Source organism: Humulus lupulus, chromosome 7 (assembly GCF_963169125.1).
Source record: "Humulus lupulus chromosome 7, drHumLupu1.1, whole genome shotgun sequence".
Lineage (NCBI taxonomy): Eukaryota > Viridiplantae > Streptophyta > Magnoliopsida > Rosales > Cannabaceae > Humulus > Humulus lupulus.
This window is the reverse complement of record NC_084799.1, coordinates 140628001-140700089: the sequence shown is the minus strand read 5'-3', so window position 1 is coordinate 140700089 and position 72089 is coordinate 140628001. Positions and strand designations below refer to the sequence as shown.

Below are 72089 nucleotides of genomic sequence, written 5' to 3'. Positions count from 1 at the left end.
TTATGAAAATTATATAAGCCTTCTTTATTATTAGAGTGGGTTTCTATACTTAGAAAAATAAGCCATCTTTATTTTCTAAGTCTGTTTCTAATTATCCTATATGACTTAATTCTCAGGCTCAAAATTCGTCTTTGTTCTAAAGTTAACCATATTGAGGGAGGGCTGGGATCAGTAAAATCGTTCCCACTAATATGGCCCCCTAACTCTCAATATAGAAACTCGGTTCATTGATTTGTATCCACCCTCACCAAACTTAGTCATTATTTATTTTATAATTTATTATGGTTGCAAAAGAAAAAAAAATCAAACTCATACATGATAACAAAATAACCATGATATTAATTTGGAAAAGAAAGTTTTCACTATTTACAATCATAAAAGAAAACAAATAATAAATTAAAATAAACAATGAAACTAGTATATTCTAAAAATAGGGATCTTCTACATCCGATTCTTCATCTAGCATATCGTCTATAATCTCTTCATAGTCATCATGGTCTTGTGCCTCAAAATGCCCTCGAGGAAGATCCGTAAAAATTCTATGTTTTTGTTCATTTGTAAACTGAAATTCCATTTTTGAAGTAAACCTAAGTATGAGAAAATAATATCTCATAGCTACCGGCAATCCATCTTCGTCATCTATCATCTCCCAAATATCTTCTAAGGCTGCAATCACGGCAGGATAATCTCTAAAGAGTCTAATTACAAAAACGTATTGCTCTGTTGATCTCATCATGATCTACTTAGATTCTTGAAGGTGGCCTATCTCCTTGTGGAACAAAAGTAGCCTCCGAGTGATTCTTTCTAGCACTCCTACGGTGTTTCGTGGTAATCTAATTCTTTTTAAAGCCTTAATGGCTCGAATATCCTCATAAGTTAATGCTCCGTTCATTCTTAACTGAAAACATAAAGACTAAAATTGTTAGCTATACTTATAAATATAATAACTATAACTTAAACACTTACTTGGCGGGCAGATTCGGAACTTTGAGTGTGTGTATCGAGTAGAACTTCATGCGAATGAACCGTTGCTCTGATACCAACTGTAATGACCCAACTTATTCTAGACTTTGTACCATTAAAACTACTTATACATAGACACTATTCTTAAGAAAACTTACATACGAAATAGTCATAACTTTATTAAAAATTGTAAAGAAAAAGTTAAATACATAAAAATTTGGTTAGGATATGGGATCCCATTGTTTTGAAAATAAATCATAACATAACTTAAATCTGAAATAAATTTGGTTACAAAATTAAGTGAGGAAATACATAGAAATCATAATTAAAAGACTTAAACAACTTCATCCTCGAATCGTTCACGCAGTCCACTGATTCCATTCTCCCTCAATACACAATCCCAAGCCACCAAAATCTTCCCGCCGCCATAGCTATTTTCTTGCACATATAAAACATAAAGGAATGAGCCTAATGCCCAGCAAGGAAAATCTACTACAAGCATGAAACATAATCATACACATAAACTATGAACATATATCATATACTATAACACATATATCATAATTCCAACCCATGTACATGGTGACTATTGGGGTTTGCTAACTAAGCAACTATAAGCCTCAAACTACAATGAGGTTTGCTATTGTTATACCCAAAAATTGGAGATCAATGATGTGGCAATAAATGTGACAAATGGCAGTACATGGTCCATAAAAGACACATTAAATAGTCAATAAATACATTGACTCCTCAGAGTTGTGATAAAGTGACCCGGTAGACTGACGAAGAATTTGGACTGCTTGAAAGATGTCATAACCAAGCCAAGTGCACCTTGGTCCGAGGAAAGCTAAGGAAAGTGCATCCTAGGAGGCTAAGGAGAATGCATCCTAGGAGAGCTAAGGAGAGTGCATCCTAGGAGGCTAAGGAGAATGCATCCTAGGAGGCTAAGGAGAATGCATCCTAGGAGAGCTAAGGAGAGTGCATCCTAGGAGGCTAAGGAGAATGCATCCTAGGAGGCTAAGGAGATTGCATCCTAGGAGAGCTAAGGAGAGTGCATCCGAGGAGAAATCAAGAGAGTGGTCCTAGGAGACCCCAAGAGGGTGGTCCTAGGAGACCCCAAGGATTTGGTCCGAGGAGAAACATGGCATGCTAGAGGAGAGTGCCATGTTAGAGGAGAGAAGTGCATGTCCTACCACCATGCGTGTCCTACCACCATGCACGTCCGACCAACAAATGTTTGTCCTACCACCATGCACATGTTCGACCAGCACTTGCATGGGTGGTCAGTAGGAGGTGGATCAACTAGCTAGAGGAGACTAAGTCAAGATTCCTAGAAACAACTTCAACAAGATATGCGGGAATCTCTCATTCTTCCCACAAATAGGGGGTTTTGTTACATTTTGAATTTTGAATGTTTCTTTGTAATTTAAATGTAATAAATATAATAAAATATCCCGGTTCTAGGGGATACCGTATGTATGACCCTAAGCCTATAAATAGAGGGCTTATGGGATGAGAGAGGGGCTTCTTCTTCTTCTTCTTTCTAGAGAGAGAAAATTTGGGTCTGAGTATTCTAGAGAGAGAAATTTGGGTCTGAGTATTCTAGAGAGAGAAAGTGCTGATATTTGAAAGAACTCTTGTATTTTTGCATTTTGTACTGAAGAAACTCAGTTGGCTCAGTCCATCTGATCTTGAGTACAGATCTATAAATCACAACTCTAAGTGGAGTAGGCTATTACCGACAATCGGGGCTGAACCACTATAAAAATCTTGTGTGTTCTTTATTTTCTTTATTAAAATTGTCTGTTGTCGTTTACATTCTCTTGAAGGCTTGTCGTTATTGACGTTCTCACGTCATTGGCTAAAAACACAGTCAACAGCTATATTTCGGATTTTTTTATTTTTGGATAGTTTTTTATTAATGAATATGTAATTGTTTTAGATTTAAACTTTACATTTTAATATTTTATTTTTTTGGAATTTTTTATTATAATTTCTTTATTTTTTGTTAACTTTTTCAAAAAAATTTAAATTTAATTTAATTTCAAATTTAATTATGTAAATGAGTATATATATTAATGTATATATTTAGTATAAGTTCCACTTTATTAATTATTTAGTTTGAATATTTTGAGTAAATTTTTCTTTATATTTTGTTAACTTTTTAAATTTTGGGTTTAATTGTTTAAATATGTATATATTAAATTGTTTGCTTTCTTTAAGTTATATTTTGTTATTGATTTAGTTAGGATATTTATAGTAGATTTTTCTTCATGCTTTGTTAACTTTTTCAAAATATATATATTTACTTTTGGGTTTAAGTATTTAAATTGGTATATATAATAAATTATTTGTTTTATTTAAGCACTTTATTGTTTATTTAGTTAGAATATAGCTTTAATATATTTTTCTTTATATTTTGTCAACTATTTTATTATTATTTTTGTTTATTGTTATATTTGAATAGGTATTTTGTTGACAACTTTGTTGGTGAGATCAAGTTTTATAGGAATTTATATTAGAGGTAATATTTTAAACCTTAGTGTATAATTAAGATATTGAACTTAGTAGAATGTAGGAATTATAAAATAGTGGAGATTGGTTCTAGGACTGTGTGCTGCAGTGATATAAGGCTGTAAGTATGCATGTTTGATTGATTAATTGGTTTATTGTGTTTATGTGATAAATATAGTTTCATTTAAATTTTGGGAAATGTGATAGAAATAGGAGAAATGTTGCCCAATTTTTTTAGATTTAGTAATATGAGAATTATGCATGTTTGATTGATTTGTTGAATACTTTTGTGTATATATATCATGTGTTGTCTACATGCATGTTTCAAATTTGGAAAATGTGATAGAAGTAGGGGAAATGCTGCCGAGATTTTTTTGGACATATTGTTTCCTTTATTTATGTAATGACCAAACTTATTCTAGACTTTGAACCATTAAAACTACTTATACATAAACACTATTCTTAAGAAAACTTACATACGAAATAGTCATAACTTTATTAAAAATTGTGAAGCAAAAGTTAAATTACTAAAAATTTGGTTAGGATATGGGATCCCATTGTTTTGAAAATAAATCATAACATAACTTAAATCTGAAATAAATTTGGTTACAAAATTAAGTGAGGAAATACATAGAAATCATAATTAACAGACTTAAACAACTTCATCCTCGAATCGTTCACGCAGTCCACCGATTCCATTCTCCCTTAATACACAATCCAAAGCCACCAAAATCTTCACACCGCCATAGCTATTTTCCTGCAAATATAAAACATAAAGGAATGAGCCTAATTCCTAGCAAGGAAAATCTACTACAAGCATGAAACATAATTATACACATAAACTATGAACATATATCATATACTATAACACATATATCATAATTCTAACCCATGTACATGGTGACTATTGGGGTTTGCTAACTAAGCAACTATAAGCCTCAAACTACAATGAGGTTTGCTAGTTAAGCAACTATAAGCCCCAAAAACATAAAAGTGTTGGGGTTTGCTATATAGCAACTATAAGCCCCAAAGCATACATATATCATAACACATAAAATCATACCATAGCATAATCATAACATATTATATAACATAGCACATATCACATAGGAACTATCCTATTTTCCTTACCAATTACCGGGATGTGAGAACAAGGACGGGATTTTGGAACACTCCTAAAAACCATTAATGAGAAAGGTGAGTATTCTAAAAGAATGAGATGAAAAGGAATGAACTAAACCACCGAGAAGGTACTTACCGACAAGAAACCTCAAGTTCAAAGAACTTAGATGCCTAACCACGAATGAAAACAGCGAGTTAGGAATTGAGTAGAGAAAAACTATAAAAACTAATGAAATAATATAGAAAGGAACTAGAATTAGGAATACCTTGAATGCCCTATAACTGAACTATACCTCGAAATCGAAATACACACTATGAACCTTACTTCCCAAGTGTTTAATAAGCTTAAGAATGATAAAGCTTATAACCCCAACCCATTTGTTTAACACTCTAAAGTAAACCTAGCAGCTTGAAGGCTCTGAACTCAGCTTGATGAATGAAGAAATGGTTGGGTACTAGGTCCTATTTATAGAGTTCAAGAATGAAAAGATCTTATTTTTGCTTGAATAAAAATAATGACTTTTAATTGAAAAACATTTGAATATTCGTTCAGCAGAGGCTTAAGACTCAGTCAAAAAGATTCTGGACTTATCAAGAGGTTATGGACTAAAATGAGCTCAGTTTCAAAATTATTCAAAATTCATGCCCTAGAGCCGATATCTCTCCCATGCTAGGCGATATATCGCCTGGGCTGATATTCCCGAGGCTTGTCGAAGTGGTTGTGCGAAGTTATGTATTTTTCGTATCCTTGTGTGGCGATATATCGCCCCCTAGAGCTGCGATATATCGGCATATGTTGAAATATTATACACGTAATTACACTTTTTCAGCCTAATTTGAATTGAGTAAACAACTTTTACTGAGTCCTATAACGATTTCAAAGCTGCTGGCAGACTCTGGGATTTTCAAATATTACTCTTAATAAACTATTCCTCAAAAATACTTAATTTCTCATTAAACATGCGCATGACAAATGTCACTATCTTATTGGGTCTATCTAATCCTTATAGTATAATAAATATCATCTTCATAATCAGTCATATTAATCAAACCTTAGGTTATAATTAATATTCTTAAACTATAGGTTAAACTTATAAAATCTACAAGGGTTGCTACGAATGTCCAACTAAGTCTCGGCTTGAACCAAAGCCCACAGTAATAAACATACTATAACTACTACTATCTAACTAGCTAAGTAAAGTTCTTGGACTCTATAATTTACTTGTCAATTAGGTAATCCATGAACCTAATTGTTAATGTTTGTTGCTTTGTTTTTTTTTTTTTTGTGTGTGAAGTTTGACAATGGATAGAGATTGGATATCAGCAGATAGGTTATCCGTGAAATATAGGAATGGAGTTGAGTTTTTCTTGCAATTTTGTGCAAGAAATACTCAATCTCCTAATAATATTCCTTGTCCTTGTGTTAAGTGTGGTAACGTTGTTAGGATGAAATTTTTTAAAATAAAAGATCACTTATTTAGGAATGGAAAAGACAAAATTTATAGAGTATGATTTTTGTACGGAGAAAGAATGAAAGTCACTGATGAGGGACCATTTAAGAATAATAAGTATTTTGATGTGGATTATGAAGTTGATGATATTGCAGAAATTATTGATGATGTACAATATGAATCACATGTGGATCAAATTAAATTTCAGTCAATCTTAGAAGATGCTGAGAAACTCATTTTCCTTAATTGTACATGGTTCACTAAATTATCAGCACTGCTTAGGTTGTATAACTTAAAAGGCAAACATGGGTAGAGTGATAAGGGAATGACAGAGTTGTTAGCATTTTTAGGAGAATTATTACCATAAGGTAATGAAATGCCGTCTTCATTTTATGAAGCAAAGAAGACATTGTGTTCGTTAGGCGTGCAATATGAAAAAAATACATGCTTGTCCTAACGATTGTGTAACAACCCAAATTTACTAATAAGGCTTAAGGGCCTTGATTAGTGTGCCGGGAGGGCATAATTGGAATATATGTGATTTAATGATTTAAAGCATGTTATATGACTATTTGAATATTTGAGACGCATGACTATGTGTATTAGTATGCATGTAGGCCCTAATTAAGTTAGAAGGGGATAATCGTAATTTTGGCCCGTTGTGGGCATAACTGTATATATATATGTGATAATTTTTGAGACCACATTATTATGTGGATATATCTGTGATCTGTGACTCGAGATGATCCTAGTGAGCAGATTAGCGAAAAAGTCACGGCGGGGATTTATACCCGGCTCGGGGCGAGTCTGGGGGTATAAATGAGAATTTAGAGAATATATTGAGGTTAATTTTGATAATGAGGAATATAGTTGGTGATTAATTAGGTATCGGGTAGTAAGCGGAAAATGTTAGAGACACTCGAGGAATTAGCGGGAATTGGGTAAAATGACTAAAATGCCCCTAAGTGGATTAAAGGATTTAGAATTAAAGGGGATGGCATTATGGTCATTTGGCTTTTTAGAGATAGTTATTATTGAGGCTTTATGCTCAGTGGAGTTTGTAGAATACTATAGAAGTCTGAGGAAAGAAAGAAAAGAAGGAAAAGAAAGAAGAGAGAAAGGGAGGAAAACATAGCTGTTTTTCTAAGGGTCAGTTGGTGATCTCCTTCACCATTTCTTTGTGTTTTCTTGGAGAAAAACTCAGAGGGGAGCTATTTTAGGCTGAGCAACAAGGATTCTAAGCTAAGCTTGAAGATTTGGCAAGGGTTTAGCAAGGATAGGCCATTTGCTTGAGGTAAGATCTTGAAGTTTCTTCAGTTCTGGTATTGATTTTTAACTAAGGTATCTAAGCTGAATTGATGGGGAATTCTAGGGAAGTTGGAGCCAAGGATTGGGGAAGAGCAAGCTAAGGAGGTCAAGAAGTTAACTTGAAATCGAATTTCTGTCAAAGGTATAAAATTTTAAGCTTTAAACTTTGAAGTTCTGACTGTTTTGCTAAGTTTCTGAAGTTTAGGAGCAACTATGGTGAATTTTGAGATTAGGGCTGCATGTGATTGGGTTTTGAGTATTTGGGATGCTTGGGAAGAGTAGATTGTGTTAATAAGCTTGTTTTTGAGTTTGGTCAAGGTTTGGAGAAGTTTTGGTTAAGTTTGGCTCGGGGAAATTGCAGGAAGGGAAAATGTGATGTTGGTTGTCTGTGACTAGCGCTACAGCACTAGCCTTTGGGTGTTGTAGCACTAGGCCATGCTTTCTGGGGGATTTTGTTTCTGTTTGTAGCGCTGTAGCGCCCTCCAATGAGCGTTGTAGCACTACTCTATCTTCAAAAAGGGATTTTTAGGGTTTTTTACCAAGGGTTCGGGGTTCGATTCCCCCACCCTATTTGGTGGAATTAGGACTTCCCGGGGGCTCGGGATTGGTCCCGAGGCTAGGTTTTGGACTTGAGGTTTGGTGATGACTTTGATCTATGGTTGTGATTAGGTGAGCGCTAGGGCTCGAGAGGGATCGTGCTCAAGGAGTCAAGTGAACAAAGCTAGTGAATCTAAGGTAAGAAAACTGCACCCGGTTATATGTTTGTGATGGGACTAAGTGCTCCCGATATCTGTATAATGTCAATGATGGTATTATGCCATGGGACATGTGATAAACGGCCTAAGGGCACCGTACACAATATTTGCGCACAGGGCGCGGCTTGGCCACTGGTAGCCGAGGACAGCTTAATATTCACTGAGCTAGGTTTAAGTGGGTCGGAGTCAGTGGGATAACAGAGGGTGCGGCCTGAGGGCGCTAACCCTAGTTATCATTTGTGATTTGGTGTATGTTATGAGTTGATATGTTTAGTATGCTGAACACTTGATTATTCTAAATGTTTATGTGGTTGGGAATATGATATGCAATATGAGATATTGGATTGTCTGTTGATTGTTTATGCTCTGTTATTGTGTTTTCTTGCTGGGCCTTTGCTCACGGGTGCTACGTGGTGCAGGTAAAGGCAAAGGCAAGTTAGACCAACCCTGAGATGGAGAGCTATGGGGCTGAATGTACATAACCAGCTGTTCGGTCGCCTTGGCCGAGGAGTGGATCGGAACAAGGATCGCTGAACTGTCTATTTTTCCTTAGTATGGCTAATGTTGTATTTAGATCGTAAATCTTTTGTAAATGGTTTTAATTCTGTTGTTTTTGGGAACCTGTGTAAACAGGAAACTATATTTAAAGGAAATGCAACTTTTAAGACCAAACTCTTTTAACCCTAGTTCCATTATAGTTTCAATAACACGTTTTTAATTAAATGACTTGATTAGCAAGTCTGGCACTTTTATAAACACACAGTGTAACGGTCCTGGCTTTCCAGGGCATTACAGATTGCATCCTATATCAAAATAGATTTGTTGATGCAATTACATGTCCGACATGTGGCAAGTCTAGATGGCAAAAAAAAAATATTCAGTTGTAGTTAGAAAAGTTGTCCCTGCAAAGGTTTTATGGTATCTACCACCGATACCTCATTTGGTTTGGTTGTACCGAAATGATGATCATGCTAAAAATTTAATTTGGCATGCCAAAGATGGTAAGCTGAGACATCCAATTGACTCGCCAGCTTGGAAAACAGTAGATGTCAAATGGCCTGAATTTGGCAATGAACCAAGGAATACTCGTTTGGGTCTTTCTGCTGACGAAATTAATCCACACACTTCCCTTAGTAGTAAATATAGTTGTTGGCCTGTAATGCTAGTAATCTATACTCTACCGCCATGGTTGTGTGTGAAGAGAAAGTTTACCATGTTGACCTTGTTGATATCTGGTCCTAAACGACCTAGAAATGATATTGATGTATACCTAGCTCCTTTAATTGATGATTTGAGCAAATTGTGGTATGAGAGGGTTAATGCTTACGATGCTTATAGGAAAGAAAATTTTAATCTTAAAGCAGCTTTGTTGTGGACCATTAATGATTTTCCAGCCTTAGGTAGTCTTTTTGGATTTAATGTGAAAGGGTACAAGGTATGTCCCATTTGTGAAGAAGGGACTCATTCTAAATATTTAAAACATTCTAGAAAGATTTGTTATATGGGACACCGAAATTTTTTATCCGAAGAACATAAATTTCGAAGTTGGACAGATGCCTTCAATGGTAAACCTGAATTTGGAATGGCTCCTCGACCTTTACTTGGAGGACAATTGTTAACAAACTTGAACAAAGTCCAATGGAAGTTTGGTAAGCCTAGAAATTATACAAATAGGAGAAAAAATGTTAGTCATGAAAAAACAAAGAAGGTTGTAAATCTATTTTTTGAGCTTGACTACTGGGAGCATTTGGTTTTGCAGCATAACTTGGATGTGATGCACATTGAGAAAAACGTGTCAGATAGCTTAATTAGTACATTTTTTAATATTCCTGGTCAGAGTAAGGATGGAATTAAAGGTCGGTTGGATTTAAAAGTATGGGTATACGCAGTAAGATACAACCAGAGGTTGGTGAGAGACGAACCTATTTACCACCTGCATGTTATACCCTGTCTAAAGAAGAAAAACAAATTGTATGTCATTCTTTGTCGAATGTGAAAGTACTGGAAGGTTATTCTTCAAATATTTCTTCTTTGGTAGATATGAAAATTTTGAATTTAGTTGGAATGAAGTCTCATGACCATCATACACTACTTGAAGATCTTCTACCGGTAGCCATTCGTTCTGTGTTACCCAAAAAAGTTTGATATACAATTACCAAACTATGCATCTTCTTAAAATCTATTTGTTGTAAAGTGGTAGATGTATCAAAGTTGGACAATCTTCAAAAAAAATTCGTGATAACTATGTGTGAGTTGGAGAAGTATTTTCCACCTTCATTTTTTGACATAATGGTTCATTTAATAGTTCATTTGGTGAGAGAGGTAAAATTGTGTGGACCAGTATTTCCCACCTTTATTTTTTGTAAGCGTTTCGAACGCCTTAGCATTTTTCCTTGCTGGAAGTGATGATAGAACGTTGGCTTGATACTTGTTCTTCCCACAGAATGAGCCAAATAACAAACGTCTTACACCTTCTAGACAAACCTGACAGACACCAGAGAACATATCTACCTCATGAATGAATGCCAAGCTCCCTTCAAGAGACCCCCACTGATGATAAAATATTTATCCAAAATGGACCCTAGTAAATATTGTCAATACCACAAGGATATTGGCCATACCACAGCATAGTGTACCCATTTGAAGGTAAAAATTGAGGAGCTCATATGCAGGGGACACCTGGGCAGATGTGTCAGAAGGGAAAATAAAAAATTGGAGGACGGGCCAGCGTCACCTCGAGCGGAACTCATCAACGATATAAGGATGGAAAACTCAAAGCTTGCTACGAAAACTGCGTTGATAGAACTTAGGAAAAACTTAAGAAAGAAAGATGTAGAACAGCAATGGAGGAAAATCTCATATATTATCTGTATACAATGAATTTTCCAACCCCTTGGTTTGAGGGCTCGAAGCCAATTTATAGATGGGCTCTAATGGCCTCTGATACAAGGTGGTCCCAAGGGACAATATCATAAGTTGGTACCTTGTCAGAGTAGTTGTGCATTGTGTAGTGGAGCAGAGGGTCATGGTGTCAGTTGTTGGTACATGGTTAGAGATAGAAAGATCATGCTAACACTCCGCGTACGAATTCGTACCACCATTACTTGTTGGATTTTGATGTTGAAATCACGCCTCTACCCCCCCCCCCCCCCCAGGGTCGTACACCTCTTACTTGTTCATGTGCCTAATGGTCCTTCTCACATTTCTAAAATATACCTTGGCTCATGGATTTCTAATATTTTGCTAAGTGTGGGACATCCTTTCTAATTCTCCTTGTATAGTTGGAAGGCCTGACATGGATAGTATATGAGAGGCAATGAAGCCTTCACTAAGCGAGGCTCTCCTCAGTGCCCCGACACCAGGGCCACAAGGCCCTCGTCCGGTATTGTGCATAGGCGAGGTAGCTGCGTCTGGAGCAACACGAAGAGGAGTTGGGACTCCACGTGGTGTCTGGGGGTGTGCGAGCCTTCTCGGAAGTCTTCACTAAACAAGCCTTCAACATAGTGCCTGGCCTCGCTATGCAAGGCATTCCTTCGCCATGCGAGGCTCTTCGTATGTTGCGACACCAAGGAACACAGGCCTTCGCATGACCTTCCGCATGGGCGTACCGTCCTTGACACACAACCTCGTGCATGGGCGGCGTAGCTGCGCAAGGCACTTGGACTCTGCAAGATGCTACGTGAGACACATGGTTGGCATGCAGCATGTTGGGCCTTGCTAAGCGAGGCCCTCAGACTCTACAAGGCACTATGCGAGGCCCTCTACGTATGCGAGGCCCTCTTCTCGGGTGCCTTGCTTCTTTAACATTTTTTCCATATTCACAACTTATATAAAGGAGAGCCATAGGGAGGTGAGGTGGCAACTTAGAATCATTTATATATGATTTATCTATTTTCTCATAATTTGCGATATTTTTAGTGAACAAAAGAATTATTGACAACTTAAAAAATCCCTATAGTCCCACATGGTTTACAAACCATTGTGATATTATACTTTTATGCTATATATAAAGTATCATTCATTCATCTATATCTACTTATATAAATGAGAGTTATAGGGAGGTGAGATGGCTTCCTAGAATCATTTGTAGATGATTTATCTATTTTCTCATAATTTGTGATTTTTATTATTTAACAAAGGAATTATTAACATGAGATTTATAGGAAGGTGAGGTGGCTTCCTAGAATAATTTATATGATTGATCTATTTTGTCATAATTTGTGATCTTTTTTATTTAACAAAAGAATTATAAACAATTTAAAATAATTCTTGTAGTCCCACATGATTTACAAATCATTAAAATGTTATACTTTTAAGCTATATATTATTATATTATTTTATAATATAATGTAATATTATATTATATTATAATATAATGTTTTAGATTAAATAAATGTGACAAAGAGTGTCACATATTGTAACATATGATAGAGAGTTACAATATTTAGATATATGAGATTGTGTTACAAACTTGTAACTTCCAAATATTACCCTTTATTGTGTAAATTTGGTGTTACACAATATTGAGATGAATTTCATAAAGCCATATGTGAAATGGCTGTTAGAGATATGATTTTAACCCCAATAATGTTTTTTAGGGGTTACAAAATCATTTGGGAGGGTTTGGAACCGTTTGGAAAAACAGCACATTTTCAAGTGCTAAAATTGGTCAGTGGCTGTGGCCACAGAATGTTGGTGGCCGCAACCTGTGGGACAGGGAACAGTGGCCGTGACCACTGATGTCCCTAGCCGCGGCCACACGTGTAAATCTGACCAATTTTTCAGTTTTTCAATCTTTGTTGAACGGCTCAAAAAACCCAAATAACTCCCCAATCTCATTTTTAATTTCATATTAATACAATTAAACATTGGTAATATCCATGGGGGTTGGTGGAATTTGAAATTCAAAGGGTGTCTCTAAACTCTATAAATAGGAGCCTATAGCTCGCTTGAAAGACACAACATTTCTATCCATTAGAGCACTTGGCTAGAAACACCTTGAGGCTTGATAATTCCAGAAAGCATTTCCTTTAATCTGAGAGAGATCCCTTAGTGCTTGAGTTAGGGGGAAATAAGCTTTTGGACAAAGGTTTTAAACCTTGTTCAAGTTGGTGATCCCCAACCCTCTTCACTTAGGTTGTGTAAGTGAGAGTTTACTTGTGTTTCTGTTCTTGCATTTTATTCTATTGCTTTTCTTCTTATTCTCTTATTCTATTTACTTGTAACTTTTGTTTAGAGTTGTAATCTTCTCTTTTTTTTCAAACACCTTTACTTTACTTGTAATCTTTTGCTTAGAGTTGTATTTTTCACTATTCTATTCTTCTTCTCTTCTTCTTCTTCTTTTTGTTTATTTGTACTTTCAGTTATAGAGTTGTAACCTTATTTAATCAATCTATATTTATTTGTAATATTTTTCCTAGAGTTGTAATATTCTTACCTATTTCCATTGAGGCAATACATATTTACCTAACATTCAAAAGCTTATCCCTTTGTTTGTTTCAATGGAAGGTGAGACCATCAAGATAATGAATCAAGACCTAGTGAGGTTGGATAGGTTTGATGGGTCCAATTTCACTAGGTGGCAAGACAAGGTGAGATTCCTTTTGACCACTCTCAAAATTGCCTACATTCTAGAATTCACTCTAGAACCTCTCCCAACGCCATCCGACAAGGACACTCCCGAGGAGGTGGAGAAAAGAAGGAAGAGGGAGGAGGACAATCTCATATCCTTAAAGCCCTCTACACCGAGACCAAATCGGCCAAGGAGATAGGGGATGCACTTGAGACAAAGTTCAAGGCGGAAGAGGAAAGTACCAAAAAGATTTTGATATCTCAATACTTTGATTTCAAATTTTTTGGTGATAAACCTATTCTTCCTCAAATTCATGAATTGTAAATAATTGTTAACAAATTGAAAGTGTTAAAGATCGAGCTTCCCAAGGCCTTTCAAGTTGGTGTTATAGTGGCTAAATTACCACCAACTTGGAAGAGCTATAGGAAAAGAATCCCTCATAAAAATGAGGATTATTCTTTGGAGGAAATCCAAAAACATATTCGAATCGAGGAGGAATCAATATGTAGAGATAAACTTGTGGAGGGGTCTAATGGAGAGACTTCCAAAGCAAATGCGATGTCACAACCAAAACATCCCAAAAACAAAGGGAAAAAGGGTAACGAGAAACCTTTGGGTCCAAAAACAAACCCAAACAAGTTTAAGGGCGAGAAAGGTCCTTGCTTTGTGTGTGGGAAAAAGGGTCACTATGCTAGAGAGTGTAGGCATAGAAAAGACCAACAAGGACCTAAGGTGAATGCAACTCAAGAGGAAAACATAGTTGCTACCCTTAGTGAGGTGTATGCGGTCCAAGGCAAGGTGAAAGGGTGGTGGTATGATACATGTGCCACCGTCCATGTCACCTATGACAAATCATTGTTCAAGACCTTTGAAGAGTCAAAGGGCAACCATGAGATTCAAATGCGCAATGAGGGAAAATCCAAGGTACTTGGCAAAGGTACCATTGAAGTCTTTTTCACCTCTGGCAAGAAAGTTACATTAGTGAATGTGCATTATGTTCCCGAAATGGGTAGAAACTTGGTAAGTGGTGATTTTCTTGGCAAGCCCGGTATTAAAGATAAACTTATACTTACCAAATCAAATGTATTTTTGGGAAAGGGGTACTCTTGCAAGGGTATGGTTAAATTGTGCACCAATGATGTAACTTTCAATGTTATCAATAAAAATGATAATTTTGCCTATATTGTTGAGTATGATTCTCTATTTTTGTGGCATCTTAGACTATCGCATATAGGTTTTTCAACCATGAAAAGAGTAGTAAATTGTGGTATGATTGCATGCAATATTAAAAACTATGGTAAATGTGAAACATTTTTTAAGGAAAAAATGATTAAGAAACTATTTCCTAGTGTAGAAAGATCATCTAATTTACTAGATTTAATCCATAGTGATCTTTGTGAATTAAATGGTGTTTTAACTAGAGGTGGTAAAATGTATTTTCTTACTTTTATAGATGATTTTAGTAGATATACCTATGTGTTTCTTTTAAAGCATAAAGATGAAAATTTTGATGCTTTTAAATTGTATAAATTAGAAGTTGAAAATCAACTAAATAAAAAGATTAAGATGCTAAGAAGTGATAGAGGAGGAGAGTACTTCTATAATGAATTCAATACATTTTGTAAAGAAAATGGTATAATTCATGAGTGCGCTGCACCTTATACACCACAACACAATGGTGTTGCCGAAAGAAAAAATAGGACTTATCTATAGATGATAAATTCTATGTTGGTGTTTTCTAAGTTGAATTTAAACTTATGAGGTGAAGCATTATTAACCACTTGTCACATTCTAAATCTGATACTAATGAAGGAAAATGAGATATCTCCATATGAGTTATGGAAAGGAGGAAAACCCAACATGGGGTACTTCAAAGTGTGGGGGTGTCTTGCATATTGCAAGAAAAACGAACCTAATAGAACAAAGTTAGGTTCAAGAGCCATAAAGTGTGCTTTTGTTGGTTATGCCAACAATAGTAAAGCTTATAGGCTATTAGACTTAGAGTCTAATATTCTGATCGAATCTAGAGAAGTTGAATTCTTTTAGAATATGTTATGTGACAACAATTCTCAAGCTTCAATATCTCTAAAGGAGAATTTGTTATATGAGAACAATTCTCAAGCTTCTACATCCAAAGTTGATTCTCAAGAGGAGAATTCTCAAAAGGATGTAAAACAACCCTTTGAACCTAGAAGAAGTCAAAGGCTTAAAAATCATAAAAGTCTAGTAGTGGATAAGATATATTCTCAATTAATTTCATTCTACATGGTAGAAGGAAATAGAGAAGAAGTCATTAGGAAAATTCCTATTGTACTTCTCGTTGAGGATGATCCTAAGACTTATAGAGAAGCTATGCAATCGAGAGATAGTGCATTTTGGAAAGAAGCCATGAATGATGAGATTGATTCCATTCTTTCCAATAACACTTGGGAATCAGTAGACCTCCCACCGGGGTCTAAGCCAATTGGGTGTAAGTGGGTATTTAGGAGAAAATACCACACTGACGGCACTATCCAAACCTTTAAAGCTAGATTAGTAGCTAAAGGGTTTAGGCAAAAAGAGGGTATCGATTATTTCGTTACCTATGTGCCTGTTGCAAGAACAACTTCTATAAGAATTTTGTTCACTTTAGATTTTATACACAACTTGAATGTTCATCAAATGGATGTCAAAACAGCATTCCTTAATGGTGACCTTAATGAGGAGGTCTATATGGAACAACCTGAAGGGTTTGTCCTACCAAAATATGAACATAAAGTATGTAGACTTGTAAAATCCTTATATGGATTGAAACAAGCTCCTAAGCAATGGCATGAGAAATTTGATCAAGCCATCATGTTTAATGGGTTTAGACATAACAATGGAGACAAGTGTTTGTATTCCAAAACTTGTAAGCGATATGTGATCATTGTTTGCTTATATGGGGATGACATGCTTATTCTAAGTAATAGAATGAAAGGCATAGAAGAAACGAAGAGGTTTCTATCATCAACCTTCAAGATGAATGATCTTGGAGAAGTTGACACCATACTTGGTATCAAAGTAAAGAAACATAGTGGGGGGTTTTGCATTAGGGCAAGCCCACTATGTTGAGAAAGTATTGAACAAATTTAACCATCTCAAGGTTAAAGATGCCAATACTCCATTCGATCATAGTGTAAAACTAGAGAAGAATGAAGGAAGAGTGGTGTCTCAATTGGAGTACGCTAGTGCTATAGGGAGTCTAATGTATGGTGCCCAATGTACTAGACGTGATATAGCATTTGCGGTAAGTAAACTTAGTAGGTTTACAAGTAATCCAAGTATGGATCACTGGAAGGAAATTGGAAGAGTCCTAGGTTATCTCAAGAAAACCAAAGGACTAAGCCTTCACTACTCCAAATTTCTTTCAATTTTAGAAGGATATATAGATGCAAGTTGGATATCCAATCTTGGGGACAACTTGTCCACAATTTGTTGGGTATTTACACTTGGTGGAGGTGCAATTTCTTGGGGTTCCAAGAAACAAACCTGCATATCTCATTCCACTATGGAAGCAGAGTTTATAGCTCTAGCTGCTACCGGCAAAGAGGCCGAATGGTTAAGGGATCTGTTGATAGAGATTCCCCTAATCAAAGAGAATGTATCTACTATATCGATACATTGTGATAGCCAAGCGACATTGGCTAGAGCATACAACGGAGTGTATAATGGGAAGTCTAGACATATTAGTCTAAGACATGGATATGTAAGAGAATTGATTCAAAGAGGAGTCATCTCAATATCCTATGTGAGAACAAATGAAAATCTGGCAGATCCTTTCACTAAGCAACTAACGAGGGATTTAGTGGCTGCATCATCTCAAGGGATGGGACTTAAACTCCCTAAAGAGATTCACGATTGATGGTAACCTATCTTAACACTAGCTATTCAACTAGTGTTAGGTTCAATAGATAACAACAAGTCAACAAAGTGAATATTTGTTGTACTCAAAATAAGTCTCATCTAAGATATTGAGTACTTGTGTGTTACCAAAGTTGAGGGTTAAAACCGAAAGGTTTTTTAATAGAATTCAGTCTTGTGAAGACAAGTATTTTTGGTAACAAAATACTATAAGAATTCTACCTATATGAACCTAGAGGTGGTGCCGCCTCTCATGAGAATTGGGAGTATTCTCAAGAACGTCCATGAATGGAAAGTGCACATGGGCATTAACGGTGCAAAGCGAGACATAGAGGTCTCGAGTGAACATCGCAAAGGTGTGTGTGTGTTATCACCGATTTGTTATCATGAAAAGATGGTTCAATGCCTAGTGCAACCAAATTTTTGACAAATTTTGTGATAATTACACTATAGTAAAGTTCAAGTTGAAAAACACTTTACTTTATGCATTAATGGAATGACTCTTATAAGAGAGAGTTTTTATTTAATCAAGTGGGGGATATGTTATATTTTAAAATATAATGATTGATTAAATAAGTGTTACAATAGATAACTATTTAAAGAGAGAGTTTTTATTTAATCAAGTGGGGGATATGTTATATTTTAAAATATAATGATTGATTAAATAAGTGTTACAATAGATAACTATTTAATCTAGTGGGGGAATGTTATATTATTTTAATGTAATATTATATTATAATATAATGTTTTAGATTAAATAAATGTGACAAAGAGTGTCACATATTGTAACATATGATAGAGAGTTACAATATTTTGATATATGTGATATAGCCAAATATGTAACATATTTGGTGTTACAAATTTGTAACTTCCAAATATTACCCTTTATTGTGTAAATTTGGTGTTACACAATATTGAGATGAATTTCATAAAGCCATATGTGAAATGGTTGTTAGAGATATGATTTTAACCCCAATAATGTGTTTTGGGGGTTACAAAATCATTTGGGAGGGTTTGGAACCATTTGGAAAAACAACACATTTTCAAGTGCTGAAATTGGTCAGTGGCTGCGGCCACAGAATGTTGGTGGCCGCAGCTTGTGGGACAGAGAGAAGTGGTCGTGGCCACTGATGTCCCTGGGCGTGGCCACAGGTGTAAATCTGACCAATTTTTCAGTTTTTCAATCTTTGTTGAACGGCTCAAAAAACCCAAATAACTCCAAAATCTCATGTTTAATTCCATATTAATCTAATTAAACATTGGTAACAGTGATGGGGGTTGGTGGAATTTGAAATTCAAAAGGTGTCTCTAAACTCTATAAATTGGAGCCTATAACTCGCTTGAAAGACACAACATTTCTATCCATTAGAGCACTTGGTTAGAAACACATTGAGGCTTGATAATTCCATAAAACATTTCCTTTAATCTGAAAGAGATCCCTTAGTGCTTGAGTTAGGGGAAATAAACTTTTGGACAATGGTTTTAAACATTGTTCAAGTTGGTGATCCCCAACCCTCTTCACTTAGGTTGTGTAAGTGAGAGTTTACTTGTGTTTCTGTTCTTGCATTTTATTCAATTGCTTTTCTTCTTTTTCTCTTGTTCTATTTACTTGTAACTTTTGTTTAGAGTTGTAATCTTCTCTTTTGTTTCAAACACCTTTACTTTACTTGTAATCTTTTGCTAAGAGTTGAATTTTTCACTATTCTATTATTCTTCTCTTCTTCTTCTTCTTTTTGTTTATTTGTACTTTCAGTTATAGAGTTGTAACCTTATTTAATCAATCTATATGTATTTGTAATATATTTCCTAGAGTTATAATATTCTTACCTATTTCTATTGAGGCAATACATATTTACCTAACATATATAAAGTATCTTTCATTCATTTTGATTTCTAATGTCTAAATATTAGTTTTTTTTTTTTTGTTATATAGGCAATTGATTTAACTCAATCTTGCTAAATATTTTTTTAGTAATATTAATATTTAACATATTATTTATATTTAAATATGAGGCGAGATGGCTTTCTAGAATCATTTATATATGATTTATCTATTTTCTCATAATTTGTGATTTTTTCTATTTTTTATTTAACAAAAGAATTAATTAATCATTTAAAAAATCTCTATAGTCCCACATCGCCATTGTGATGTTATACTTTTAGGCTATATATAAATATATATATATTTAACAAGAATGTATATATATATGACATAATAAAACAAAAAATGTATATATATATTAGGTATAAGCAACCAGCAATGCACGTTTATTTAGTTTTATTTAAATACAATTATATAATATAACTTAGATATTTTTGTATATTCAAATTATTTTTCAGTTATTATATTTATTGTATTAATAATTTTTTTCCTTTAGTTATATTAAAAGAGTAAATTGCGACTAAAATACTCAATATTTTCAACATATTGTACTTTTTTATCCAATATTTTTTTTTGCGGTAAATATACTCATTATCTTCAAAATGTTGTACTTTTATACCCAAACTTTTTCTTACTTTAAATTTACTCAATGTTTTTGAAATGTTTCACTTTTATACCTATTTTTTTTATTATTTTGAAAAATAACACAAAAATTAAGGAAAAATATATGTTTTTAATTTTAAATTATTTTTTCTTTCTTATTATTCCTTAAAATAACTATTTTAAATTAAAAATTAATAAATGTTTTATTAAAATTAATAAAAAAAATGATTTAAAATAATTCAAAAAAAATTCCATCAATTTAAAATATAAGTTTTAAAAAAATGAAGGAAAAATATAAGTTTGAATTATTTTGATTAATTTTAAAATCTTAAATAATTTGTTTTATTATTTTGAAAAAGAATAAGAATGTGAAAATAACTTGAAATTTAAAATATAATTAAAATCTTATATTTTTCTTTCACAGTGATATTATTTATCAAAATAATAAGCTATAAAAGTATACCAATTTAAAAATATTTAGTATATTTACCTAAAAAAATTGGATATAAAAGTATAATATTTTAAAAATATTGAGCATATTTATGGTCGAAAAAAAAGATTAGGTCTAAAAATACAACATTTTAATATTTAGGCCATAATTTACTTTGTTAAAAAAAATTTTTGAAAAATATAAATATATATGGGGAATTCTCTTATAAGGGCTTCACTTTAATCCCTACCAGTGGAGCTCTCAGTGTTCTCAATCCGTGAATAGTTTTCGGCGCGATTTTTTTTTATAATCGTGTATATTGTAGCTATTTAGAGCATCCTGCAAATTTTCATAAAATTCCGAATAGTTTACAGTACCGAAAACTAAGTTCAAACATGTTGTTGCACGTGTGACTAATTTTTTTTATGCGCATGGAAAACAACATGTTTGAACCTAATTTTTGGTATTGTAAACTATTCAGAATTTTATGAAAATTTGCAGGATGCTCTAAATAGCTACAATATACACAGTCATAAAAAAAATCGCGCCGAAAACTGTTCACGAGTCGAGAAACACTGAGAGCTCCACCGTTAGGACTTAAAGTGAAACCCTAGAGAAGAATTCTCCCATATATATATATTTATATAATATTGTCTAAATAACTGCGCACAAAGTGCGGTTGTACTGACACTCCAAATTGCACGTTGGCCTTCGTGGAAAAATCCCAATCACATAAACTAATGCAGCTCCTCCTTTTCTCCTTTGGTTAGAACCAAAACCACCATTAATACAGAGCATATCTTAGCTTCGCTTCAAATTGCCATGAGAGCCCTCTATTCAAAATTCATTTGACTCTTATTCTCTCTCTCTCTTTCTCTCTCTCTTCAAAGCCATGGCAAGCACAAGCACAGTAATGCCATTTTCAAAGCTGAATAATAAGTATCTTTTTCTCTGCCCTTCATCGCAAAGAGGCATACAGAAGAATAATATTAGTACTCCACCATCACTGAATTTCAGTCAAGTAGTACTTGGTCGTAAACCAAACAAACTTTATGGTATAAACTCAAATAGCAGGTTTGCTGTATTTTCTCGTTTCAATGACCCAATTGACGAAAAAAGCCTCGTACTCGACGATGGTGTCTCTATTTCCTCCAACAATGGTAGTTCCCAGCTACAAGTTCATTCAAGGTAATTCATTATAGTTTTGTATTTGCTTTTAAATTAATTTTTGGGAGAGAAAGCTAGAGTGACTAAATTTCTTTTATCCTAAATATTTTTATTTTTTAGCACACGTACTTTGATTTCATATTTGGATAGAGTATGATAGGTGTAGATTGTATTGTACAACTTTTCTTTATGTGTTTTTGTTATATAAACGTTGAGAACATGTTGGAATAGTGGAAAAATTAATCAACATATCACATCAACTCTAGCTAATCTAACTTGTATGTATTAATTTACTCTATAAGTTAATCCAACTAGAATAAGACAATATGGTACATTTGAGTAACTTAGAATTGTTTATTTATCATACACAATCTCGTTATATGTATTATTTTATTTTCTTATTATCACAAATTTTCATGGACTTTTATAGATTCTTTTAGAAAAACGAAAAATAGAAAACCAAAAAGGTTTGTTATAGTGAATAGGGGCTAAAAATCTCAGCGTGAAAAAATAAATGAATGGATATATGTTAAGCTCATTAAGATTCCTTTAAAAGAAATTGGTTAACATAGAATTATTATCACCTCTCAAAATTTGGTGTTTTTATGAATAAATGGCATATTATTTCAAATTTGTTAATTTTTATTTATATGTTAAATAATGATATCTTTTGTTTGCTTTCATGATTTGTAACCTCATTTATATGTGTCTCGATTATTTTTGCAGTATGTGGAAGTGGAGGGGTTATTCAATCCGGTATCAGCATGCAGGAACCAGTGGCCCTGCATTAGTATTGATTCATGGTTTTGGAGCTAACAGGTCCACATTTTGTTTCACTTAGCAGACAAATAAATTGCTTTCTAGGTATTTTGTGAATTAAATTGCTCATCTGAAAGTGTTATACCTAACTTCTTGAATCAAAAATTGATCTACTAGAACAAAACAAACAATTTAAAGCAAAGTAAAATCACACATAGAATTTTACAAGCTTCATCTGCACTGGGAACAAATTCCAGCCGACTAGTGCTTGGATCGGGTAAGATGTAACATTCACTAATAAATCCAATGTTAATTACAATAACCAGTTCAGAAATGAAATCAACATCTTTACAATACAAAAGTTACATATTACCCTAAAAACTTGAATAACCACTCAAGAACAATTTCCAAATCCCTTGGAACTTGTGAACCGAATCCCTCGATTCAAACACTCAAGATCCCCTTGAGCAAGCTAGTTGAATCCCTCTACTAGCCAGATTCGAACTCCCTTCGAATCAGATCAGAACCTCCCACAGCTCTGCAACAAGCTTCACCTCCAACAATGGTGAACCTACAAAAACTGAAGAAAGAAAGAAGAAACGAAGAGAGAAAAATAAGATTCTGTTTTCTCACAATGACAAACTAACTGAAAAGGGGTTAGGTTGTTAGAAACAGATTAATCTATTTATAGCAACCCTAACCACTAACTAATCAACTAAACAAGCAGCTAATAAGATTTAACACATTTCCAATTAAAACAACAATAGCTGACGTGTACTTATTAATCTGCAGCACACAGTAGATGTAACTGGAGACTAACTAGTACTAACAGAGATAACATATGCAATATACAATTCAAAGACTGAACAACAAACCCTGTAGATGAAACAATATAGACATATTTTGACATTCATATAGAAAAGGCCGTTACAATCTTTATCTATATATAACATACACAATGAACCAAAATATACTAGGTTCTCTCTACTATTACTTTTTCAAAAATATAATCATCGAAACAATGTCATGTCTAGTTACCACTTTCTTAATATAATTTTTTTGAGAAATTAAAACATGTAAAAATTTATGATTGAAAATAATGTAGCTCCATATTAAATTGGTTCATTATTTGGGCAAAACTTGTATCTGCAGAACTGTTGTGTGCATGTTTAATATGAAAATATTTAAGTGTATGTCTCATTCTATCTAGACATTAATAAGCTTTGTTAGTTTTCTTTCAAGATCTCTTACATCTATCAAGGATAGGTACTCATGATACACTTTGCTATTCTTTATAGTGATCACTGGAGGAAAAACATTTCAGTTCTTGCAAAATCGCATAGGGTATACTCAATTGATCTAATTGGTTATGGATATTCAGAAAAACCAAATCCTCGTCAATTTGGGGACACCTCGTTCTACACGTTCGAGACTTGGGCAACCCAACTAAACGAGTTCTGTAAAGAAGTGGTTAAGAATGAAGCATTCTTTATTTGCAACTCTATTGGAGGTGATTACCTGTCTAATAAATATTGCACTGGTTTTGAAAAAGAAAGATTGTACTGAGTTCAGTTTATGTTTTTCTTTTATAGATCACCTCATCTATTGGATCATGCAATTTATGCTTTTCTTAATTAAAATCTTTTGGAATTATTTTAGGAGTTGTTGGTCTTCAGGCTGAAATTATGGAACCGAGTATCTGTAAGGGAATAATGCTTTTAAATATATCTCTTAGAATGCTTCATATTAAAAAGCAGCCATGGTTTGCAAGACCTTTTATAAGATCATTTCAGAATTTGTTGAGGTGCATAAGGAGCTTGTAATTTTGTATTTTCTTCCTCTATAAATATGTGTTGAATCATCAAAACTTAATCTTTGCAGTTGATATGTTTCTGCAGAAATACAGCCATCGGTCAGTACTTCTTCAAAACCGTTGCCACTCCAGAAGCAGTGAGGAATATCCTCAGCCAGGTGTGTTTGAAGCCTAAATTTCAAATGAAGAACAAACATGGAACATATAACATAGAACAAACCATTGAGCTTGGTCTTGTTCTTGCACAAATCATGCTCAAAGTTAAATTCATCATCACCGATTATTGATTAGGATATTTTTTCTATGTTCTCGAGAGATGTCCGTTTGATTTTAGGACAGTTTTAACAAGTCTTGCCACATTAGGAATTGGCCAAAAAAAGAAAAAATAGTTGACCAAACTGAGTATCATATCCTAACTAGCAGTCAGCATTGTTAATCTTGCTTGCTCTGCTTCTAATCAACTGCATTTTCAGTGCTACCATGATACTTCCCAAGTGACAGATGAATTAGTTCAAAGCATCCTTCTCCCGGGACTCGAGCCTGGCGCTCGAGATGTGTTTCTCGAGTTTATTTGCTATTCAGGCGGCCCTCTTCCAGAGGAATTATTGCCTCGAGTGAAGGTTGGTACTTAGTATCATAAAAATAAACTGTGCCGATTCTTATTTTCTAGCAATCTTTGTTATATTTAATGTTATTTTCTCTGTTTGCAGTGTCCTGTTTTAATAGGATGGGGAGATAAAGATCCATGGGAACCTATTGAACTTGGAAGAGCGTATAAGAATTTTGATTCTGTGGAAGACTTTGTTGTCCTTCCAAATGTTGGCCATTGTCCTCAGGTATTTCTTTCTCGCTCATTCTTAGTTTGTTTGTAATCCATCGATATGCATTGAAGGAATTGGAATTAGTTTTAAACTGAGTACTTGTGACTCATCCCTAACTTGTGACTCATCTTGTGTTGCTGGTGTGCATACAGGATGAAGCACCTAACCTTGTAAACCCTCTTGTGAAGTCATTTGTGGCACGCCATGCTACGTCTTCAACCGCAAATCTTGCATCAAAAACAGCCTCATCATAGCTTGTTCGCTTCTTCAAAAATCATTTTAAGCCCTAAATATAGGTTGTGTTAGTGTGGATCTTAAACACCCTTGGTTTAGGGCTCTATAACTCTAAATGTCTAGCCATAATATTAGATGCAACACCTTGTAAACTTTATCATACATTTTCTCTTTATAGGAATGAAATGTGGGAAATTTACAATTATATACATAGAATCTTAAGTATTTATAAAAATACATTCAACCAAATTATTTACACAAATATCGGTGGCACGTCATCATAGCATACCAAATTTTGAAAAAAATTAGGAAATTTTTCTAGGTTGTAAAAAGTTACTTTTTAGTTGCTTATAATATTGATAAGATACAAATTGGTCACTTTTTTTTATTAAAAATTTTATTTTTAGATCATATTATTTCGATACATTTTGGTTACTTCCAAAACTTATTTGTAGACATCTTAATACACCAATTAGCTATTTTTAGGTTATATTATAGTATCTTATTATTTAAGATACATTTTGGTAGCCTTCAAGCTTAACTAATGAGTTGTCATATAGTATAATAAGTTACCATATAGTTTATTATTAAAAATTAATTTAGTATACTACATGGTAACTTTTAAATGAAATATTTTAATAGACTTTTTTAGTCACTTATGTAATTTGCATGTCTTATGATTTAAGATATATTTACTTTACCTTCAAGTCTATTTTAGAAACTAATTAGTTATCATATAGTATGAAAAGTTACTCCAACAATTTCAAGTTACCATGAATAATTTATTAAAAACTACATAGTTACTTTTAAAATCTACATTTTCATTACTTTTAAAATCATTTAATATACCAATTGTTTACTTTTTGATAAATGACTAAATTTTTTTGTATGCCACAAATTTAAACAACCAACAAACCTAGTGAGTTCCCAAAAATAGTTCTATTTAAAAATTATCAAACAATATCCTAAAGAATCTATTTTAAAAAAGTTATTTAAAATGTTTCTAAAATATCTTTTAAGTTGTTAAGAAAATATCATATGGTATCTTTAAATGTCAAATAAAAATACAAAATTTTACTATATTAAATTTTGTTTATGTTTAAAATTGAGTTATTTTTTGTTAACAAAATATAAAAAAGAAACTAAATTGTTGTTTTTTATTCTCATATCTTCTCTGAAGACAGTGAAAAAATATATGCTTCACACGAATCAAAATGACCATTTTGAAGAGTAGGTCGCAATGGCTCTACTCTTGAGCCGAATTGATTATCATTGTGGCTGAAAAAAAAAATTAAAATTAAAGGAAAGAGAGAAAAAAGAAATGTTAAAATAAACCGAAAAATGTACCGTGATAGAAAAAAAAGTGGAAATTAGTTCAAAAAGATATAAAACAAAGGTGTACTTGTAAATAAAATAAGTCACCCTATTATTGTAATTAAGATAAAAAAAAGTGGTACTAAGTGTAAATTTTTCATGAAATTTTGCTCTGATATAGTCTATGATTGTACTTAAAAAAAAGACATTATACTATTACATAATATCAAATAATTTATGGAAAATTTTATAGTGGGGGATTGAAAAATCTTACCTGATATGGAGTGATTCATTTGAAGTCGGTTTTTGTATGATTAGTGATTGCTTTGATCATTGGTGGTTGGTGTTTGCAAAGACAAATGTAAGACCATTATTTATAATTTTTACATTGTGTGATTGAATTAGTTGTTTTTTGTAAGTTTAAGTTGTGCTTTGTTAAAAAAAATCACCTTTTATCATCATCATCATTCCTTGCCACAAATTTTCATCCCTTCAGTTTACTATTCTCATTATTTATCAATTTCTTTTGTGAATATGTGTGCTATTGTATTATTAATACACATCGTTGTTGGTTATCTTAACTTAGAGCACTCACAGCAGTAGCTGTAAATTGTTTAAATCTACAAAATATAAAGAATTTGTGTTAAAAGAGTGCTCTAGCATCTCCTTCATCCTTCATATGGTTTATAGAAAGTTACTATAACAACTCTACATTTATTGAACACTGTAGATGCATCAAATCATATTTTAATAATCTCTCTCTCTTTTGTTTATCCTCCTTTTCGTTCCCACATTTCTCTGTGATAGTAATTTGGCGCCAACATCTTTCCTCTCATCTTTTCTCCGCTGCTTGGCACCAAAGAAGAGAAGATCTTCGTTGGTTGTTTTAAAAGAAACATCTTTGTTGGTTGGGACACTGCTGGGCAAGGGGGCTATTTTCTTCTATATTTGTGTGATTTGTCTCTTTCTCTTTATCTCTATGTATTAACAAAGCCATGAAAGCTGCAGCTTCTCCTAATCCATGCAAAGGTCAGATTTCTCTCTTTCTCCTTCTTTCCTACATAAGTTAGTTGGGTATATGCTTAAATATGTATGTGTATAAAAATCCCCTCATGAGTTGCACATTCAAGAATAACAACAATCAGTTACATTTAGTTAAAACCATAGACACATCTCATCTCAACATACTCATGACAACTTAGCACAACAAACTCATATTACTACTTCTATTTTAATCTACTTGTATAGAGTATATAAAGAATGTAAGAGTTTAGTTTAGGAGATTTACATATTATTTTTCGAGAGTTAGAGAGAGAGTGAGAAAGGAGAGAGATTTTGTAATCTTGGGTGGGAAAAGCTTCTTGTTCAGATTGTGCGTGTAAAAGAAAGAAAAAGAGTGAATGTTAGGGAAAGATGAGGAACAATAGCAGAAATCACAGAGATATGAGATTAGAAGTTTGATTACCTGCGGATTGTGGCATTGGAATCAAGCCTGAGATGTAACTAGATCTGAATCTTTATAGTGCAGAAGGAGATGTCTTTGAGGCGAGCTCAATGAGCATGTAGCCCAGATTTTGGGAGAACCTTGATACATCTGGTGTCTTCTTTTCTTGCTCATCTTTTTCTGAATTTTGTGACTGCTCTGTTGTGTTTTTTTATTCATGTCTGGTTCCCTAGATTTGTAGAGAATATCTTCATCTCTGCATTTGGTATAAAGGGTTTAATTGAGTAAAGTTTTACTATGCAATAGTGATATGTGTATGGTGTATATAAATCCACGTACAAAACTTTTGAGGTCAAAGGTCATTCATGACCTTGGTGTTGAGTAAACTCATGCATGCATACAATTACAATTAAATGATTATAAGATCATTTTGGGGCCTGCTGCCCTAAATAGATGACCATAGAGTCATCTCGGAGCTCTATACCCTAGCTAAGTGACCATAGAGTCACCCGGGGCCCTTTGCCCTTAGCTCTATGTAACTAGCCATAGAGCTAGCCAAGCGCTTTGTTCTTTCCAAACGACCATAGGGTCGCCCAACATAATAGTACATCCCTGATTAGACCTAAGCCTCTTGACCAGTGCACAACGCGCTATTGTCGCCCTTGACTAATAAGTCAATGCCTTAAACAAATATTCAAACAACCAGATAGGCAAATAACCAGATACAGATAATTATACTTCATATAATACAAGTATGCATACATATTAATCATATATCTCAGCCAATTAAATACATACTGTAACGACCCGAATTCGCTAATCAGGCTTAGGGCCTTGATTAGTGTGCCTGGAGGGCAATAAGTGATTTAATATGCTTATATGTGAATTTATGTGTATATATGATTATGATGCATGTTTGATTGAGTTAAATGTGCATATGGGCCCCGTCTGGATATTAGGGGCATAAATGTGATAAATGAGATGTATGTTGTATATGTGTGATATGTCTGTTCAGCACGACCCGAGACAGTCCTGGGGAGCGGTTAGCCAGAGAGTCACAACGGGGTTGAGATTCGGACTCGGGGTGAGTCGAGGGGTAATCTGGGTAGTAGATAAGTTATGGGGTTATTGGGACATAAAAGTAAATATTTGGAGATATATTTGAGGATAGCATGTCCAGGCGGGAATATTTGGGGAATTTACCATTTTTCTCTCGGGGACGTTATGGTACCCCGAGCCTTGAGGTAACCATATAGATTTAAGCTGAATAAAAAAAAATAGAGGAATTGTTTAGAAACTTAGGGAACCGACTCATAATTTTCCTTGAACTAAAGAATAGTTCTTGTCTCTCTCCCTTTCACTCTCTAAGGCTAAACTTGAAGGGAATTCAAAGGAAATTGGCTAGGAAGTTAGGAGGATTTCAGCTGGGATACTTTAGGGACTTGAAGCATGAGGATTAAGGTTCAACATCAGGGGTTTAAATTCAGCAAGAGGTAAGCTTTTCATGGAAGTTATGTTCAAGTTTCAGCTGTGTTTTCAAGCTTTGCATGTGGGTAGAATATAGACTATTTTGGGTGTTTTAATTGTATTTTTGGAGCAGATTTCTGTTGGGTTTTAGTGTTGATATTGAGCTGGAATGATGGTATTATTATCTAGGATTATTAGCTTGGTTTTGGTGGAAATTTGCTTGAAGAAAGGATAGAAAACTGATGAGAAAATCTGGGTTCGGTGTCGAGCACCGCGGCCCGCGTGCGCTCGCGGCCATGGGGGGCCGAGAGATTCATGCGCGCCGTGGCCCGTGTGGGGGTCAGTGGAGAGCTAGCCTCTGTTTTGAGGCTAGCCACGACTCTAGTGGGTGGGGTCGCGACCCTTAGTGTCAAATTGGGTTTTAATGGTATTTTAGGCTTGGGAACTCAAGGGGTAAAGCTCGGGATGGATTTTATCATCCGGATTGATAGAATTCAAGGTCCCGGAGGTTAGGGATTGTGGCTCGGAGTTATTTTTTGGGTTAGAATTTGATGGACGGATATTGTTATGTGTTGTGACTAGGTTTTCGGCGAGACTCACGTTAGCGGACTGTGCTCGGGGCATCGGTGCTCAGGAAGCTCGGAACTCAGGTAAGAAAACCCCTGCTTCCATAGAGCTTGTGTGCAGGGCTGAGCCCAACATGTTGAATGGAAATGATATGCAGGGCTGAGCCCTATATGTGCTAGAATTGCAGAGCGTAGCTCTTTACCTGTTTATGCTTGAATTTCGTACTTGCTATTATATCGTGTATGATACTATATGAGTGAACGGCAAGAGCCGGGAACAGTGTAGACCGAGAACGGCGTGGGGCCGGGAACGGCGTCAGGCATGTCATGTGTAAGGCCGAGAACGGCAAAGGGCCAAGAGCAGCGATGAGCACGAGGGGTGCGAGTTGCCAGGGCGAGTCCGTAAAAGGATACTTGGGATATCCTCACGGCGTGGTCCGCGAACCCAGGGCTTGGTAAACGCCTGGGATGGCTAGGCCGTATGTGTTTAGCCATTAGTGGCCTGTTTATATGCTTAACTTGTGTATTGCATATGTTATCTGTTATGGGTTTTCTTGTTGGGCTTCAGCTCACAGATGCTCTGTGATGCAGGTAAGGGTAAGGAGAAGATCAACCAACCATGGGTACAGCAGGCGTGAGGCGGCATGTACATGTTTGGCCAGCCTGGCTGCCACAGCTAGGGGATTTTTGGGAGAAGCTTGTAAATGAACTTGGACTTTGTCGTTTATTTGGCTCATAACAGTTTTGTGTTGTAAATATTTTCTAAAGTATGTTTTGGGATCCCAAGTGTAAACTTTTACGATCTACTATGAAAACTTCTATTTCTAATGTGTTTCTTTTATTTTTGGCTTAGTTACACGATTTGACTTAAAACCTCGATTAGCGAGTTGATAGCACGATTTTAAACTCACTTAGTAACGGCTCTAAGGAAGTAGGGCGCTACACATACACAGTAAAAACCATGCTCCTTAATGGGTCCGAGCCCTATTCACACAGATAATGCAAAAAGCGTATATCATGTAACAATTATCTGGATACATAGAATTCAAGCATGCTTAATCAATGATCACAGGAATAATATTATTCATGTTCATTCTTAGGGGCCCGAGCCCTATTTATAATTATATTTAACAACCGGGCCAAGCCCTACTCACATATATCATGTATTGGGTGCAATTTTCTTACCTCACGTCTGAGTGTAACGTATAACAAGAATGACCCTCATGCACGATCCTTTCTTGAGCCCTAGTAGAATCCTAGTCATAACCACAATAAATGATATTCATAAATATCAAGTAAATAAAGGCTTTCAGATAGAGTCCTAGCCTCTAGGACCTCGAATTCTACTTACACGGGTAGTAAAATCTGTCCCAAACCCTTAGGTTTGATGTAACAACCCAAAATCACTGATAAGGCTTAAGGGCCTTGATTAGTGTGTCGGGAGGGCATAATTGGTTTATGCGTGAATTTATTGACTTAATGCATGATTATATGATAAGTGTGCTAGTATGGTTATATGAATATAAATGTGATTATATGCTTTAATTATGAGAACCATATTATTATGTGGGTAAATCTGCAACATGCGACTTGAGGCGATTCTAGGGAGCTAGTTAGTGGGAAAGTCACAACGGGGATTAATACTTGACTTTGGGCAAGTCAAGGGGTATTTTAAGTAGTGGAAGGTTATTTAGATTAGCGAGTTATGAAAATAAATAATTTGAGATATATTTGAGGTTAGGAAGCTTAGGCGGGAATACTGGGAAATTTTACCATTTTGCCATCGGGGACGTTTTCGGCACCCCGAGCCTTGGGATTAACTTTATTACCTAAGGATAGACTAAGTAAAATCTCAGAACATAGTAGAACACAAGGAACCGACCCTCCCCTTTTCTCCCTTTCTCTCTCAAGGAAAAACCATAGAAAACTTAAGGAATTCAGCTGAGAATTCAGTGGTTTGGGCTGGAGTCTTGAAGGATTAGTCCAGTGTTTAGCTAAGGAGTTCAATCAAGAACTGAGGTAAGATATAATCTTTGTTCATGGTGATTAATTCTGTGTTTTGGTTGGGTTTTAAAGTGTTTATGGTTTTGAAATTTAAGGGCTGAATTGAAGCTAGAAAGCTTGGGTTTTAGCTCAGAAATCATTAAGGGAGTTGGTTCATCAAAGAAGGTAAGCTCTAATTCGTGATTTAGTGTTTGAATTATGAGTTTTTATGGCTGGTTTTAGTGTTCGTGAGTAGGTAAGTTTCAGAGATTGAAGTGGGATTTTGGTAAGTTTCTAGGCTAAGTTTCAGCTGGGTTGTGTTGCTGGAATCATGTGAAAAGTTTTGGGATAGTTGAGCTGTGGATGGGATGGTTTTGAGTGAGGTTTGAGAGTAAAAAATGGTGGTTTCTCTTGGTGAGCCGTGGCCCTCTGAAGCTGAAATGTGTTAAGGAAGGAGGGCGGGCCGCGGCCCGTGTCTGGTTCTGAGCCTAGATGGGCTCTGTTTGGGGGCTATGCCGTGACATGGGAGGCTTGAGCTGCGACCCTTAAGGGATTTTGGGGTTTTGGGATTTTAAGCGTGGGAATTTTACCTAGGGTGCTCAGGATTGAATCTATTACCGTGTTTGGTGGAATTCAATGTTCCAGAGACTAGAACTTTATCTAGAAGCCCTTTTATGATTATTGATGGTATCCCTTATCTTGGTTATGACTAGGTACTAAGCTAGGGCTCAGGGATCGGATCGTCTCAAGAGGCATCGCTCGTAGTCCGTACACTTGGAAACTAAAGGTAAGAAAACTGCACCCGGTTGTGGATTTATAATGGGACTAAGGGTTCCCTATTTTGTATGCTTTGTGAAGAATGGTATTATGCCATGTAAATAGTATACCAACAGCCTAAGAGTGTTGAAGTTTACACTCTTGCACAGGGTGCAACTTGGCCACTGGTAGCTGAGGACAGCTTATTATGCACTGAGCTTAGTTTTAGCGGGACGGAGTGAGTGGGATAAACAGAGGATGTGACCTAAGGTGTCGACCTTGATTACCGTGTGATTTGATTGCTATTATTGATTGGTGAATTGTTATGCTGTATAGCTGGGTGTTGATTAGCTGAATCTTTTGTTGAATCTTCATGCTTTGTGATTATTGTGGTATGTTAAGTGTATAAACATGCTTAAGGGGCTATTCAAATGTTATTGTTGCTTGTTATATAATACAATATGTTTTATTGCTAGGCCTTGGCTCACGGGTGTTTTGTGGTGCAGGTAAAGGCAAGGGCAAGCTTGATCAGCCCTGATTTGGAGAGCTCTGAGAGTAGAATGTACATGATCAGCTGTTGAGCTGCCACGGTTGAGAGGGAGACAGGAATAGGAGAACCAGAAACATCTGTTGTGCCCTTAGAGTAGCTAATGGTTGTTTGAACTCTGGAAATTTTGTAAACTGGCTTTTGAACGCTGTTCCTTTTTGGGATCCCATGTGTAATAATGTTTAGTTATATGAAATGTACCATTTTGAGACCAAAACCTTTTAACCCTAGTTCTTTAGTGGTTTCTGTATCACGTTTTTCACTAAATGACTTGATTAGCAAGTCCTACACCTTTATAAGTACACAGTGTAGCGGTCTTGGTTATTCAGGGCGTTACATTTGAGTTCTCGTCACTAAAATCCTATTTTGGCCATTTATGCCTATGCACGTCGCGACGCACCCTTATGGGTCGCGACGCACCCTTATGGGTCGCGACGCGCCTCAAGTCAGAGGCTCCCCAGCCCTTACCTTCCCAGGCACATGTGTCGCGACTAGCCCTTAAGGGTCGCGGCGCGCAAAACAGGAAACGCCAGGCCCTAGGTTCACGCGGGTCCGACGCAACCCTACAAACCCAGATTTTCCAGGTTTCTTCCCCAACAAAATCGTACCAAAATCATCCCAAAAAATTCTCAAAACAAAAATTCTACATCAACATAATACCAGCAACAAAACACATCCTTAAGTTCAATAAACACCCCCCCCCCCCCCCCAACAAATCTCCAATTCACTACCTTAAGCTACAAGCTCAAGAACACTAAAAATACCAATACAAAATTCAATTAAGACAGGGATTTGTAGCTTACCTCATCTGTGATTCAAGACCTCCTAGCTGCAGCCAACCAAACTCTAGACCTAAGCCTCCATTTCCAAGCTTTGAATTCCACTAGTTCTTCCCTCAAAACCAAACCAAGCTCAAGAGAGAGAGAGAGAGAGAGAGAGAGGAGAGAAAACGTATGGGAGAGAGAGACTACTGGGTTCTAAGGCTGAAGGTACTAGTGACTAAGTCACCATTTTGGCACAAAAAGATCCAAATGCCCTTTTGCCTAAGCCTTGCCTTCTTATGCCCCCAAGGGCTAATTTGTCTTTTGTCACATTTTCTCATTAATCATAATTAATGTCTCACAATTCCCGTTACCTCCAATATCCTCAAATAGTTACTAAACAATTTATCATTGCCCGATAATTCTCGGTAATGTACTAAATACCCAAAATACCCTTTGACTCACCCCGAGTTGGGTATTTGGTTCCGTTGTGACTCTCCCGCTAACTTACTCTCTAGGATCGCCTCGTGTCGGGTAACCCAAGTATATCCACATAATAATGTGGTCTCACACATATATCACATATAGTCAAAATATACTTATAATGGACCAAATTACGAAAATTATGATTCTAATAAGAAACAGGCCCACATACATATTTAATACACCTAACACATGCATATCTAGTCATATTATAATATAACTCACGTAATTATATAATGATACACATATATATCACATAAACACATATCTCATAATTTAAATCACATATATTCAAATAATTTCCCATAATTTGTTGTCCTAACCTCCTAATCAAGGCCCTAAGCCTTATTAGGTAATTTGACAGGTTACATCTTTACTAATCTTCAATACGATAAAGAATCGAAAAATTGAGCTGCCTCTACCTTAAAAAATTATCTTGGTTCCTAAATGTGTACAAGTAAACATGCAAATTTCAAGCAAAAGAATAATAATAAAGAATGGATGTTAACCACTTACCACTCATTACGGATTACTATCATTTACTAATAAAACAGGGGTGATCACTAGTTATATTTCCTCTATAATCCAAGGATAAGTGGACAAGAAATTCAATTTTATTTGTAAAATTTGAGAACAAAATCAATTAAACTGTTGCAGCAATCGCCACAGATGCTGTTGATGTTTTGATGGAAATTCTTTTCCTTGTTCTTGTGATTTTCTATCAATTAAAGAACAAAAACAGATTTTAGTGCCTTCAAGGTGACAAAATCAGCAACAATATCAACTAGATAAGCATTCACCAAATAGATGAAGTAGCACATGATCTATATAAAGATATGCATGTAAATAAATATATGGATGTAAAAAAATTATCGAGTAAGCTCTGCTAAGACTTTACCTATAGTTGCACCATCAATCAAATAAAGAACTCATTCGGCAGCTTGAATGAGTTATATATATATATGTATATATATATATGTGTGTATAAATGCATGGTGTGCTAGTACATTGTAAAGTCTTATTAATACTAAACCCCAAATTAAAGGGAGAATAATAATAATGATATAATAACTGAAAATATATATGTCTGGCACATTAATAATTGATTTTGAGGAGAAATATTATTTGGTAGGAAAACCAACATACAAGATTTGACATTTTAGTTTTGGAATAAAAGAAACATGAAAGGAAATGACAACAAAATAATCTTAGTTTAAAGACGAAATAAAATGTAGAAATCTCTATTCGAGTAATTTGATAAACATGCAAAGTTAGTAACTACTCAACAAAACCACAAAACCAATGCTGATAAGTAGTCTCTACTTGTAACCCTACAAGCTTTATCATCACTAAATTCTAGCTTTATTGATTGACTGCCTTCTTCACCCAAAAAAAAACAACTTCTAGCAAATATTTACAAGATTAAAAACAGATTGGAGTTCAATTACTTACATGATAAGCTCATAGAAAAAATGTACTTATAATGAAACAATTCCTTCTTCCAAAAACATTTCCTAAGGAATACTAGACAATCTGATGTGAAATTCAGCCTAGAATATCCTTACATGTAATAATATCTCTGAACAATTTCGAAAGCACCATTTCTCAGCCAATTATTAGAAAACTTAAAAAACCTTTGTTCAATCTTGATTAGATTTGTACACCAATAGTTTTGTGAATGCATATTGTGACTTTCCGTTAGAAAAAAATTCTGTAATTAAAATTAAAAATATGAAAGAACAAAATAATCATCAAGGGATCATCTGCTATCCATCTCTTATATTCTTAGTTTGAAGGAATAGACTGGATTGGCTTATCAAGTAAGCCCAAAATGAAATACTTAACAACATTTTGTGACATTTGTGCAACTAGCCCTTGTCAAAAATATCCTCAAAGATCACTATATACTTAAAGCTAGAAAATAAGTTATAGAATTTCCTATTTTCTACCTCTACAGTTGCATAAATATGAGAACAGTAATGATATGTGCACCCAAAATATGTACCTAAATATTACACACAATGATGTGGCAGTTTAGCCTATGCAATCACATTTATTGAAACTGAGACCAACTTTTTAAAAAAAGCAGTGCCACATCACTATATGTAATGTTTGAGTGCATATTTTGGGTGCACATATCATTACTCATATGAGAATCCTACTTTTACATGTTACTTAGTATTTCTAGGAACCACACAAAATGCATGTGAAGGTTTCAATAATATTACACCAAATATAACCCAATTCTCTTCAACCACTAAAATTTAGTTGAGCAAGAAATATAGCCTAAATAATAATAATAAACCAAACTCCAAATTTTTGAGGTACATCTATTTTATTTTATTCAAACACAAGGCACACATTATGCCAAGTCCCTCACCTCAACAAAGTAACTCACTTCGGAAAATAAAGAGGACATAACTGTTAGGCAGAAAATTACTCTGTCCCCTCCAACTTAAAATATCATAACAAGAGAAAAGAAAAAATATAGCCTAGATGAAGCACAATCTCTTAAAGATTAATTAATGCACTAAATTTAACATTACTTTTGGTGTCCCCATATATGGATTTCTCCTTCAACACCCACAACTACTCTTACCTGGTTTAAATATATAAATAATCATATACAAAACAATAGAAAACCAATCCTTTTTCCCCTTTAGTGATGAGAATCCATTACAACAGAAACTTTCCTCCATACAAGATTACAATGAAAAAGTATGGTAAAATCATTGTATCACAAGAAACCACTTTCTGAATTCCCCTCAAACGCTCAAATTAAAAACCCCAATAGTTCAACTTGTAATTGGAACTTTGGAGTAATGGTTACCTCGTTTTATCTCCTAACTGTAAGAAATTCCTATCAGGTATTAGCAACATTCACTACCCATTCCTACATGAATAAAAATACAATACAAAAGATCTACATGTACGTGCCATTAACGACTAATAAATTTTAAAAATTTTATTAAAAATACAACTTTCTCTTAGGAAAAGGCAGAAAATGAAGAAGGGAAGTGCAGTGTATTAGAAAGAAAGACCTTTTGTTAATATGTATTGAAAAACTTACAACCTTACAACTAATAATACTTAGCTATATAGCTGAGAGTTTTGTAAAAAGAAGAGTAATACAAGAACCATAACAGAATTAACAAATTAATTAATGAATCTAACTAACTAACTAAATAGTAACAACTTAATGGTTCTAATACACCCCCTCAAGATTGAGTGTAGACGTTTTGTACACTCATCTTGGAAATGAGCTCTTTGAATTGAGCTGGAAAAAGAGCTTTTGTCAAAATATCAACAAGGTTGTGTTTTGTTGAAACATGATTGAGCTTGAGGGTGTCATTCTAAATTTTTTTAACGGATGATGTGGCAATCCATGTCAACATGTTTTGTACGCTCATGGAAGATGAGATTCTCAGATGTGTGGATAGCGGTTGTGTTATCGCAGAAAAGAATGGCTGGTTGTGGGTGATTGATGCCAAGGTCATGAAGGAGAGATAGCAGCCAAACAATTTCATAAGTGGTGTTTTGGCCATTGCCCGATACTCGGCTTCAGCAGAGGTGCAGGAGATTGTGGACTGTTTCTAAGGGACCTTCCAAGGAATATGCATAAGCCATAAATTGATCGTCTTGTGTTGATGCAATTTCCCTAATCGACATCATCATATATTTTCAGAGATATATCAGATTGGTTGAGGTTGGTTTCTGCATATCGTAACGCCCTGGATAGCCAAGACCGCTACACTGTGTACTTGTAAAGTGCAAGACTTGCTAATCAAGTCATTAATTTAAAAACGTGTCATTAGTTTAAGTGTTCTAGGGTTAAAAGACATTTTGGTCGCAAAAGATACATTTTATAAATTTACAAACGGTTTACAGAAGGGATCCCCAAAAGATCATAGTTTAAAAGTTGAATTGCAAAACCCAACAGTTAAAAGTATACTTTAGCCATACTAAGGCAAAATACAAGGTTCTTGTCCTCTTGTTCCTATAGCCTCCTCAATCGTGGCGGCTGAGCGGCCTGCCATGTACATTCCACTCGTTGAGCTCTCCTATCAGGGCTGGTCCAACTTGCCATTGCCTTTACCTGCACCACGTAGCACCCATGAGCCAAGGCCCAGCAAGAAAACATCATATACAACACAATCAATGATAACAGACAGTTAAATCATTACACATGTACTCCCTTCAAATAATCCACAATAAATATTCAGCACATACATTTAGATTCAAGATACAATCAATCACATATCTCACTCATATCACATGATATTCAGGGTCGACGACTTAGGCCGCACCCCCTGTTTAACCCACTGACTCCGGCCCGCTTAAACCAAGCTCAGTGCATAATAAGCTGTCCTCGGCTACCAGTGGCCGAGCCGCGCCCTGTGCGCTAGTGAAACCCTTGGCACCCTTAGGTCGTTGGTTCACTAAATAGCTTGCATGGTATAATACCATCATTTCAAGCCTTTACAATAGGGAACCCTTAGTCCCATCACATATATTCAATTAGGTGCAGTTTTCTTACCTTTAATCTTTACAGTTATTGAATTATGAGCAACGCCCCTCAAGCACGATCCGTTCCCGAGCATAAACCTTTATCACCTAGTCACAACCAAAGTATAGGGTTCCGTTAATATTCAAATATAGGTTTCTGGTTACAAAACTAACTCCCGGGGATCCGAATTCAACCAAGCACGGTGGTGAAATCAATCCCGAGCATAGTAGACCACATTCCCATGCCTAAAACCCTCAAAAGTTCATGTGCACAACCAAGGGCTGCGACCCTTTAACTTAGTCGTGGCCCTAGCCTCAAAACAGAACCAAGGCTATCCTGGACAAAGACACGCGCCGCGGGCCTTGCTTTGGGCGCCGCGGCGCCCACCCTTGGCTGAGCCTCCTTGCCTTTTCTTCAACCTAGGGCTGCAGTGCTCTAGAACAGAGCCACGACCCTTCCCTTCGTGCCTAGAAAACCCATCATTTTAAAGCTCAAAACCTCAGCCAAAACCACCCCTAAGCTTCCTACTTCAACACCCAACATATCCTCAACTCATGCTACACAATTTCAACAGAAACTCAGCTCAATAAACCATAGAAAATTCACTTCCAATCCTTGAAACTCTAAGAACATAAACACCCAATTATAATTAGTCAAAACTCAAATTCAAATCATCAATTCATGAAACAAAGCTTACCTTCTTGATTGAACCCTTCCCTTAGCTAAAACCCAGCTGATTCCAAGGATTTCCCCAGGTCAATTCCACCCTAACCATCAATTGAACAATACCTCAATACCCAGCTGAAACTCAAGTTCTAACCACAAGAAAAAGGAAATTCATGCTTACCTTGGTCCTGATTTAATCCTTGATTGTCTACTGAGCTAATCCCCAAGGTTGCTCCTGAATTCCTCTAAATCTCTAGTAATTCTTCAGCTCCAATTCCCCAATTCCCTTGAGTGTTTCTAGTTTGGTTCCCTTTGTTTTTTTCTTAAGAGTGAGAGTGAGAGTAATCAGCTGAGTAGGAAATTAGGTCGGTTTATATTTTTCCTAAAGGCTTCCTAACTTTTGTCTTACTCGCTAAACTAGTCCTAAGGCTCGGGATGCCAGAACCGTCCCCGAAGCCAAAACGGTAAAATCCCCCAATATTCCCACCTAGACATCCTAACCTAAAATATATCTCCATATATTTATTTTCATAACCCGATAGTCCAAACCGCTACTCGATACCTAAAGTACCCCTGACTTGTCCAAAGTCATATCTTAAGTCCCATTGTGACTTTTCCCGCTATCTGACCTAAGGATCGTCTCGAGTTGTGCTCTAAGAACCCGCCCACATAATAATGTGGTTCTCACATTTATCATATATATATATATCATACTATCACATAATATCATTAATTATCATATAATCATTATTAATCACACATTCACACATTTAAGTCAATAATATTCACTCTAATCTCATTTATGCCCTCCCGGCACACTAATCAAGGCCCTTAAGCCTTAATAGCGAATTTGGGTCGTTACACATATGCTAGGAGACTAGAATATGTATTTGATGGATGGAATAGGCCTTGGGTGGGTGAGCCTTTGGGATATTGTAGAACCCGATTTGCAACTTGTTGATGAGGAACTCTAGGAGTAGAAAGGAATTGACTCAGGCGATTGACAACAAATGTGATGTCTGACCGAGTGATGGTGAGATAGATTAGCTTACCAATCAAACTTCTATATGGAGTAGGCTATTTTAGTTCTTCTGGTTCATCTTTAGATAGCTTAATGTTGGGTTCCATTGGAATGGAAGCTGGTTTAACTCCAAGATAACCTATTTTAAGGCCTTTGAGAAATGGAAGTCCCATTAGTGGATCTCCCTATTTTAAGGCCAAGAAAAAAATGAAGGGGACCTAAGTCTTTGAATTTGAAATATTTCTTTAATTGAGAGTTAAAGTTAGAAACATCCTCATCATTGTTACTAGAAAGTATAATATATCATCAACATAGATAAGTAAGGCAAGAAAAACACCTGATTTTTTGCAGATGAAAAGAGTATGATCAGATGAAGATTGCTGAATTCCGAGCATGGTTAAAGTAGAGCTAAGCTTGGCATACCATTGGCGAGAGGATTGTTTGAGTCCATAGAGACTCTTGGTTAGCTTACAAACTGGGTTAGGACGTATCGCCCCGATAATGATATATCCTTGACGAATAGTCATGTACAGTTGCTCATTCAAATCACCATAGAGAAAAGCATTGTCGATATCTATTTGACGCAAAGATAAATTTTTGGAAGCAACTATTGCTAGTAGCATTTTAAGTGTAGTGAATTTAGCAATGAGTGCAAAAGTTTCAAAATAATCAACACCTTCTTGTTGAATGTATCGTTTGGTGACACGATGAGTTTTGTAATGATCGATCTCTTCTTTGAAGTTATATTTAATTTTGTACACCCAATTACAACCAATGTTGTGTTGACCTTGTGGGAGTGAGACTATTTGCCAAGTTTCGTTTGCATCTAAGTCATTGAGTTCTTGTTGCATAGCTTGCTGCCATTCTGTTTTGGTAGCAGCTATAAAATAATTTTTTGGTTCCGAAATACAATTGGCTGCTAAGATGGCAGCCTTGAAAGATGGTGAAAACTTGTCATAAGATGAGAAATTTGAAATGGGATGGGATGGGATGTAGATGGTACCGTAGTGGAATATTGGCAAATGTAATCGTTGAAGTGAGACGACTTGTTGATTTTTCTTCCATATTTGGAAGTAGCATGAGGTTCTCTTGGAGCATCTTGGTGTCGAGACGAGTCTGGCTGAAGAGCATAATCAAATTGGTTAGGAGGGAGACCTGCATTTGGGTGAGTAGATGGTGCAGTGGGAGCAGGTGTAGTACTTGGTAGGGTAGAACCTGCATGTATATTAGTACTTGGCAAAATAGATTGAGAAAAAATTATCTTTTTATGGACTTGTATTTAAGTCCGAAGAGGATAAATTGTTTCATAGAAAATAACATCACTTGAATGAAAAATTTGGTTAGTTTCAATATCAAGTAAAGTGTAAGTTTTCATACCATGAGGATATCCAATGAATATGCATGCTCTTGAGTGAGGATAGAATTTATGTCTCTTCCTATCAAGAGTGGATACATAAACTAAGCATCCTATGTTTCGTAAATGATTATAATTTGGAGCTTTGTTGTATAATAATTCAAAAGGAGTTTTGAATTGAAACATTCTAGATGGTGTTTTATTTATCAAACAAACATTGATTTGAATAAGATTGCTCCAAAATGATAATGAAATATTTGATTGGAAACATAGTGCTCTAGCTACATTCAAAATATGTTGATGTTTTCGCTCCACAACTTAATTTTGTTGTGGGAGTTCAACACATGAGTTATATTGGATGATATCCTTCATGGCAAAAAATGATGTTAAATTGAGTTCTTTAGCATTGTCCACTCCTACCGATTTGATGCTTTTAGAAAATTGAGTATCGATCAAAGTTATTAACTTTGGGATAGCTTGTTGGGCTTGAGGTTTTTATTTCAGCATGTATACCCAAGTATATCTTGTTACATCATCAACCATGGTTAGAAAATATTTATCTTTCAATGCTTAAGATATGAAATTGTCTCCATATGTCAAGATGTATTAAATCAAAAGGATTAGAAGAAAAATTGTTGTTAGAAATAAAATGTAATCTTTTTGTTTTGCAAAATGACGAATAGAACAAGGAATAGAAGAATTGATAGAATATGAAAAATGTAACTCTTTATTGACATTTGAAGTAACTAACATGGATGGGTGGCCAGGTGTTAGAGTCATTGGTCCACATTATTACCGCTATTACATGAGTCAAGTTTTGAAGGCATTCTCAGCAGTCCCAATCATTATGTGCCGAGTAGGATCCTGTAATGAACATTCATTTGAGTTGATAACAAAAGTGTTAAATTGAAAAGTATTTTTGAGTGAGTGAATGATAGGAAAAAGGTTAAATTGAAATTGTGGAACATAGAGAACATTGTATAATGATATATGTTCATTGATATGAACGGTTCCTAATTTGTCAATGAGAATTTTATGACCATTAGGCAAACTAATGTGGGCCACAAGAAGTTGTTTATCAAAATAAACAAAGCTATTTATGTCAAAGCAAACGTGGTGTGTAGCACGACTATCAAGAATCCAAAAATCAGGGGGAAAAGGCTTTTGTTACCAGAAAAGTTGTTCAAAGTGGAATTATTCTCAGTTATGGCAGTGTTGTCCGAATGGGTGTGGCATTGTTGCAGCTGTTAATTGAGAATATAATTAATTTGTTGGCAATTGAAAGACCCAAGACTTGAAAGGTCTTTGATGAGTTCCCATTTGTATAGTCATGTTGCTTCTTACGATCATAGACATTTGGTGGATTGATTGTGTTGCTGCGAGTACCATATCTAGGTGAGAAACCATGTAAGAAGTAGCATTTGTCTTTAAAATGTCCTGGTTTTTGGCAGTGGGTGCAAGTGGGTCGAAGCTTCTTGTTTCTTGCATTTGAGTTATTGGGGTTTGGTGGATGTTGGGGGACTTAGGGTTGGTAGAAGATGTGGGGTTTGGTTTTGGATGTTGAGAAGGGTATGGAGATTGTGCTACAGGAATGAGATTGGTGTGAGTTGGACTCAATTTTCTTTGCCTTTCTTCTTGAATGACTACAGAAAAAACTTTGGCAAGGTTAGGGAAAAGATCTACCAATAAGATTTGTGCTCGAACAACATGAAAAAATTCATTTAACCATGTCGAAAATTAAAGAACTAGATCTTGATTGTGATGACTAAGATTGTTAGCATAGGTAGCACGAGTACAAGGTATACGGGGTCTAAGTTCATGAATTTCATCCCACATGGATTTCAGTTTTGTAAAGTAAGTACTTATAGAGTCATCACCTAGATGAAGGTTTATGAGAGTGTTACGCAACCCAAAGATTCTTGACCCGTTCCCTTGATTGAATCTGTTATTCAACTCAGTCCACATGGATGAAGCTGTATCATGGTATTTTATGCTTGTCTTGATTTCTGGCGAGATAGAGGGCAGGAGCCAAGACATGACCATTTGATTGCATCTATGCCAATAGGTATAGTTTGGATCTGTTGTAGCAGGAGGTGGAAGATCGCCATTGAGAAATGCAGATTTGTTCTTGGCCCCGATAGAAAGACAAAAATCGCGCCTCCAAGAAGGAAAGTTCTTCTCGGTCAGAGGTGGAGAGGCAAGAATGAGACCTAGGTGGTTACCATTGCCAAGGAAGTAAGGGCTTTGCACATCTTCATGTTGGGGGCGATTGGGAAATGTGACAGCAGAGTAACGATTTGATGTGGCCACATTGGGACCTTCGGCAGATTCGTGAGAAAGAGGTTGCTGGAATCTCAAGGTAAAATGCCTGGGTTTGGATTTACAAAGGAACCAGGCGACAACGGGACCATCGTCAATGGAAATAGGGCTTCAATGGGGACATTTTTTTTAATATGTATTGAAAATCTTACAACCTTACAACTAATAATACTTAGCTATATAGCTGAGAGTTTTGTGAAAAGAAGAGGAATACAAGAACCATAACAGAATTAACAAATTAGTTAATTAATCTAACTAACTTACTAAAGAGTAGCAACTTAATGGTTCTAATACAGTGCGAGCTTCATTATTTACTGTGTTTTATCAAACTAACGATGACAGTTTTTTTTTTTCAAGGGAAAAAGTCTCAATTGAGGACTGCGTTAAATTGAATAAAACATCAACGAGGTAACCACCTCAAATACAGAAGTATAACCGCCGCACTGAAACGACTACAACTAGAAATTTGAAATAGCAACAACAACATAAAGATTGAAACTACAAGAAAATGAAAATGCAACACTATAGAACACTACAACAAAGACTATTACTGAAAGCTCTGTTTTTGAACGCTATCCACAGATGGGTCCTCTGGGATAGCTACCACCCCTTCATAATCATTGAGAAGATCTTTGTTGAACTCGTCCAGTTAAATGAAACCTTGATAGTGATTGAGCCTAGCCCATTTGGCTGTATTATGAGCCGCAAAATTGTAAGCTCTTGGGGTTTTCTGAATCTCCTAGAGCTCCATGTCTTTGACAGGTTCTCTAAACTTTCGAACTTGTTCCTGCAGGTCCACCCTGATTGCCTTGATATCTTCTACCGATACAACCCCAATTGTCTGCATTGAGTCACTTTGGAAGACCACATTTATGAACTCACTCTCATTTGCTCCTTGTGCTGCCATACAACCCCAATTGCCTGCTACTAAAGGGTTAGACTGTTGAATGATGGTCATCTTGATACAAACAAAATTGCCCTTGTTATCTCTAAAAATGACCGCCACCCTCAGGTTAAAATTACCAATTGAAACGTCAGTATTGCACATGATCCAACCCTTAGGTGGTGGGAGGCAGAATTCACCCATGAGCTCATTGTTTTCTTTCGTCCTCTGTATCTTCCAAAATATATAATTTACTCTTGGAGCTAGCTATCGTGCATTTTGTTTCCTCCCCCCATGCACAACTAGGTTCATTTCTCTCCACATGTATTCCATAGTGATCGCAACACCATATAAAAGATGATCAAAGTCAAGTTGATTTGGTCTATCTGCTTCCATTCTAAACTAATGCAGCCACTGATTCCAATCCCTTACTTGAATATTATCTGGTCTGATGCCCCTGTATATACCAAACCTAACTGTAGTTGCATAAGGACATTTCCACAAAACATGAAAGCTGGTTTCCACATGCTCCTCACACAAAGGGCAAGTATTCTTTTCGATTTGAAACATAGAGCTAAGCTTTGATCTTGTCAGTAAACCATCATTGATCAGTTGCCACCAAAACATTTTTGATCTATTACGCATTTTTTCTCCCCAAATCCACTTCCAAATTGAGTTCTCAGCGACCTCACCTCCATGTTTGTTTATCATTCTGCAAGCCGATTTCACAAAGAAGGTTCCATTTGGTTCCCCAATCCACATCCATTCATCTTCTATATTTGTCTGAGGCAGCGACATATTGAGGATTCGCTTTGCATCATCCTCCGCAAACAAATTCCTGATTTTCCAAGCATCCCATTGCTGGTTATTAATGAATTATTTGACCCATCTTACTCGGCAAGTATCATCTTATATGGGTTGAGTTTGAAAAACACCATTAGGGACCCAAGGGTGAAACCAAATAGAGGTTGAGTTTCCATTCCCAATACGCCAACACAGCCCCTTCGAAAGGTTACTTCGAGCCTTGAGAATAGCTTTCCACATTATTGAGGCCCCACTACTCCCATTAATCTCAAGGAAATCTCTTCCTTTAACATATTTAGCCTTTGTGGCTGAACTCCAAAGACTGTTCTCCTTCTTGAGAGATTTCTAAGCCTACTTAGTTAAGAAAGCTTTGTTTATGGTTGTCGTTGTCCTCAGCCCCCATCTACTTTTGGCCTACACAGCTTGTGCCACGCCAAAGTATGAAGCTTCCTTTTCTCATTTGAATCTCCCCACTTTAAAGTTCCTGAGGATTTGGTCTACCTTGTTTGCAATAGAGATTGGGATCACATCAGATGTCGCAACATAAGATGAGAGTGAAGATCCAACTACCTGAATAAGTGTTGCCTTTCAAGCTTTGGATAGTAATCTAGACTTCCATCCTTGCACTCTCTTTAGAACCCTCTCTGTTAGGAATGTCATGTCTCCTTTTCTTCTAGACGATCTGAAAAGCGGGAGTCCAAGATACACCGCCTCCTTTTTCTTTCGTTGCATTGATAGGAAATCAAAAAAATTAATAGCCTTTTGACTTGATACACCTTTCGTGAAGTACACTAAAGAATTTTTGAAGTTTACCGCTTGTCCCGACTACTTTTAGTATTGAATTATGCAGTCCATGCAGCTCTTTGACCATCTCGAATCCATTATCCCATATCGTCTTGCACTAGCACTAAAATTAAATAATTTTAGCACCATATATTTTTTTTTATTTCAATATATTATTTATTATTATATTATTTTTTAATAAAATAAAATATTCTTTTTATTATTATATTATTTTATCATTTATTTATTTAATTAATTAAATTAAAATAAATTATATAAAAAATTAATTATGAAATATTTGAAATTTTATTTAAAAAAATTAAGTTATATGTGTATTTATAATTTAAAAAACCCAACATAAAATATAGACTCAAATAATACTCATATGTTTATATATATATATATAAGATATAAATATATTTATATTTAAAAAAAATAGTTTTGTCGTGTGAACAGTGCACGACATATATGCCGTGTCACTGTTGACACACGGCTAAATGCTGATAAGTATCCTGTTTGGTTGGAGGCATTTCAGCACACCAACCCCATATATATGGGGTAATTCCGTCTCATTGCGGATGCTCTTAGCCTCTTTCATTGTTGCTATTCTGAATAAGACTAAGTCATCTACAAACATTAAATGGTTGATAGTAGGCCCTTTCTTGAGATCTTAAAGCCTTTTATGTGACCTCCTCCCTGTTTGTAGAAGATGAGCCTTGACAGAATGTCCATAGCCAAAATAAACTGCAATGGAGATAAAGGATCACCTTGTCTCACTCCACAAGATGGTCTAACCCAACCCATGATCATTCCATTAACTAGGATCTTCATTTCTTTCATTGAGATGCAGGTTTTTATCCAATTCGTGAAGGGAGTATAAAACCCCAAAGCTTTCAAAAATTCAATGATGAATTCCCAATCCATTCTTTCATACGTTGTCTCCACATCCAATTTGATAACCATATAGCCTTTTGTTCCTCGTTTCTTCCCCATTGAATGTATAATTTCCCTTACTAACATCATGTTTTCAGCAATGCATCTATCTTGAATGAAAGTAGCCTGAGTTGGAGCAATAAAGCCTGGTAATAAATGATAACTCTTGAATAAAGAGTTATTTTTCATACTTTTGTGCTTATAATTTTAGAATTAGGTTGAGTGATGTATGTGTATTTTGTTATTTTTAGTTAATTCTTTTCCTTTTTGTGTTCTAGTGTCCTTTATGGTGTTTTAGAGCTGAAGGTAGCAATTAAGGAATTTTGGTATGAAATTGTCCAAAGAAAATAATGAAAAGTGAAAAGGCTCTTATTTGTTTATTGTGTGCTGAAATATTAGGTTTGCTGGAGTAGAAGAAGTTTTGCTGGAGCATTTTCGGCAAGAATCAAATAGGAAAATTCAGCATATAAGGGAAAGACAAGTGACATTTCATTAATTGACTTGTCAAAGGGTGGTGAGGTGGCACAAATCAGAGTATTAGCTGCATTTTAGAAGGAAGATTCTAGAGAAAATGGGGTATATCTCAAGTGTAGAGTTTTTGGAGGGCATTGGAAGAGAGAAAAAAGGGTTTTGTACCCTAGTTGAAAAAAAAAGAAATGATAGCCTCCATTACCCAATTCAGCCATTATTCTAGAGAGAGAACCACCAAGTACAAGATTTTTCTACAGTACAAAGAAGGAAAGAGAAGAAGGAAGAAGAGGAAAGAAGAGAACTTGCTTCCATCATCATCTTTTGGGCTATTTCTTCCATCTTGTCATTTCTTTCTTATTTTCACTTTGTATTTGGTGTTTAAACTCCCATGGATAGATTTAATTTTGTATTTGTGTTTATTGTTTTAGCTATGAACTAGATCCTTTGAGGCATGGATTATTAATGAACTCTATGTCTTAATTCTAAATTTCTAGCACTTTATTTTAGTAATTTACTCATTGTTCATTCAAATGTGCTTAATGATGATTTCTTGTTATTGCTTGATCACCAATTACAAGATATTAAGTTATATTTGTGCTGGGAAGTTTGAATATAATAGATAGATTTGAATGACATAAGTGGATAATCTTGTTAGATTATGTTTGTGAAAAGCATAGGAATGTGTTATTTTCCTTGTGGAACAATGATGAGTTGGTGCTTAATTATGGGTTCATAAACTTGATTGACATATGAATATGTTAAATTAGGTGGAAGAATTAATATCATGGGTCTTGGAATTTTTCATGAATGTGTTTTGAATTCTTGTTAACTCTAGGTAATTGTTGAGATTTTGCTGCAGCAAAACATACATGTCAATTGACATAGAGGGATTTAATAATTCAAGCCTATTTTAACCTATTGATTTTATCTCACTTTTATATTAGCATTGCAGTTTATTTTTGAGCATTTTTAATTGATTCCAAGTAGTGTTAGCTTACAAAAATCAAAACAATTTAATTTAGTTACTCTTGTGTAATTGTTTGGTAATTAATTGACGAATTTAGTTTTAATTTACAATCCCTGTGGAGACGATCTTGTATACTTATCACTTTATTAATTGTGTTTGTGACTGTGTACACTTGCACATTTTTTATCCACTTAAATAACAATAATGACCCTCTTAATCTGGATGCAATCAACTTGGAGAGTATCTTGTATGACACATTGCACAATGCTATAGGTCAGAAGTCATTGACTGTGACTGGACAATCCTTCTTTTTTATAAGTACCAAGTTGGTATCATTAATTGATCCCGACAACTCATTCTCCATAAAGAAGTGCTTGACCATATTGAACACATCCCCTTTCACTCTCTACCAATGATGAAAGTAGAAAGAGACTGGCATTCCATCGGGTCCAGGAGCTTTGTCTTTCCCCATTAAGGCAATGGTCCGCTAAACTTCATCCAATGACGGGATTTCTGTGAGTTGAGAGTTGTCTTCCCAAGAGAGACTTGGACGGATCAAAAAGGATAGGGAGCTTTGTTGCCTCTCAGAATTCCTTTGAAACGTGTCCTTGAATCTCTTTAGGAACAAGTTACGAATTTGAGATAGTTCACTGATCCACACTCCCTCATCCAATTTCAAATGCTCAATGTAATTTCTCCTTATGTGAACAATGGTAGACACCATAAAGAATTTAGTGCAGTGATCCCCATCCTAAAGCCACCCCACACTCGATCTTTGTCTCCAATACAAATCTTCCCTCTGGAGAGCTTCATTAAGCGAGCTTCTTGCAATTTCATGTATGAGGACATTCTAAGGTGAATGTCGCACAACCTCTTGTAGCTTGGCTTTTGTCTCCTCACTTTTTTTTTGACTTCCTGAAATTGCTCCTTGCTCTAGAGATTGAGGTCTACACTAGTTCTTTTGAGCTTGTGGTGTAAGTTAACCATAGGATTATCATGCAACTTTTTAGCCCACACATTTTTCACAACCCAAAACTCCTCTGATCATGAGCCCACATGACTTCATACTTGAATATAGCTCTACGACAATTAACTCCTCTTGTAGTGTCAAGTAAGATGGGACAATGGTCAGACACACCCACAGACAAATTTTTTACAACCGTAGAGGGAAACTGAACTCACCAATCAGTGGAGGCAATTGCCATGTCCAGTATGGCTCTCTTCAAAGATAGGCCCTTTCTCTCCATGGTATGCCTTTTAAACACAATATACTTTTATCCGTAGCATCCGAGATCAATTAGCCTAACACTGCCCACCATTCGATGAAGATCAAAGGAGTACATAGCCGTGTTGCCTGGTTTTGCATAGTTTATGCACTCATCATCCCGAAGGGCACCATTTAGATCTCCCATTAAGACAATGGGATCTCTACCTCCCTTCAATTTTCTACCAAATTTTGACCAAAATTCCTCCTTTTTCGAGTGATGTGGCAGTCCATAGATATTGAATAACTCCCATTCCTCACCAGGCGGATCTGAAGAAATGGACCCAATAATTAAATTATTGTTTTGCTCTTATATCACACATTGAACCCTCTGCTTCTAGCAAAATGCCAGCCCACCAGACTTTCCGATTGTTGACACATAGCAATAGTCTATGAAATGGATTTTATTGCTGAGTTTGGAGAACCCCTCTGTAGCTGACCTTGTTTCAAAGAGAAGAGGGACGTTTGGTTGATGGCATCTAACCAGCTTCATCAAATGCTGAAATATCCCAGCCCTCCCCAATCCACCACAATTCCATGCTAACATCTTTTTGAGGACCTTGGAGACTTGTTTGGGCAAGTCTCCACAACCCCAAATTGAAAAACCTAGATACCTTCAGTGTTCTTTGTTCCAATCTCAATTTCCCCATTATCCTCCTAGGTTTGCTCGTCTCGAACTTCTTTGATTATGCACTTATTCTTTTGTTGAGGCCATTTTTCTACCTTCAAATCCATCCGGTTACTCTCAAAACTATCCTTTAAATTAGCCCCGTATGATATTTTTGTTTTCTTCTTAGCTGAGGGAATAGACTTCCCAATTTCTCCATTCTTATGTGCTCTCCCTCTCTAGCGTGGTCCTGCAACTTGGCTTCCGGGAGTACCCACCGCCTTTCTTTGTTTCGTCCTTCTCGCATAAGAGTCTCTTCGTTCCTCAACCTTGATTGGAAAATGAGCTCCATTGAATCAAAAGCATCTGAACCAGGATGATCAACTATTTCTCTCGCCTCCTCCTTGCCATCTTCTTGATTACCAATTTCAAGTCTCTGCACCTCGATGACGTTTCTTGGAATTCAAAATGGTATTTTTAGCCAAGATAGACTCCATCAAAGGCCTTTCTTTTCCTTGGGCCAGAATGAAGGTCTTGAGCCCTAAAGTCTTCTATAGAGGTGATTGTTGGGAAAACTTATAGAAGATCTTAATTATTTTGTAACACCCTGGATAACCAAGACCGTTACACTGTGTATTTATAAATGTGGAAGACTTGCTAATCAAGTCGTTTAGTTGAAAATGTGACCCTAAAGTCATAATCGAGTTAGGGTTAAAAGATTTTGGTCATAAACGAATAGTTTTTCATTTGAATAAACGTTTAGAATATGGGATCCCAAAGAAAAGGGTTAAAGGACAAATTTACAAAATTCCAAAAGTCAAATACAAACAAAGGCCACTCTAATGAAAAAATATACATTTTAGGCTTTCTATCCCTGTACAATCCCTCGGACATGGCAGACGAGCAGCTGACAATATACACCTCGCCCCTAGAGCTCTCCAACTCATGGTTGATCCATCTTACCCTTGCCTTTACCTGCACCATGTAGCACCCGTGAGCCGAGGCCCAGCAAAAAACCATGTAGTATAGCATAAAATAATGATGACAATCAAATCATCCATAAAATAGTTAACCAATTATTCAGCATGTCATAACAGTCACCTAATCAAAGAGGACAATCAATGATTCACATGCCATTCATCTCAATATTTAACAAGCTATAAGCATCAGATTAGCAATGGCAAACATATGAATACTCATCAGTTTATCTTAATCATCATACAATACTTACGGTCGACGCCCTTAGGCTGCACCCTCTATTTAACCCACTAACTCCTACTCACTTAGGCCGAGCTCAATGTTAATCTTAGCTGATGCCAGCTCTCAGTGGCCGAGCCATGTCTTGTGCGCAAATATCAGCCCCGACACTCTTAGGCCATTTATTTCATGCTTTCATGACATATCATAATCATACAACATTTGTATTCAATCATAGGGAATCTCAGTCCCAACACAGCCACACAAAAGGGTGCAGTTTTCTTACCTTTAATTCCGAGCGGAGAAAGTGAAATGGTTTCGAGCACGATCCTTAGCCCCGAGCCTTGGCGATAAACCTAGTCACAAAGGCCAATGGGTATCCATCAAATTCCAATCAAAATAAAATACCTAGGAGACAGAAACTAGCCTTCACGACCTCAATTTTTACTAAATCTGGTAGTAGAAATTGCCCTGAGCGCCTAGGTTCGAACCCCCGAGCCTTTCCAATTCTAGGAACAATTCTAAGGCTAAAATCCCCAGGCGGGTCGCGACTTGGCCCTAAGTCAGAGAGCAAGCACCCAAGCCAAAGAGGAGGTGGGTCGCGACTTGGCCTAGTGAGTCACGGCGTGCCCCTAAGTCAGAGGCATCTCCAGGCCATAATGGCCACACGCGCTACGGTGCCCCCAAGTTGGGTCGCGGCGCGCCCCTTTCGAACCCAAAAAATTCTGGGTCTTTCCATGCATCTCCAATCCAAGAACACCAAGAAACCAACCCAAAATTCCCCCTAGCAAACCTCCTTAATTTAACTCCAAGCTAGCTACGAGTTCAAGATTAAACCATTCATTTTAAACATTAAAACCTCAGTAATTACCCTTCAATTACTATCTCAATACAACTATATTCATCAACTAATTTATACCCATAAATCCAAGAAAATTCAAGGATGTAAACTAGAGTTCTTACCTCAACAATGGCTGAATTTTTCCAAGTCCCAACTTTTACTTCCTAGCTTAATCACTTCCAACTTCCTTCAACAGTTCAAGCCTTCTCTTTTCTTCAATTTTCTTCAATGAAACACAGTTTGAATGCCCAATTCACTGCCTTTTCTTCCTTAGCTTCAAAGCTTAAATGAGAGAAAGAGAGAGAGAGAGAGAGAGAGAAGAAATCGTGAGAGAGAATGAGCAGGAGGTTCCACTTCTTTCTGGTTTATTCCTAAGTAATTTTGAGTATATCTCTAATAGCCTAAAGACTTATTTGCCCCTCCGACCTTATCAATCTTTCAAGGATGCTTACAAAGGTATTTTAGTCATTTTGCCCCTAGTTCCCACTAATTCCTCAAATGTTTCTAATATCTACCAATTAATTCCATCATCCAATTAATTACCAATTATTTATCCAATTCCTAATAATCCCCAATATATTTTCTAAATTGTCGAAAATACCCTCAGGCTCCCCCTTCGAGCTGGGTATAAATCCCCGCCATGACTATTTTGCCAATCAGCTCACTATGACCATCTCAAGACATATATTGCAAATATATCCACATAATAATGTGGTCTCAACAATTTATCACATATAATCACATTTATGCCCTCAACGAGCAAAAATTACAAATATGCCCTTATAAGCTAAACATGCCCCACATGCATATCTAATACTCATAAACATGCATTTCACATATCCACAAAATCATATAATCATGCATATAATCATTAAAATCACACATGTACTAATTATGCCCTCCTGACACACTAATCAAGGCCCTTAAGCCTTATTAGCAAATTATGGGTCGTTACATATTTTCATGTAAATCATATATTAAACACATTAATATAAGACAAGCTAGAACATGTTTCTTTCATTGAATATAAACAGAGATAATGATAAGAAGACTTATATTATACGCAGCGGAATGTATTAGCCCTTCATTTTCTCTAACCCTCGAATCCTTTTTGTTGCAGGGTATCACCAAGAAACTGAACTGATCTTCAAATTTCTTCACAGTCTTCCAAAGTATCCTTATATTCACCTAGACTAGGGCGGGAAATTCTCAACACATGAGACAGATACAAAGAGAATAAGAAAACACGAGAATATTGAGTCTTAGAAAATGACTTATGCTGTAGAGAGGATCTAAAACCTAGAGCATCAATAATAGATCTTCTGATCTTCTGTTAGATAGTCTTTCAATCATTTGATTTTAACTCTCACTTAGCATTCCTTTTATAGGTTGAATTAGGTAATTTATTTTAATTAAAAAATCAATAAAATAATAGATAATATCAGCCATTAGGTCAAAATTCTCATGGGCTTTAGGCCCGTGAAATTTTCCATTTAATTATAAGCCCATTGGACTTAAAATCAAGGCCTATATTATTTTCTATTGATTTAATTAATTAAATAATTATTTAAATCCTTTATCAAAATAATTATTTATAATTTGAACCTTGATTTAAATTTATTTATTAATTTAGACACCAATTTGTCTTAATTAATAAATCTGCCCTAAAATTTCTTTTCTTCTCTAAATTGTAAAAGTCTGTGAAACTATTCAAAATTGAACTGGTCAACTTTGATAGTTCTAATTAATAATTAAATCAATTAATTAAGAATATCTAGATGATTTTATCCAAGGTACAGTGGGAACCATGGGCCTATGAAATCAAGCTCCAATAAGTTATCATAAATTTAACAAATAAATTTACTAACTTATTAATTCCTCGTGACTCCTTTAAAAACTCAAAATTGCACTCTTGAATTCATAGAACGCTCTATAAAAAATATAGATACGTTATTAATTATCTATTGTTACAACCATAATTGTTACTCAATCCTCTTTAGATGGTCTAAAACTTGATGGGACTAAAATATCGTTTTACCCCTCATTGTATTTTATCCTTAAAACACTTAGTTCCTTGTAGGTGATATTTCAGTAAACTAATATTAATTACTAAAATGAGATCTCTATCCTTTAGCACCTTGAACCAAACTAAAGGAAACCATCGTTTTACTTCTTCATCAGAAGCTATAGATGTTCATATCTATGATTAACACACCCACTCAATTATACTACCGAGTTCCCAAGATGCAAGTATAGGCTAGTCCGTAGGGTAAGCTGGTAACGAACAAGTCAAAGAGCTCAAATAATACAATTAGTTAGAATACTAACCACTCAGCATTGAGATTGAATTGACCTATGGTCCACTATATGATATGACTAGAATAGATAATAATGGCATGTTTGCTTATCCTATCTATTGTCAATATCGGTCCAGTCCGATGTAACAAATACATATGATCTTATCTACTTTGCTAAGGTTCTCGAATGAACATAACACTACAATGTGTAAGTATATTATATCGTAGATTTGCAATTTAGTGTAAATCATGTGCACTGACTAATCTTAGGACTAACTTATGTTTGAAAATACAATCATATTTATATTCCACTGTGATTACGCCACTATAAATTCGATTAACTATATGCTCGAGATTTAATAGAAGTTTATATTAAACAAATAATCATGAAAATAAAACATGTGAGCAAAGTGATTGACCAAGTCAAAAATTGATTTCTATTCTTTTATTGATAATAAATGAGATTACAAAGAAATTGGGTTTTAATTATGGCATAAAACCCCAACAGTGATATGATTAAAGATTGAGGGCTCCCTGTGGAATTTTTCTATAGTCATTGCACCTCTTAACAACTCATAGGCTTGGGCCCAACATTCCTGAGATGGCCATTCCATCTGGTGGGCCTGCGAACCGAAGTACTCTTGAAGCACCAGTTGTTTGGATAACGCTCCTTGGGCTTGAGGCTTGTTTATTGTAACTGGGCCTCCTCACATTGAGTCGAGAGATATCAATCACATTTTCCTTTCCCTTCTGTACTGTCCAATTCTCTTATTGAACCTGGAAGGTATTCTTCATGGTTTCAACGCCCATACTTTTTCCTTCCATAATCGGTAAGTTTTTGGTTTCTGCATGCTCCCTCCTCCATTCTAGTAAGCCTTATGAATTGTCGAGTGAGTACGAAGCTATCCTCATGCCCTCAAGAAAACCCAAGTGCAGGTCAGAGGAAACGAATTTCGAGCTTTGTGTCTAGTTCCTAATAGCACGCACTAGATCACCTTTCTCTGAGTCATCCTTGTCTTTTGTACTATTTTCTAATAGGGAAAAATCTCACCTATACCCGAAATGTAAACCAGAAGGATATAGGTATTGCCCACCTCCATTGCTGTTGTTGGGTTGTAGTTCCTTTCCTCCACCAGGCGTTGTTTCGCCGGTGTTTGCCTAGTTTCTTCCTGGAGTACATATTCCTCCATTCTTCTAATAAGCGCAACCCCCTTAGCCTTTTCTTTCTTCTGCTTCATGGACATATTGTTTTCATTAGAAGCCAATCCTTAAACCATTTTGGCATGGGGGAGGTGAAAGGGGACATTTCTACTGCTTCCAACTTGAGCCAATTTCTAAACAATGGAAATGTGTCACCTTTCTCATCTTTCACCATTGTTGGAGCTCTGAATAACAACTTTTGTTCATGTCCAATGTAACGCCCTGGGTAGCCAAGACCATTACATTGTGTGTTTAAAATTGTGCAAGACTTGCTAATCAAGTCATCTGAACATAAATGTGTTTCTAAAGTCAACTGACAAGTTAGGGTTAAAAGATTTTGATCGTAGAATGGTTGAATTTCATTCAAACAAGAGTTTGATACATGGGATCCCATAAAATAGTGTTTACTTGGCAGATACAACCCTCAAAAGTTAATAAAACAATAACCAGTCTAAATGGAAATATACAGTTTTGTGCTCTAATCCTTGTATATCCCTTGGCCGTGGCGGTCGAGCAGCTGTTGATGTATACTTTTCCCCCAAAGCTCTCCAACTCATGGTTGGTCCAGCTTTCCCTTGTCTTTACCTGTACCATGTAGCACCCGTGAGCCAAGGCTCAGCAAGAAAACTTTAATCAACCAGCATAGACAATAATAGAAAGTGCATGGGAAACTTTAAATCAAGTAGTTCAACCAACAAACATGGTACAAACAACAAGTTAGGCAACAATAAACAAATACTACCAAATATATAATTCAATCTTTAATACAAATGTTTAGGCATCAGCGCCCTTAGGTCGAGCCCTCTGGTTATATAGCTGATCCTGGCTCGCTTAGGCCAAGCTGCGTTCAGTATGCATAACATCAGCCTCGACTCCCTTAGGTCGTACATTTACACATAACATATATATAAATTACAGAACACATATGTTCATTTACAGGGAATCCCAGTCCCATTCACAACTACTTGGGTGCAATTTTCTTACCTTAAATCTCGAGCAAAGGATGTAGAGCAATCCTGAGCACGATCCTTAATCCCGAGCCTTAATGGTAACCCTAGTCACAAGCGACAATAGATAACCATCAAAATCTAATCCAATTAGAGGTGCCATATAGAGGTAACGGCTCGTAGGTCGACCAAGATTGGTCTCCCTATCACAGCATTGTACGCCGAAGGACAATCAACTACTATAAAAGTAGTGAGTAATGTCCTATTAGCAGGTGCAGGGCCTGCTGTGACTGGGAGTCTAATCGACCCTGTCGGGGCGAGTCCTTCTCTGGAAAAACCATAAATGGTTTGGTTGCATGGCTCCAGGTATTTCACGGACAACTTCATCCTTTCCAGCGAAGACTTGTAAAAGATGTTGATCGAGCTTCCTGTATCGACCAACACCCTTTTCACCATCATGTTTGCTATCTGTACATCCATGACCAGCGGATCAGAGTGTGGGAATCGTACGTGCTGGGCGTCGTCGTCAGAGAAGGTGAGCAGTTCCTCCTCTGTTCGAGCCTTTTTTGGTGCACGATCCTCAACACTCATCATCTCGATGTCCTGATCGTGGCGCAGGGTCCAAGCATATCGTTCCCTCGCTTTCCCACTATCTCCTGCAAGATGCGGGCCTCCGCAGATGGTGAGTAGGGTACCTGCCATAGAAGCTGGCTGTAAAGGTGGCGAGTTTTGGCGTGCAGGCACCGACTCGTTGCCACCTTGAGCCTCTCGCTGAGAACCTCTCGCGGCTCGTACATATCTTCTTAAATGTCTCTGTCTTATTAGGAACTCAATTTCGTCCTTCAGCTGGTTGCATTCATTAATGTCGTGCCCGTAGTCGTTGTGAAAACGACAGAACTTAGTTGCATCTCTCTTGGAGATATCCTTCCTTATAGGTGTGGGTCATTTGTAGGGCACGCTAGAGCACGTAGCCTGATACACTTTTTCTCGAGATTCGACAAGGGCGGTGTAGTTGGTGAATCTCGGCTTGTAACGATTGCCCTTGGGGCGCTTATTCTCGGAGGTCGAGGGTTCGTTGCTCGCCCGCTTTCCACCATTCTTACAATTTCCATTGCCGTTGCCTTTGCCGTTTCCATTGGGCTTCGACCCGTTGGTGGCTTTGGCGGGTTCTTCCTTGGGCCCCTTGTCTTATGCCAGCGATTTCCCTTCGTTGGCAATCGCGTCGTCTAGCTTGATGTACCGATCAACTCGATCTAAGAACTCCTAGGTACTTTTAACCGTATGCTTTCTGAGGCTGCTCCAGAGTGGTGAATGGCGTCTAACCCCAGCAGTTAGGGCCATCATCTTACCTTCATCGCCCATAGTCTTGGCTCCAGCTGCAGCTCACATGAAGCGTTGAATGTATTCCTTCAAGGGCTCCCCCTCTTTCTGGCGTATCTTGACCAGTTGGTTCGGCTCAGTGGGGTACAAACGACCCGCATAGAACTATCCGTAAAAATCCTTCACGAACATTTCCCAGGATACTATACTTGTAGGAGGGAACTTAAAGAACCACTCCTGGGCGGCATCAGAAAGTGTTGCTGGGAAGATCCTGCAGTGAGCGTCTTCAGAGACTTTCTGAATATCCATTTGTATCTAAAACTTGTTGACATGAGATACTGGGTCTCCATACCCGTCAAAATTTGGAAGTGTTTGCATCTTGAACTTACTGGGGGTTTCAGCCACAACAATCCTTTGTATGAAGGGGGTGCCTCTCCTCCGATTGTACTCAATGTGGGATCTTCGCCCCCCGACCAGCTGCTGCACAGCCTGGTTCAGGGTATTGATTTGAGCCTGAACAGCTTCTGGGATTGCTGGGGCCTCTGGTTCCAGGGGAATGTACTCATCGTGCCTTTCTCGGCGGTCGTTAAGTACATCCCTAAAATCATCGTCTCTTCGCCGCTGCTCGCTGGCTCCGAGCTGACTAAAGACATTATTCTGCCTGGGCTGCCCCCCCAGCGTTATGACCTACAGGTCAGTCTTCTCGAGGTGGGGGGCTCCTGCCTCCACCTCTCTCTTCGTTCCTCCAACCAGTATTTCCTCTGCTAGAGTCGGCTTCATTGTAGACATGGCCATCTCTGAAACATGGCTGGCTATGGTGCGACCGACTATTCCCTTTGTTGCATCCTTAGGCTGGCATTTCCTGAGCGTTGGGGGGAGGCCTGTGCTGGTCGGTGGGTCCCCGTGCATTGTTATGCCGTGGGGGCCCCCTGACCGCAGAGCCTGTCTCTAAGTTCCTCCTGTTGGCAAAAGGACGCTGCCCCCTGCTCGGTGGATGCAGCTCTTCATCCCCTGGGCATCTAGGGCTGCGGGGCGGTTTCCCAGCCCTATTCTACCTTGGGTGCGGGGGATTGCCTCGACCAACCTGAGATGGAGCCTGCTGCTCAGGATCCCTAGGTGGGGCATCATCCTGAGGCATAGGTGGCTGCTCTGGCCTCTGAGAGCTTACTAGCTGGAGCGGAGGACTAGGATTGGGACCTCTTTGAGGTGGCCCATTTGGTGGCTGATCTGGCTGGGAGGCTGGCCCAGCCTGATTCCTAGCCAGCTAGATGGCTGCTTCAAGGGCAGCCATGGCATCCCTCTGCCGATGGTCCATATTAACCTGCCGCTCGCTCAGTTCCTGACTTTGGCGCTCTATCTCTCTTTGTTGCGACGCCATTATCTTAGCATCATTCTCTTGATTGGCCCTCAGATTGGCCAACTCATCCTGCAACACCCCTAGTGTTGCCTTCAGGGTCTCAGAATCTAACTCCTCCTCATCAAACTCCAAATGAGGCTCGCCCTCAGCCACATTTAGGGGAGGAGGCTGGGATGATGCAGCGGCGGCAGCCTATCTGGTCTTCTTGGAAGTTTTTGCCATTAGATTCTTTCACAAGCTCTCAATGAAAGCACCAGAATGTTGACCCTTTTTTTGGCCAACGACACGGAGTCAAATATACAATAGGAAATTAGTACGATGCTTGAGAATACAATATAATGGAAAGTAAAGGACACCAAGAATTATAGTGGTTCGGCCCTAGTGATTGGTAATGACCTACGTCCACTTGATACTATTATTAATATTGAGATTCAAAGGTGTGATCAAAGAACTAGGGTTCCTGAGTTTCACAGACCCTAGAAGGAGAAACAATACAGACGATGGATAATAGCAATAGAATTCGGAAAAAGATCCAAAGATCTCCCCTTGAGCTATTTCTTGTATATTTATAGTCTCAAGGAGGGTTACACCAGTGAATTAATCATATATTTCCTTAATAAAAGGATATTTAGGTTATAATGAAGAGATATTCTTGGATATCATTACAACTATACAAATTTATACATAAATAAACGGAGTATACGACCAGTCTGGTCGTACATAAAACTTGACCTCCGCATATGGAAATATCTCTGGTCGATAGGTGAACAACATCTCTACCATGTGTCAGCCACTTGTCGAAAATTCTTGCCACGTCATCCACAGCTGTTTTTTGGATAAACAAAATCTATCAGATGGAAATAGTTTCACAAAATACAATGGACTATTTAAATAAAATAATATACTTTTCACAGAGAGAAAAATAGAACGTATTTTTTCTCTTTATCCCTAAAAACTGTCTCAGACCTAATATTCTAAGATCTCATGTGTTGAGAATATCTTGTGAATTAAAAATTTTCCTACCACTACTCTACGTGCCCACACACGTCTTGAGGTGTAGAGATACATCTTGAAAGATCTTGGTCTGAGTATTTGTAGTATTGCTTTGGAATGTATGTTCGTTGGAGATATAAAAAGATAGTGAGGATTCGTTATAGTTCTTCAACTAGTAAATCATTATCTTTTTATTTCTCTATGATTAATGTTTTTCATGTTAATGGATGCGATTATTTAATGTTTGTTTAAATAAATTATTTTGAAATCTCTAGGCCCAATACCCCGTGCCTTCTGTTGCGCACATGGTAAACCAATTACCAACAATTGGTACCAGAGCGGTCATTAATATCTACATGCATTAATTACTGTGTGGGTATAATATGCATTCTTATATTATCATAATCTGTGATGAATGGATGGATGTTTATTTTGGTGAATGTATGTTCTTAAGAGTCGTTAGTTATATGGTGTTTTGAGTTTAGGAATTGTTCTTATTTTCTAGATCTACAAAATTGTAAGCCATATGGGGCATAGGATTTTTTGTAATTTGATTATTTTTGTAATAGTATAATTAATTGCAAAATTGTAAATTACCTAGCCTCGAGCCCCATGGTGCTGAGAGCCTCTCAGAAACCCCAGCCTCGTGGCTGCTCAGTTGCACCAACCTCATGGCTCCCTTGAACCGCGTCCCTCATGCACCTTACGCATCCCTCAGGCACTCCCTGTCACGCCTTTGGCGCACATCGTACAACCCTTGTGTAGAGCTCGCCCTTGCCCAGCCAAGCACCAACGTGCCCCGAGCCCATGCCACATCCATTGCATAGTTCCCGCACCTACCCGCGCGCCTGCCTGCGCATGCATGCCACGTCGTGCGCACCTGGAACTAGGATCTTGGGTGCCTTATGTGCCCATCCGAGCCCCTAGCTTCCTTGTTGAGCCTGGTCCTTTACGAATTGGTGGTTGGTTTCTCTTTGAGCCGCCCCACCAAGCCGAGCCATAAAGTTGCAATCCTAATTTTCACTTGGCTCCTAACCCGAGCCCTAAAGTGATTAATTGGTTTCTTTGAATTTGTGGGCTTGGCCCAAATTGCTAATTTGAATTTTAAAATTCTAATTAATTTTTGAATGAAGTAGCCCATGTTCAAATTGGACCTAAATGACCTATTGGGCTTTTCTTAGCCAAGTTCAATATTTTTAAAAGATTGTTTAAAATTATTGAAGTCATTTATATTTAAAAAAATAAGCTAGATGGCATAAAAATAATAGAAGGCCCAAAAGATGGAGATGGAGATTCTACATGATGCATTTATTTTATTTTTATTTATTTTTTAAATTATTGCAAGTGTTGTAAATTTTCTAGAATTACCCAAAACACTTGACTCGCATTTATTGACTTATTTATTATTTTTATTTATTTATTTAAATGTTTGAATGTATTATAACATGCCATTCATATTACCCACACAATATATCTAATTCAATTATACATCTCATATCGAGTATAAACATTTTTGAATTAGGAACGTCTTCTTTGATCATATGCATTACATGAATCATATAGTTATACTAGATTAATCTAGAACAAAGCGGTACATTGATTTTAAGTGTTAATTTCAAGCCCTATTTAATAATTAATTTTATTAGATAGGAAAATGATATTCTAAATAATTAGAGCATTTATTGACTAGATATTTAAGGGCCTATTTAGTAAGATGATTAAGTCTTGTTTAATGATTTAAATGCTTAATGAGGTCAGTAATTATCATAATATCATTTGGTAAATTAATTGGATTAATTTAATTAATTAAATAATATAGGATGTTTTGAGAAAACACATATTCTAAAATAGTGAGTCGGGGAACGGGTAATAACAATAACTCCTATGGTCTCCATTATTAGTTAACATCAATGTTTCATGGAATGGGCCTCGAGGCGCCTTTGTTTGCGTCCCCCTAAGGAAGGTTTCTGACTGTGTTATTATTCAAGGTTAACTTCTATATAGAATAGGATTGATGATGTGTTTCAAGTTTGACTGACCCTAAGACACACTCTTGAGTTAAGTCATTAATCTAAAATAATGGGTTACACTCACAAAGCTTAACAAGGCTTTCAAGCGGACTAGTTAATCTTGACCAAACTAGCAGTTGTTCATAAGTCAAAAGAGAAAATATTTGTTCATAAGTCACTTATGAATTTGAGAAGTGTCTCAAAATTAATTTAAGATTAGTCTCACTTACCCTAAGGCTGGTCCATTAATTTTTAAATTAATTTATTGCAGAATTAGTAATAATTATTTTTTATGTGTTATTTAAAATGTTGCATTCGTACATCATATTTGCTATTCCAAAAATTATTGATATCATAATATATTCTAAATTTATTTTGTGATATTATTTATTTATTTCAGCAACGATGATTTCAAACCCTATTATTACTTTATTTGCAAATGAGAATCTTACTAGTGATAATTTTATGAAATGGAAATCAAACATAAACATTGTTTTGATCTATGAGAACCACAAGTTTGTCTTTATTGAGGAATGTCCTGAGGTCCTTGCTGCCACTACTCCCAAAATTGCTAGGGAGAACTATGATGCTTGGATTTTATCCAACAACAAGGCTAAGCGTTGCATGCTTGCTAGTATGAGTGATGTGCTCAGAAAGAAGCATGAAGACATGGAGACTGCATATGAAATATGGGAGTCTCTTCAAGCCATCTTTGGATAGCAGTCCGATCAATGCAAACATGAGGGTACTAGAACCTACTTGAACATGAAAATGAAGAAAGGAGTTTTTGTTAGTGAACATGTTCTAAACATGATCAAATAAATGCATGATGCGGAAGTTCATGGAGCAACCATTGATGAGAGAACTCAAGTTAGTCTGATACTTGAATCACTAACTCCAACTTTTTCCACATTTACTACCAACTATGTTATGAACAAGTTGGAGTATAATATGACCCAACTGTTAAATGCGTTGCACACTTTTGAATCACTCGCTAAGAGTAATTCAAAAGTAGAAAAAGAAAATGTTGATGATTGTAAACCCTCCTCTTCAAAAGGGAAAAATAAGAAGAGAAAGAAATCCCATGACAAGGACAATGACAACACAGGAAAGAAAGCCTAAAAAGTCATCCAAAGGAAAGGAGAACAAAGATAACAAAGCTTCCAAGAAAAAGCAACCCAAAGTGACATGCTTTCATTTTGGAGTTGAGGGTCACTGGAAGAGAAACTTTCCGAAATATCTCTCAGACCTAAAAGAAAAGAAGAAAGATAAATATGATTACTTATCTTACAAGCCTGTTTAGTGGAAGATGATACATCATCCTAGATTGTTGATTGTGGTGCCACTAACCATGTTTTCTTTTCTTTACAGATTCTTAGTTCATCAAGGGAACTTGTTGATAAGGAGGTGACTATGAGGGTTGGCAGTGGTCAGGTCGTCTCTGCCAAAGTAGTTGGAATACCCGTCTAGAATTTTATAAAAAATAAATTTCTTGTTTAGGACAATGTTTATTTTATTCCTGGATTTAATAGGAACTTAATTTCAGTTTCTATGTTTCATGAACATGGATTTGATATTTCTTTCAATAATAATTCAATTGTTATCTCAAGATCTGGTATTGAAATATGTCATGCAAAATCTAGTGATGGGCTATATAAACTTAAGGCAAAAGAGCGATTTATATACAACTTTTAAATGTTTAAAGTTGCAAACCCAAGATATATTAAATGTCTAAAAATAGATTGCAAGAGTGAAACATATCCATGGCATTTGAGATTTAGGCATATTGGTTTGGATAGAATTAACAGACTAGCAAAGGAGGGACCTTTAAGAGAATTAATTGTTGGTTCTCTTCCAGTTTGTGAATTCTGTCTGGAAGGCAAGAAGACCAAAAGACATTTCTCTGCAAAATGTTCAAGAGTCATAGAAACACCCCATCTCATACACACTGATGTGTGTGGACCACTTAATGTGAAAACTAGATGACGGTTTGAATATTTTTTCACCTTCATTGACGATTATTCTAGATATGGTAACCTGTATTTGATGCAAAAGAAATTTGAAACTCTTTGAAAATTTAAAGAATTCCAATCTGAAGTTGAAAAACAATTAGGTAAATCACTGAAAATTCTTCGATCTGATCGAGGAGGAGAGTACCTAGATTATGAATTCGATGACCACCTACATGAGCATGGAATTCAATCCCAACTCACTGCACGAGGATCGCCACAACAAAATGATGTTTGTAAAAGAAGCAACAAGACATTATTAGACATGGTTAGATCAATGATGAGTTACTCATCATTGCCACTGTCATTCTGGGGCTATGCCATTCATTGTGTAATGTATATATTGAATGTCGTTCCTTCCAAGTCTATCAAGAAGACACCATTGGAATTATGGAATGGTACTAAACCTATTTTATACCATTTTCGTATTTGGCGGTGTCCAACACACATGCTAAAAGAAAAGATCTGAAAGGTGGAATCTTGCATTAAACTGTGCATGTTTGTGGGATATTCCAAAGAGACTAGAGGTGGTATATTCTATAGTCCTAAAGAAAACAAAACATTTGTATCGACAAATACTACTTTTCTTGAATATGACTATATTAACAGCTACAAACCTTGTAATAAGGTTGTACTGGAGGAGATAGTCTCAGATCAAGTAATAAGATCACAAAATGTTTCCAATGAACAATGACAACAGGAAACAACAAACCTTGCAGTAAGGTTGTATTGAAGGAGATAGTCTCAGATAAAGTAATAAGATCACAAAATGTTTTCAATGAATAACGACAAGAGGAAACCACAAGTTTTATTCAGAAAAATAAAGAGCTTCATCGTAGTGGGAGGGGGTTAGGCAGCCAACTCGCTCTGAACATGAAGTTCAGATTCTTGTGTCTGACACAAATAAAGATGATCCATTGACATAAGAGAAGCAATGGAAGATTCTAACAAAGAAAAATAGAAAGATTCCATGAACTTGGAAATGGAATCGATGTATTCCAATTTCATTTGGACTCTTGAATATCTTCCTAAAAATGTTATATCTATTGGTTGCAAATGGTTATTCAAGAGAAAAAGTGGAGCAGATGGGAAAGTGGAAACTTTCAAAGCTACGCTTGTAGCGAAGGGTTACACTCAGAGAGAAGGGGTAGATTATGAAGAAACTTTTTCTCCTGTGGCCATACTTAAATCCATTCGCATACTCTTGTCCATAGCTGCTTGCATGGATTATGAGATATGGAAAATGGATGTTAAGACAACTTTTCTGAATGACTATCTTGACGAAACCATTTATATGTCTCAACCAGAAGGGTTCATAGTAAAAGGTCAAGAGCAAAAAGTTTGCAAGCTTCCTAAGTCCATTTATGGACTCAAACAAGCTTCGAGATCTTGGAATCTGAGATTTGATGACACAATCAAAACGTATTTTTTTGAACAAAACGTTGATAAGCCTTATGTCTATAAAAAAAAAAATCAAAGATGGCATCGTGGTATTCCTGGTTCTTTACATTAATAATATCCTACTGATGGGGAATGACGTGGGAACATTGAAAAAAGTAAAGAAATGGTTAGCCGAGCAAGTCCAAAAGAAATATCTTGGAGACAGAAACATTGTTCTAGGCATAAAGATCCTTCGGGATCGTCAAAACAAAGTTTTGGCTCTATCTCAAGCTACTTATATAGATAAGGTATTGGAGAGATTTAGTATGTAAAATTCCAAGAAGGGTGAAATGCCAGTCCGTCATGGAATTATCCTTTCTAAAGAGTAGTGTCCAAAAACACCTCAAGAAGAAGAGGATATTAGACAGTATCCCTATGTTGGTTTTTATTGATCAAATCAGAGATTATACGCAGCGGAACAACAATCAAATTGTTAGATTAATCCCATAGGATTTCTAGATCTACTTCTTCACATGCATATATATATTGAATCAAGGACATGAACAGAAAAATTACCTCAGGTCCTTCCTAGCTGCTATCTTTTCGTATGGCTGAATCCTTGAGATCTCACACCAAGATCTTCCAAAATGTTCTCAGGCACACAAAGAACGAGTGTGGGCTCGCTATACAAATAATAGGCAATAAACTATTTATCAGATGTTCTCAACACATGAGATCTGATAAAGTTTTGGACCTAGGTTTTGTGAAGAACAATGACTTTTGTTTATGTCACTGTTCTCTTTCTCTGAGAGAGATTCCTAGATATTTTTCTATCCCTAAAAAGTTACGTTCTGTGAAAAAACTGATATCCTATATTTAATATATCCTATATATTAAAATATTTGTTATTTTAAACAAATTCAAAATAACTGATCAATTATCAGATTTTTGTTTAAATAATAATATTTTAATCATATTAAAATATCTCATTTTTTATTTAATATTTAAATAACTAAAATTGTGGAATCAAGAGACTGAGTATACTCTCTTATGCGTGTAGCACAGTGCCTGTGCACTATGCCACACGTGTAACACATGCCTGTGATGGCATGTGATTTTTCCAATTTTTATTATTATTTAAATACCAAAAATCCCAAAAATAAATTAATTCAAAATTAATTATATTTTTGTTAAATCAAATAATTAATTAATTCTTAATTAATTAATTACACATAATTAAACAATAATTATGTTTGATACATAGAAAAATATTTTACTTATCACATAAGTCCTTTTTGCCCATTTTTGTATTTACCTTTGTCAGTGTTTGTTTGAGCCATTTCGGGGACCATGGACCTATAACATTAAGCTCCAATAAATAAACTAAATAATTAAACTCTTTAATTATAATAGTTAATTTATTAATTCTGATATTACTCCACTATAAATTCAGAATTGCACTATTTATGTCATAGATATACTTTTACAGAAATCTTATCTTAAGTCGTCCATTGATATCACCATCTTACAATAGTTCAACCCGCTAATTAATTAGTTCATAAATTAGAATGGAAGAATTACCATTTAACCTTTCTAATTTACTTCTTACTCCTTAAGTACCATTAATTCACTAGTGAATAATTAATTTATAATCTAATTATACATTTGAGCTCAAAATCATTCAGTTCCAGAATTAACCCTTAAGGGAACTAATATATGATCCGTTAGGAACGATTAGATTCCGTATTGTTGATATATGTTCCCAGCCATCCATGATATTAAATCTCCAAAACAAAAGTCATGAGCCTCATTCTTTGAAGAGACCTTAACGAATGAATCAAAAGATTTAATAAACATGAACAGGAGTTCATGAACACTCAGGATTTAGGTTGATCTATAAATGATCATCAGTTATGATATGAATTACAAGTCTTTATTATTAAATGGTTTTTGGATAAAGACTTTAATTCATATCGGTCTGTGTCATATATAATCATATTATATAAAGTACCTTTATCGAGATGTCTTTCCACATCAATAATCCGAATCTAGATTTTTTTTTTTTTTTGATGAATCAGCAAGTATATCATTACTCCAAAACAAATTTTACAACCTATTAGCATCCTCCAAACGGGAGGATCTGATTAACTATACAGGAAAAATTCTTTACAAAGTATTAAACCAATCTATGTCTCTTTTAGTTACATTCCTAGGCCACATACACATGATTCTATATTTAACTGCATCCTTAGTTTTGAGCACAGCTGCATCAGTACTTTCCAAAGTTGACAACCACAATTTACAATTTCTGGTGCGCCAAATCGGGTATACAAGAGCTGCAGTAACTGCCGAAAACAAGCTCTTCTTAAACTTGCTAATCTTGGCCTTTCCAATCCACCTAATTATTCTTGGTAATGATGTTGTACTCATACCCCAATTCAGCCATTGTTTAATTTTTTCCAGACAGTCATTTGAGTAAGGACACTCAAAAAATAAATGGTCTACTGATTCTATGCTTCTACTACAGAGCAAACACTCAGCATTATCTATGACCTAAAACCTGAGTAGTCTATCCTTAGTCTTAAGTCTTTTTAGCACAGCTAGCCACATCATGAAACTATGTTTGGGAGTGTTAAGTCTACACCAAACCACTTTGCTCCAAAAAACTCTTTCAGTTATAGGACACAACAGCCTATACCCCTGTGAAATCGTGAACTTATCAAGAGTAAACAGAGATATATCAACTAAGTTCTTCATCTTGTCCTTAATTGCCACAAGTTTCCTCCAATACCAGCTCCCTTGTACCGTAGCCTTGTAATTCCACCAATCTTCCTTTTTTACATACACATGGTGTACCCATTTAACCCACAAGTTATCCTCCTTATTAGCAATACCCCAAACATAATTACACATAGCTGCAATATTCCAGTCAGAGATACTTTTAAAACCAATTCCACCAGAAGTTTTAGATTGACACAAAGCTGTCCAAGCAACTGCAGCAGCCCCATTCAGACAGTGATGCCCATTCCATAAGAAACCTCGGCAAATTGATTCTATTTCTCTAACAATTTTCTTGGGCAGTACCATCACTTGACACCAATAGGAGTGAATGGACATCAGTACAGAATTAATTAGAACTACTCTACCTGCAAAAGATAAGTTTCTTGTACTCCATGTCTTGATTCGAGCTATCATTTTCTCCACTAGTACATTACATTCCACTGCTGAAATGCGTTTAGCACATATAGGGACACCCAAGTACTTGAAAGGAACCTCATTCTTCTTGAAACCTGATGCATCTAATACTCTCTGAACTTCACTGTCCTGCATATTACTGCAATAAAATGTAGATTTTGAGGAGTTAGGCAGCAGAACCGAAGTGATAGAAAATAATTTGAGGCCTTGCAACATATAATAGATGCTCTTGAAGTCTCCATGGAAAAATAGAAGGACATCGTCCGCAAAGCTAAGATGATTTAGCTTCAATTCGCCACACCGTTCATGGAATTTAAAACCCTGTTTCTGCCCAACTTTTTGCATAATCCTGGAAAGGTATTCCATGCCTAAAATAAAGAGGAGGGGGGACATTGGGTCACCTTGCCTCAGTCCTCTCTTTGCCTCAAAGAAACCTTGCAGAGAACCATTTAGCATTAGTGAAAATCTCGGGGTTCGGACACACTTCATGATCAACTTTATAAAATTTTCTGGAAACTTAAATGTAGTAAGCATTTCTTCAATGAAATCCCACTCAATAGTGTCATATGCTTTTTGTAGATCAAGTTTGATCATACAATTAGTCTTGGCATATTTCCTCCCATAATGCCGAATGAGGTCTTGACATATCATGATGTTATGTCCAATAAATCTCCCGTTCACAAATCCCCCCTGGTTCTGTGCCACCAAACTAGGAAGAATGATTTTGAGTCTTGAACATATTAATTTGGTAGCAGCCTTATAAATGACATTGCAACAAGCAATGGGGCGGTAATCACTAACTGAATTTGGGCACTTATTTTTAGGAATAAGTGTCAAAACAGTTGAATTGATTTCTTTTAGAAGCTGCCTTGTATGGAGGAAATAAGTGATAGCTTCATATACATCATTTCCTACAAGATTCCAATTATCTTGGAAAAAGTAGTTTCCATAGCCATCCGGACCAGGAGCTTTGAGTCCAGGAATATCAAACATTGCTTTCTTAATTTCTTCCATAGAATAATCAGCCTGCAGCAAATGATCTTGATGCTTTGAAACCACAGGCCCAGCTTGTATAACTGAGGTCAAAACAGCCTTCCTTTTTGCTAACTTACTGCCCAGTAGCCTCTTGTAATACTCCAAAAAAGCTTCAATAATCTGTTGTGGTTCCTCTACCCAAACTCCTCTGTCATTCATTATAGCAAGCACTCTGTTTTGTGACCTTCTATCCCGAATACTTCTGTGAAAAAAGGCTGTATTGTCATCACCATCTTTAACCCAATTCAACTTAGCCTTTTGCTGTAAAAAAGATTGATATGCATTATGGACCTTGGCATAGTCTTTTCGTGCTTCTAGCTCCTGGTGCTGCGTTTCCTGACTCATAGGATCACCTCTGACTGCATCTTGACAAGCATCCAGATGTGTTCTAGCTTTAAGAACGGCAGAGTGCAGATCAGAAAAACCCAATTGATTAATTGCTTTGAAGATCGGTTTGAGTCTCTTTAGCTTTGTCACTAGCTGATACATGCTAGTACCTTGTACCTGTTGCTGCCATGATTTAACAATCATATCTGAACTATTGGGATGAGAAGACCACATCCTAAAGTATCTGAAAGGCTTCTTCCCACTCAAAGCCACCTCATAAACTGTAAGGATTGCAGGCGTGTGATCGAACAACCCTTCATTTTGAAAAAAGACTTCAGCAGTAGGATAAGAGTCCAGCCATTTCTGGTTAGCTAAGACTCGATCTATCTTTGAAAAAATCCTCTCCTCTCCTTGTTGCTTATTATTCCAAGTAAAATATTTGCCACTGTACTTAATGTCTTCTAATTGGCAAGTTTCAACACAGTTGCGAAAATCCACAGAATTCTTGAATCTTACCCTTTTACCAACTCTCTCTTCTTTACTGAGGATATCGTTGAAATCACCCAGGACAATCCAAGATTCCAAACTAGAGAGCTCCTGCAGATCTCTCCAAAGTCCTCTCCTCCCATCCTCATCATTGAAACCATAGATAAATGTAACATAGAAATCGCCCTGTTTACCCACTGGTTCAACAAACAGATGAATGAATTGACTTGAGCATCTCAAGATAGTCACAGTAAAACTAAGAGGGTTCCAGCTTACTATTATTCTACCCCCATCATGCCATGCACTATTAGATGTGAAAC

General features: G+C 36.2%; 1 protein-coding gene and 1 long non-coding RNA gene across 2 annotated transcripts; one reads left to right on the top strand and one right to left on the bottom strand.

The window, feature by feature from the left end:
• The first annotated feature begins 21159 nt into the window (after positions 1-21159).
• On the top strand, positions 21160-25481 carry LOC133788669 (pheophytinase, chloroplastic). Its single transcript, XM_062226218.1, has 8 exons — positions 21160-21670; positions 22376-22468; positions 23707-23918; positions 24068-24212; positions 24307-24379; positions 24695-24841; positions 24932-25057; positions 25195-25481. Exons 1-8 carry the CDS (start codon positions 21375-21377, stop codon positions 25294-25296), a joined length of 1194 nt encoding a protein of 397 aa, XP_062082202.1. The 5' UTR covers positions 21160-21374; the 3' UTR covers positions 25297-25481.
• A 1709-nt stretch (positions 25482-27190) lies between these two features.
• On the bottom strand, positions 27191-28143 carry LOC133789938 (uncharacterized). The gene is made up of 2 exons (XR_009873798.1): positions 27879-28143; positions 27191-27647 (listed from the first exon to the last, which is right to left on the bottom strand). It is a non-coding gene; the product is annotated as an uncharacterized LOC133789938 (long non-coding RNA).
• Positions 28144-72089: the final 43946 nt, after the last annotated feature.

Excerpts from the sequence above, each read along its gene's own strand:
- LOC133788669 (XM_062226218.1), top strand. The coding sequence starts at position 21,375 with ATGGCAAGCACAAGCACAGTAATGCCATTTTCAAAGCTGAATAATAAG. Across the intron at positions 21,671-22,375 it reads CAGCTACAAGTTCATTCAAG|TATGTGGAAGTGGAGGGGTT; the intron begins GTAATTCATTAT and ends TTATTTTTGCAG. Across the intron at positions 22,469-23,706 it reads CATGGTTTTGGAGCTAACAG|TGATCACTGGAGGAAAAACA; the intron begins GTCCACATTTTG and ends TATTCTTTATAG.